The following is a 72089-nucleotide window of genomic DNA, read 5'->3' as shown; positions in this document are numbered from 1 at the left end:
GTGCATAATCAGCTGTCACTCAGTGTTTTTTTCATAGCGACACTATCATTCATTAGCTCCTGAGATAAGACAGACAGATGGCATGAACTGCCCTATGGAGGTATCTGCTGTTCTCTGAGTATAGAGAGCCTTGGGTGACCAGCTTGGACTTGCTAGCCATTGAGCAGACATAAATCCCTCCCTGCTAGCATGGACACTTTTCCACATATTGGGATGTGGGATGGAGGAGTGAGAGATGCCAGTGACCAGCAGTGTTAGCTTGAGATCTGCTGGACTACAAAAAACTGTCCCATCTGAACTCCGTTCCTGGTCCTCTCTCTGACCTCACCCAATTGAATGTGTCTGTAAGTAAAACATAATCTTTTATGCTAAATAATGTTCTGCTGTATTTTACACAATGTAGGAGGTATCAGCACATAAAGCAAAAACTGGAGCAACTGGAAGTCACCTAGTGATACCATCGGGCTACATTTAAGGCCTAGCTATATGCATTCCTCTCAGACTAATTCAACCCAAATCAGGCACACGTAAGCTGCTAGACTGCATCAGATATTGCAGTACTGATGCTTAGCGTGGTTGACAACTTAGTGTTTATGTTAGCAATCATTTGGCAGAAGACGCTGTACATTACTGTATCTTGTAGCACCTGGTTGGAAAGGATTCTTTATTTTGACTGCAACTCTACTGTCAAGAGGGAACACTATGAACGTTCGTGTAAGCAGTCTACAACAAGTGAATAGCCCTAAATGAGTTTCACCATACTCAAAATGCTCATAATCCTAACTACTCCTAGGCATTTATCATTAGATGGGGAAAATGAGGTGTAGAGTTACCTGGCTTTACTAAGGCCGTGACTGTGGCATTCCAACCAAATGCCTGTGCCTTGAGAGATCCCTTCCCCACCCCCCCTCTTCCCCTCCTGCCCCATCTTCCTCATAGAGTCCACAGAATCAAGGTTGGGTACTGGTGAACTTTGGAAAGAGTGAGCTTCAGACATTATTTAAATGTTACCATCTTTGGGGAGGGGAAACAGGATGAAACAGAACACTACATATCTTTTTCCCCAGAGAAACAGGGCAGTGCCTACAAATGGAAAATGGTGGGTTTCCTTTTGAAACATGCATAAATCTGGACTTCCTTCCCCCCTGGGAACTTCTGCTACTTTGTAACTCCCTTGACATGCCCCTCAGAGAAGTGTGTGTCTTTCAGCTACAGTATTTCTAGCTCTCTTTGGGATACAAACTTTGGGCTTCATTCAAGAAAGCACTTAGGCATGTGTAATTCCTTAAATTTCAACATGACTATTCATGAGCATAGAGTTAGCACATATTTAATTGCCTTCCTGAATGGGGGCCAAAATAGAGACTATCTCAGGAGTGCATGGGAAAAGGCTTAGTTTTCATTATTTTAATAAAGATAACTGCTCCGCTCAGAAGAATTTCACAAATGACTTGGAAAGATTTGGGTCTTCTTGCTAGCACATCACTGGAGAGTGAAGCTATTATAAATGAGACAAGGATTGCCTGTGCCCGCACCACCCAAAGGGAGAGAAATGACATGAGAATTGATCGTTTCATGTTGATTTTTTTTCTAGATGGGAGCCCCAAAAGTGTTCAGTTGCAATGTTCTTCCTATCTATTTGTGAACACATCAGTTTTTATTAATGTCATTTGGGAAAGAGCTCTGTATTGAGAGTATTCAACTGTGCAGGTCAAAATTGCAGAGAAACAATTTTCAAGTGTCTTATCTTTAGAAATCTGCTTTCCATTTAAAAAAGAAGTTCAGGTTAGTAGGCCTTTTAATGTTAACTCTGGTAACAAACTGGAGGTAAACTTGTGGTACATTTCATTAGTCTAATTCAAATAGACTCTCAGATCACACAGACCTTCACAGCATTTGAATGAAATTGTTATAAAATGTGAAAACCACAAAAAATCTTTAGCATTTACAGCCATTTCTTGACTAAATGGTGCAGACACTCTCTATAGTTATAACAACTTTAAAATTTTCAGTGAGTTGTTTGTTAGTACCACCAGATTTAATTTATCTTTTCAGTTGTAAATAGTTAACATCTGAAATGATGCTGGATTTTAAAACCGAAGTCTTTGGCCCAAGACCCTCATTCATTTATCCACTTGCAGATAGTTACAGTGGAGGCCCCCACATCTATGATGAGATTCATCTCATCTTAAAATAGATGTCTTTTTAAAAGAAGGGAAAGCAATATGTATTTGAGAACTGTTCTATCTGAGGAGTTCAGTTGTGCACATCCATACTTCTTACCTCACTGCAGAGGTGATAGGAGCCCTACCTCACACTGCTGCTTTCTTCACCAACCTAACAATAGATAATGGACACAGCAGAGCCAATACAGCTGCATTACAGTAGTACAGATGGAGATTTCTTCCTTCTGTGAACAACTCTGCCGTGTATTTATTTATTTATTTTTGGCTTGAGCATAGATATGAATGGGGAGAAGGCAGAGACTGAGAAATCATCACTTAATTTTCATGCCCCAGTTTGCAACACTGGCAGCTAGCAAAAAAAGCCTGCTTTTTTGCATGGTCAGTTTCAGTGGTAACTTGGCCTGTTACAGCCATGACCCATATATAGAACAAGCCAGCTGATCAGTGCTAAAGATTAGCACACTGACTGCTGCTGCGAATTTAGTGGCTTGGAGCTGAGTCATGTGTGGGTGGGGGTAAGGCTCTCTCCTTCCCAACCAACTTTATTTTCACTGACAACCTGGGCAAGATGGAGGAGGAACGGGTTTGATGAAACAGCATGCCTATCCTGCTTGTGGCAGCATCAAATGCTGCTGCTCAGCATATTAGTGTTGAGAGAGGGAACACAGTGGGGACATGCTGGGTGCTGGCTGCCTGGCCTGTGCTCCATTCCTGATTTTATTTTGGGCAGAGCTGCTTTGGTTTGTAGGGTGAAAGTAGCTTAAACCAACTCCTGTCCCTGCAGCATTGGCAATGGGGTCAGTGTGCTCAGGAGCACGTGGCTGACGATGCTACATGGCAGGGTACATTGCTGACACTGCAAAATGCTTCTCTGCCAGAGGTGACACATGAACATCTCCCTGATGAAGGTGAGGGAAGTGCTTTTGAAAGACACATCAGAAAACTCCAATGATAATTTCTCATTCGTTCCTGAGGACATTGGCCTAGGAAAGGCAAAATACAAAGGGATACAAACATTTATACGCAAGCACTCGCATTCCTAAATGTCTTCTATGAAGATAGTGATCATACATGGAAACATGTAACAGAAAGTTTACCCAGTAAAAATGTGATTCTATGTCAATGCTGGCTTGTACAATGATAGGGTGCTTGCACGAAAAGGACAATTTTAAAATCAGCAAAAATTTGACTGTTCACTTTGCTTTTTAGATTATATTTCAAATATAAAGCCGTGCTTATGCTGGCATCTAGTGGCTGTTGTGTTTATGGAGATTTCCTCTCCAGAACCGCTGTGAGTGTCGAGCATGGGGAGCTATGATCAGTTGTTTGGCTTTTCGTCTAAGACTGACTTTCCAGAAATATTTTTCTTGTGTATGTTTTTTTCTTAGAGAAACTTCTCATGGACTAGTGCAAAGGTCAATATTGAGGTCAGAGGAGCCCCAGGCATTAGGGCGAGTGTGGTTTTACCACATATTTACCATTATAAATAGGTAAAATTCTGAGCTCAGGGCTTCATTTTATTTAAGAATTGTAGAAATAGGATTTGAAAAGGCTAAAATTTAGGATGGTTCAGACTGACAAAGGCTAGAGGTAGCTCAGACCCAAGAATCATTCATGTGAAGTTTTTGTTTTTCAGGCTTCACAGAAAGGAAATGCGGATATCCAGGTTTAACAAAAGAGCAGTAGAGAAGGGCTCTTACCATGTCTCTAGATGGTTCAGTGTGCTCACCTGGTGGGACAAAGTCAGAGCAATTGCTGAAAAAGGGCCATGCCTTCTGTTAGTGAGTATCTTGAAAGGGGACATGGAGATACAGGTTGCTGATAAGGTGACCCAGCAAGTGCTCTTCTTCTCAAGAGAATGAACTGACAGGAGAGCACTTTCCCACAAGAGAGTGAGGACCCACTGTTGCTAAGGAAGAAGAAGGAATTCACTCCCAGTGGCAGCTGTGAGGTCATTCCAAATAAAGGGCAGTGCAACAGCTGGCCTTCTGCTCATTCCACCCACAGTTCCCTCCCACTGAGGGGAGCTCTAAGCTCCTCTTAGTTCTCTTATGGCCTTGGCTCCCGTTCCCCTCCTCATAACTTTACCAGTGACCCCAGTTCTCCTGGTTCCCATCACCCCAGCCTTCCACATCCTTGCAGTCTACCAAGGCCTGCAAGCCCAGTTAGTCACTGCCCCAGCTCCGTGCTAAGCCTGCTTCCTGGCTTTGGCTCCGTCCTTCTCATACTGTGGACACTATTGATGAAAATCTTAGCATGATGCAGAGTTTTTCCATTCTGCAGGATCCCCCTCTGTCTCATCTGCCCTTGTGTTAGCTGATCTCTCCACATCTGTTGAGTCCTACACAAGGAATTTCTTTTCCTTCTCATCTGATTTGGCCTGTGACAAGTTCTCTCTCTGCCACATTCCCTGCTGCAGAACCCCTTTTCTGCAGAACCATGTGGGTTTTGCTAAGAAAAACAATGAGCTCTACTGTGACCTCTCTCTTCCGTTTGACCCACTCTTTCCTTTAGTCACACACACAGCTTTGACTAGCAGTATTATTCTGAGGACTATGGCCTCTTCTGTGAAATTCAAACACAACAGCTATGTTCTGCTTCAAGAACCAACAGACCAAGTGAGGGGCCCTGAGCAGTGGTATGGCATTGTCCATACAGTTAATTAGCGAGGTCTGGACACACTGTTACTCTCTCATAAATGCTGAAACACTGCCTGTGACTGCTTTCCAACAGGCTGCAGAAAGGCAGTAGTTACCTGTATGGCGCAAACAACATCCTGCAGGTTTGTGTCAGCCCTAAAAATCTGAGGCTCACGTTAGTTACAAAGGTAGGTGTGATTAGCATCTAAGCTGTCATGAAGAATGACTCACTGGCCAGAAGACAATGCCTATCTGCTTGAATAGCACCCTGGACCTTCCCCTCAGAAACGAGGACTGAAGCCCAGCATTTGCACCAGCACTACCGCATTCTTCCCATGAGGTCTGCTCTTCCTTACTGTGTCTACGGGAAGTGTGTAATGGATTTGGGAAGCCCTGAGATAAAGGCAAAAAGATCCACCAAGGATCTTCAGACCCTTCAGAGACACCTCAGCATTCTCCCCTGCCTGCTCTCCAGGGGGCTGGATCTGCCCTTAGTGCAAGCCAGAGTGGATGTTCCTCTCTGAGTGCCCTGGATACAGAAACAAAAGCAAATTCAAGCCTAGGATATAATGGTAGTGCTTTCTTTAGTGTGAGGGCAGCCAGATTTCCATACTGAATTGCTGTGTTAAGACAATTCAGGCAACAATATGGGAGAAGACCTAGAGAGCTCGTGATCCACAAAAACCCAAGGGAATCTTTTCTTATATGCATACCTTAGATTGTAATGTATGAAATATTGTAGCTAATGAGTCCCATTTACCTGAGATGTTAGTACATCCACATCCTGTATCACTTTTATCTTTTGACATTTTAGAACTTCTTTTTTGAAGTGATAATTTCCTTAACTATATTATTGTGAATTCATTTAAACTCCTAAAAGCTTAGCTATAGTCTAAGTGTGACATAGATACTGATAATATGAAATCTGCTTTTGGAAAGCAAATGCCTATTAGCAGAATCTTATATAATTGATTTTGAGTTGAGAGCAGCAGCTGTTTATTCAGTTCGCAGGTTTCTTGTGGTTTGTGGTTTCTTGTGGTTTAAACATTTGCAGGGTGTAGACACTAATGAGAGCACTGAATTGTTTATGGTGATCTTTGAAGGAGCACTGCAGATTTGTTACGAACTTTTGCCAGCCCAGCAGAAATATATTAGTGTCTCCTTATGCAGAGTCCCACATGCAGAATAACATCACTAATCCAACGCCTTGGGACCATGCCACCGTGCAGGGTAGTGAAAGTTTACCCTGCCATCAAATGGCAGTTGATTACAAGCTTTCTTCAGATCTATTACGTGGAGGATTGCCTCTTTCCCAAAATAGGTCTCTCGGGCATAAAACAAAACAAAAAGAAAATTCATTTTAAGGCTCTTGCAGCAAAAGCCAATGTAAGAGCAAGGCATTAGCTTAGGAGTTACCTCCTCAACTGCTGAACTAGTTCTGAAAGGCTAGCTCTGCACCAGGAGCGCATGGATAGGCTGCCCTAGTTGGAAATCTGTCTCTTACAACAACAATCTCCTGCTAGAAACTGTAAGGTAGAGCTCCTCTTTTTTCTTCTTTTCATGGCTTTTGACTTTCACAAGTACTTCCATCCCTATTCCACCACTGTACATTTTCCACCAGACAGTTCATATTTGTATTTATGAGCTACAGTGAGAATGGTCTGGTTCTCCCAAACTCAGAATGCGACCAAATTTCTCCTAATAACTCGTACCTTAATAAGTACTGACTGCAGAGTAGTCTACTAGGTGGTTATCAGCTCTATAGGGAAGGAGAGGAAGTTTATTTGAAGTAGGCTTGCCAAACCTTTGGAAGAAACACACCTGCAGAAACGATATTAAATCACGGAGGAATAGAAAAATTGATCTCACAATCCTTTCTCCATAACAGATTATCTTCCTTAAGTACACGGCAAAAGGGAGCCCTCTAGGGTAAGTATTATGTGGGAAGATCACCATTTTCAAAGTGCTGCTCAGCTGGTTTCATTTTGTGCTTCAGCAGCAGCAAGGAAACACATGTTCATGAAACACGATAACTTATGTTGCAACCTCTACATCTAGGAAAACCTAAATTGCTGCTTATCCAAGACCAGGAGACTTTGCCAGCAGAAACATCTCTGTACCTATTCTCTGTGTCTCTAAGCATCTGTCAAAGATCAGGTGGAAGAGCTGAATGTTTTTTGCAAAAGCTCATACCGGTCATTCTCATACTTCCTAAAATAGAGCATAAAGAGATGAATGGAGGCCACCTCTTTTACCAAAGTCCCATTCCAGCCTTCACTTCTTTTCACAGCTGCCAAAGCTTTGCGTATTGCCTCTCCTTTTCCCAAGGTTTTCTGCCACCACACCAATGCTTCCACTCTCTGCTACCTATGTGGTTCCAGTATCAACAGCCATCACATCCTATCTGTATACTTTTCCTGTAATTATTATGTCTTTTCCTTCTACTGCTCTCAGACTTCTTCAACAAACAATCATAAGCATTCTGCTAACCTTGTACACACTGCAGTGGGGTGAGGAGTACAGAAGGGCAGGAAGAGAAAAGCAGTGGTGGTGTGGTGAAAGAGAAGAGTGACAAAAGGAGACAGCTGGAAGGAGTGGGATTGGTTGTGATATTTAAAAATACAGAATCTTGGTGTTAGTAAGGAAAGTGGCTTTTGTGGTCTGTTTTATGCAGTCTCTTCCTTGAATTTGACTGAATGCAAGACTCAGAGCACTCTAGTCTTCTGGCAGCCCTGTGGATGGTAGGGTGCCATGAGATCTTTGGTTCAGGTGGGATGGAAGTCCTTTAAATTGGTTACAGCAGACCCCAACAAGCTGAGCTCTCCCATTGCACTCGTCTTGGTAGCACTGCATCCACTAGGCTTCATAGTCTCATACTGTTCTGTCCGTGAGGACTTACTGCTGTTTCAGATCTAATGAAACTCTCTCTATTCTTCCTGCTGTTTTGCTAAAGCACATGCTGTAGCTCAGGTAAATTACAGGCTTGTAAAAGAAATGACTGGGTGTTACTACCTGGCCTGCATTGAAGGAATGATAGACCCAGAGACTCCTCCTGAGCCTGAGAAATAATTAATTGCCTTGCAGAGCTGTGGCTTTGCAAAATGCTACAAAGGCTTTATTTTATTTTTTTTTCATTCCCTTTTGTTTACCACCCCAATGGTGGTGCTTTTACTGGCTTGGACAGCTGTGTAGCTAAAGGATTGTATGACTATATATTGTCTGGCCTTTCCTTCTAATCCAGAAATACTACAGGCAGTAAAAAAAAACTTGCCCAGAAATTTCTGTCAGGCAAAACGTATAAAACATTTTTATTTTCAATGGGATTTCATGTTTCTTCTTTTTCAATTCATATGTTGAAGAAATAGAAACAATCAATTTTGCCTTGAGTGATAGACTATGCCTGTTTCCTCTGCCACATATGGGAGCTCAGCCTTGAGCTTCCATTGGGGCTGTTCTTTGTGTATAGCTCCTGACTTCAGGCAATGAAACACAAGGTGAGAGAAGATAAGCTGGTTGGTTGGATGAGAAAAATACCTAACCTGATGTTTTGCTGTGCCCGTGCCTGTTAACACAGGCCTAGAATGAAAATAACAACATCAGAACTCATGTATGTTTCTTTCCTAATGAGGTGCCATGACACAATTAGGAATATAGTTATCATAGAAGCAGTAAGTTTGGAAAAGACTACTAAGATCATCTAGTCCAATCACTGACCTATCACCACCATGCCCATTAACTTACTCTTTTTTTGAAAACAAAAAACATCTTTTCAGACTTCACTGCTGACATGGACTGAGCTTTAGATTCCTGTTTTAGATTTTAAAATTCTTCTCCTCCACAAGGTTTGTCCCAATTTTGAATTGGCTTCACCTGGGGGACATTCCTGTATTAGTGAGCTCCTCTGCCCTCTGCTGGAATGTCTGATGGGCACTGTGGGCTAAGTGCTTCATGCTTTGCAATGGCGCTTTGTTTTCCCTGCCTGGACCACACCCTCTATTATTTCTCCCATCTGACTGAATTTCTAAGGCAGATCCCAGTGACAACAAAAGCACAGAGAGTCTCTAAGTGTGCAAACATAACTCTTGGGAGCATTATGCTAGATGCATCTCATAGGGGAACTCCAGCTGGAAGAGAAGGCAGAGAACTCACTAGCAGGGCAAAGCATTTGCAAGAGCTATCTGACACACTGGCCTTACCTTTCCTCAATAGGCAGAACCCATCTTCGTCAGAGAGGCATGAAGGTTTAGTCCTGAGTCACCAAACTGCATGAGTCTCCAAACCTAGCTTCCCACTTCTAGACCAGATCTGGTTATTGAGCCAAGTACGCTTAATAACTAGTAACAGAGTTCAGCTGTGAGACATGATGATTGTAAAATTCTTCACCTGCTAGAGAACATTTCAACTAGTCTATTCACTGTTCTGAAGAAAGAGTATGGCAGAAGACCAGATCTGGGGCGTTGGCTGCTTCCTCTGGAGTCACAAACCAGAATTTAAAATGTAGTACACAGTATGTCACGTTGTGTTTCCAGCCAGCATCCTGGCTTACTGAACTAACAAGTGAAAGTACCATGAGCTTTGCTGCTGCAGAACAGAAGGGCTGGAACTCCCTCAGGACAACATTTCTGATGCCTCTTGAACTTGGAAGATTCAGATCCCATTGTGCAGGGTCTAGGTAGCAATGATGTTCCCTGATCATCTGTTGTGTTACAAAGATTGACTCTTCAGCTCATGCAGATGCTGTAGCTCCAGAGCATTTACAAGAAGCAAAGAGTAACCTAGCAGCTCCCAATTAGCTTCTCAGAAAGAATACATGGTGCTTAAGTTATGCCAAAAGATCAGTATGTGACTCCTTTGACAAAAGCAATGCTGCTATTCCTTGTGACCTCCTGCGGTGCCAGATGTAGCTAGTGTTTTACTATTTCTTTCTTCAAATAGCAGTGCTCAGGGGGGATAAACTTTACTTAACCTAATTAATTTTAATCACAGCTTTCAAATCTCATACTGTGCAAAGAATTACAAATTGGAATACATTAATAGAAGCTGTGGTTTATGCTGCAAGCTAATCGGGAAATGTGCATTTACATTTTCTGCATGAGTTTGCAATTACCATTAAAATAAAATTCAGTTATGTCCTTTTATATTACTAAAATGTGATGAACAGATTGAGCTGGTCTGATTTGTTGTAGAAAATGACTTGAAAACGGCCCACATTTCAAAGAATTAAATGATTCTTACTGAGTAAGAGGTTTTAGAAATGACTTCCAGTTGTCTAGAGTTAAGGTGCTTCCAGGCATTCTGGTTTAAACAATCTTTCTTTTACAATAATGGATTGCCTAATGTTTCCTACCTGCTTCAGTGCTGATCCACAGAGGGAACAAAGAGATTTCTTTCACAAAGTCAGTGATGCTTTGCTGGGAGAGTAAGCTGGAGAAATAGCATCTCAAAAGACCTCATCCAAAACCCAGTGCTGAGGTACCACAGCACTGAGAAGCAGTCCAGAAAATTGCCCACCCAATAAAAGTGTTCTTATCTGGTGAATAATTTGGGGAGGGCTAGAATACCCCCAAATCCTACAGTCCAGCCAATTTGGGGTTTCATTACAAACACAAAACTCCTTCACATGATTTTGAAATTGTCATTCTAGTAGGACCGCACTGCAAATTTTACTTGCACCCGATGATTTTGGAACCTATTCTCTACTATGAGTACCTGAATGCATGTGGAAGATCAGTCTCTTCAGCCCACCCCCAGCACCTGATTTTGAATAGAAACCCGCTTTTGTACCCATGTGATTACATAAGAAGGCTGAGCATCAGGTTTCTGTGGATTGTGTCACTATGAGTCTGAGAGCCTCTGTTTTTAGAGTGCTGGTGACTGAAGAAGTTGAAAAGAGAAGAGGACAGAGAATGGTCTTGGGCTTGCTGACACACAACAAAACAGCAGAGTTTTTTTTAACAGAGCTGCGATGCCAGATCAAAATGACTTGGCTGTGTAATGCCTATTCTCAAAAACAGCTTGGACTTTTAGGAGACTAAATCTCATTCATTTCAGTGGACACCCAGCATCACTCTAAACATGTAATTAAAACCCCTCAAGTCACTTTGGCTCATCTGAAAACATGTCATCTCTGGGGAAATGGCTGCATTTTGAGGAAAAAGTGAATTGCTCCCAGAGGTATAATTATCCTCAGGAGTGCAGTGTTACTCTGTGACAGGGCTCCAAAACATTTATAATATGAAATTTTACACTGTAGTATAACGACAGTGTTCAAGAGAGTACGGTAGTGCTTGTAGTTTGTCTTCCAGCATAAACACTTTGCAACTTAATTTTTTTTTTTTTTTTTAATTCAAGATTATGCAATGCTTGCAGTGCAAAACGAAGAGGAAAACCACAATCTCATCATGCAGAAACAGCTTACTCCTTTGTATAGCAAAAGGTCAAATTGCATTGCTTCTGGGAAAATGCAAGCAGATGTATATATTATAGATGATAACTGTTAGCTAAGTTGTAAGCCTTGTGCTTGTTAAATTATTGATAGTACATTGGAGGTTCATGAAAGCCATGTTTAACATGCTGAGTTCAAATAAAAAGGTTTGTGAAAATGGTTTTGTAAAATGTAATACAAAGAGCAAATATTGATACAGAGACCAAGAAGGTGGAGCATCCCTTTTTTATTAAGCAGGTTATAACATGTGAAATAGCACTGAAGCTCACTGAAAATTCTAGAAGAAGAAAATTAACTACATCATTGCTGTGAAATATCACTTCAAACTTATATTTGCATCAGAAAGTTCATTGAGGGTTTCTTCTCTTTAAAAATTCAGTTGAAATGCTGCTTAGAGAGCTCCTAACCACAGAATGATATGAGTAGCTTTAAAGGAAATGATGAGCTGATTCTTGACTGATGTAAGTCACCAGAGCTCTGCTAGAGTAAGTGGAAATCTGTTTAATGACACTTCTAACAGACTGCAGATCCACCAAAATAGTTTCTGTGCACTTTCTTTAAACCATGGTGAGAAAAGGAAAATTGGCTTTTCCACCCCTCTCTGTGCGTGCCTCTTGTGAGATGGCACGCTGATGAGGCAGGAAAATGCAAAAACACACCTCACCTTCCTTTTTGTCACACACAGGTGAATCACCAGCAGATTCCAAACAGCTGCACTGCTGCAGAAAAGCAGAGGGAGCACGTGGCTGCAAGCAAATCTGCCTGGTTTCAGGGTGGTTTCCAGCATCTTTTGTGCCAGGCAGGAGGTCTACCTGGTTTGATAATTCATTTGTATGGTTTAGCCATTGATTTCCTGTGTTCTGTGCAAGTAAATCAAGGCTGATTTCTGACAGCCCTAAGATGACTTATTGCTAACAGCCAGAATCCAGCTTCTCTGGAGCCAAGCCTGTCCAGCTGCCATCTGGGTCAGCCTAGGTTTTATGGTGGCCCTTTGCAGCAGCTGGAATGTCCACCCCCAGGTAGGCATTTTATGTGCTCCTAAATTATTAACAGCACCAGATTTCAGACACAAAACCACTTTGCACCCATTAGAACATCTCTGTGCACTGAACAGATATCTGCATGACAATCCTTTCCAACAAGTCTGTATGTAAATGACGAACCCACTGCAAATCTCAATTCCGAGTCATAGAACAGCCTTCAGCACCAGCAGCTGATGACTTAGCACAGTTAAATTGGCTCAGGAGCATTCCCAGGCTGCTGCTGAAATGAAATATGTGCACAACTTCAGGCTCGCTCAATGACAACCAAAATTTTTAGGTTGCCTGGCCTGGGGAGATTTCTCTGCAGAGCAGGGCTGCTTCTTCAAAAGCAGTGATGTTCTTCTGGAGGCTAGAGGGGGAAAAAAAAAAAAAAAAAAAAGTCATTTTTGCATAATCACAGCTTTCAGTAGAACAAAATTCATGGCTCTGTGGGAAATCACAAAACAAAAAGTGTTAGCAAGCATGAAGTCCTCAGTGCACTGACATGTTAATGTAAGAGAAAAATTGCCTTGCACAAAAGGGACCATGAGAGCTGCTGGGCACCATTTTTCTCTTGCTGGGTCTTTATTCAAGTACTTGCACAGTTACCATATTTTGAACATCCCTGTGAACAACTCAGCTCAGAACCCTGCCTCCTCATGCTGCTCAGCCCTCCTGCAGCAGAGGCCTCTCACCTGCTGGGAATTCAAGACCCACATCTCCACTACTGAGCTGCAAACTACTGCACTCTTCCTATCCAACTGAATAGCTGTCCAGAGAAGTGGTGGATGCCCTGTCCCTGGAGGCATTCAAGGTCAGGCTGGAATGGGGCTCTGAGCAACCTGATATAGCTGCAGGTGTCCCCATTCATTGCAGGGGAGTTGGACTAGATGACCTTTAAAGGTTCCCTCCAACTCAAACAATTCTATGATTCTATGATATACAGATAGATGGGCTCATGAAAAAAAAAAAAAAAAAAAAAAGTGTGAGAGCTTGAGTGCTGAGAGCAGGCAGAAAAAAAAAAGAAAATGAACTGCCAGTGATGAAAAATGAAATAGTCAAACCTCATACTGAAGATAAGCTCAAAAAAAGTCAAAAAATGTTGTTCTTGCTTGCTTGCTTTAAGTTCACAACAGAGAGAAAATGAGTAAGAGAGAAGTAATGCACATGGGAAAGATTTATCTGCCATATGACCACACCGGTAGGATCAAAACTACACTGTGTGTGCCAAGCCACTTGGGTACTTGACAGGCCTTCTACTCTTCCAACATTTGCAGTAGATATTCTCCTCCACGTGCTGCAGAAGCCTTTTATTTGCTTAAAACTTGAAGTCCCCAGCCTCATTAGCTCATGCTCTCCCTCTCCTGAATAAGAGGAGAATCCTAGCATAGTCTTTTATATAAGAAGTAACTTTCAGTACTGAGGAGTGTAAAATGGAAAATAAAAAAAAAAAAATAAAAATTTAAAAATGAAGACTTCTGTTGTTGTTATTAATAACGTCAGAACAACAGCATTTTACCTTTCCAATGAGATGTGTAATCCATTTATAGCTGGCATGGAAGGTAACTACAACATGATTTAGCCTGTGCTGGCATTCTCCACATTAATTAATTAACTTCTCAAATTTGTTGTGGTTTCTTGCAGATCCAGCCCTACTCCTAAAAGCACAAACATAATGTTATGGCTGTTGCAAATGACACTGAAGAACTGCAGAAAAACTGCATGTACTTACTACTACTCTTGTGGTGAAAACATAGTGCTTTTCACCACAAGTGATACACAGCAAAGAGAAGAAGAACCTATTTTCCTTTTGCTTGAACTTAGAAGATAATCTGTACATGTCAGACATATATTGATATAGAAATAAATACATATCTCTCAAAATCATATATTCAGTAAGATCAGAAAATGAGGTCAATAATTAGTTTAAGACACATCCATGGATGCAGACAGTCTTATTGGTACATAATTTAGGGTACTGGTGACCCAGGCAATAGGAGTTCCTCTATTAGGATGCTTGCTTTGGTAGCTCCCTGACTGGGGCTGGGTGAGAGTTCCCATAAGGGATGGGTACTCAAGCTGAGCAACTCAAGTTTCTGCAGAAGGCAATGGGGTTGCTCTCTACAAAGAGATAACGAAATCAGATCTTCAGTAAAACAGCAGTGGTGTGCAGAGAGCAAACACAGAACACAGTGCCTTTCTGTTCTGTGCTGGCTTTTGGTTTTGCCCTTCTGAATGCAGCTATATTTCCTGGATTGCTGCAGGCTAGAGAATTTTACCTGCTTTCTCAAATCAAGTGGTGTATAATCAATAAATACAGAGTAGTTAGACTGCATTTACAGAGTGTATAGCTAAAAAGATTATCATGATGGAAAGGGATAATCAAAAATAAATAAAAATGCTCACCTATGCCCTGGGCTCACAAGAAAACTCCAAAGAGAACAATCTCCAGAAAGAGATCCTTCCTTAGTGGCAGTCAGCCACTAAATGGGGTCTAGGAGAGGTGCAGCCAGGCTCAACCCCTTCCAGTCACACAGGTGAATTGCCTTCACTTGTGCTCCCGCAGTTGACACAGTGGTTTCCTCAGGTGATCAAGCAGAGGTTCAGGGTGTGATTCTGAAGTTCCCATACAAGTGGGTTCTAGCTTTCTCAAAATGATGGGACTCCAGGGAGCTGAGAGTAACTGAGCCAAGTCAGGAGATCAGCAAAATTCACTATTTCATAGAGATTTTCTCTAGACATCAAGTGAAACAAATTTGTTTGTTTTTTTCTTTGCTCTTTCAATGCTGCCACAAGAAAGTAATGTATTTTATTTATGTCTTTGCAGCCAGTACTGAATTTCATAAAAGGAAGATGAACTTGCAATTCCTGTGTCCTAAATAGCAGAGAAAAAAACTTGAGAAGTGTTTTCTTCAAATGTGCATTACATGTGGAGATGCAGCTTTAGGCAAATTCTTCAATAACTCCACTGAATCTTGACGTAATAAAATGTAAACTTGTAAGGAGAGTCTTGAAATGTGTAACATAAATAGATCACTGCCAAACTCCTACTTCAACCACAAAAAAAAAAAAAATAAAAAAAAAATAATCAGAGTTTTCAATAATTTTACAGAATTTTTAGCAAGTAACAATTCATTTGGATTAGAATATTTCCTCTCTCCTTGATTTGTAAATCTCCTTTGGGCATTACCAGAAAGGTGTCTCATAGACTGCTTTATTTCATTAATAGTTATGATTCTGAGCAGGATTCAGGAGAGTCAGCTGGTATGCAGCAGGCCCCAAAGCCATTGTTTGTTATTAAGACCTTGTTACGCAGGAGACGTGTCTCACATGAAGATGTAATTTCATCAACCTGCTATGTGTCTCCAAACGATATACCTTTCATGCATTGTTATCCCTCTTTCACAACAGTCATACTGTATTGCAAGTGGCTGAAAAACTTCCAGTCATATCAGTCCAATTAACTTAGCAAACAGCAGCAAAAAGTGCCTCAATCTTTTCTGGCTAGAAGTTAAACACTCTCCAGATGTAGGAAATATCCTCAATTCGTGCTGCTTACCTGCATCTTCACAGAAACAGGATCACTGGAACCCATTGGAGAAAATCCCAGATGAACAGGCAGGAAAGCCAGACCTGACTCCCAAATCGGGTATGGACATTTTGGAAGGTCAGCTACCCTCCCCCAGGCCTTTGGGCCTCTGTCACCATGCTTACAAGGTTTTGGGGAAGTGTCTCAGGTAAGAACTACTCTGCCAGCAGGATGTACTGTTGATTAAAGCCCGCCTGATGGCTACATACACATCCTTTTCCCCTAAAAAGTTTCAGTGTGACCAGCATCACACACAGTCCTTGTGCTGCATCCTTGTTCTGTTGTTATAACCTTACGAATTGTTGTGAGATATTTGCCATTATAAGCCTTTGCTAAGAGTTGTGCATCTAAATAAGCAGTCAAAACCCAGTCACTCCTGTCAGTCTTCTTATTACTGATGCTCTATATGCTGCCAAATAAGCTCTTGCCTTCTGGTCGATGCAATGACATTTTTACAAGACACTGCTGCCTGTGAGACCAGATGACTGCTAATGACCCACATCCTTGTTCCTTGCTTCCCTCGCACCTCTTGTTTCTCCACACTCAATTAGGGAAGGAAATTGAAGTTAATATTCCTGTCCTTGAAATTAAACCTATCCTTGCCCCACAGTGCCATTATTGAAAAGAATTTGGATACAGAGCCTCTAAATCACAGGCTTATGTAGGAGGTGCTGGTAATGATTCACGTCACTTATTTGCCTGCTGAGTGGCATACACCAAGCAAATTGGTGACGTTAGCCTACATCAGAGATGTTTCCCTTACAAAACCAAAAAAAAAAGTTGTAGTGACTGCATGACTTCTTGTGCTGCAGTTCTGCTGGAGACACGCCAAGAGCACACATGGGTCTGCTGCTGGTGGTACTGCTATTTCCAACCATGATTTGAAAACTCTGGCTCTTGCATCTCAAAATATTAGCTGTGGTCAAAATTATAGGGCAAGTTATACTGTGTGCTCTTAACACGAGAACTGCAGGTCAGTTACATGTTTGGCAATTTTCAGGCCCAGAACATATTCAGCATCACAAACACAATAGTGAGGTCAAGATGGGTGTATGTATCATTTCAGGTTTTGTTCATTGGTGGACGATGACAAATGGGGAGCTGTGAGGGTCTTCACAAATGCTAACATCAGACAGCTAACAATCCCTCCCATGCCTATTATACAGTCTCTGAGGAGGCTGAAGCACAAGGCAGGGTGCTATCTGCTTCGCATCATCCATTTCAGGAGTCTAAATCAGGGTTGTTATTTGAGCTGCTGTGGAAAAGCACCCCATTCCCTTACTTATAAAGCTAGTGGAAACTAATGCTGCGGTGAATACTCCCACTATCTCTCTGGATGCCTGCTCCAAGGCTGAGGGTACATCTTCAAACTCACAGCAATAGGGGCTTCTCCCAATGGCTGCTGTCCTAGATACACTGGAATAAGATTTCCAACCCTGACAAGCACACACGGCTCTTGAAAATAAAGAACAACCTGCAGTTTTCTTTTCCTTCATCTTGTTGGAACAAAACAAAAATGATCCCTAGAGCCACTGCTTGCTTTTAATCATGCTGAAAATTTTTGTACTTTGCTGTGGCTGAAAGCAAGCAGAGCCAGCATTAGAGCACTACCATCACTCACACTGCAGTAATTAGGTCTGAGCTGATACCATGGGGAATATTAGTCCAACACCAGACATTGGATCATAAAGGTTGAGGAGAGCTCAAAGTGCTTAGCATTCATCATCTGATTCTTAAGGGATTTGTATCCATGCCAAGTTAAGAAGTGAACAGCATAGCTTGCAATCCATTGCCATACCGTACAGCAATATTTTATGCAACTAGCCCCAGCAACACTGATGCTGCACTCAGCTTCTGACCTGCCTGGGGGTGCAGATGCTCCTCTGAGCACTCTTTGTTGGGCAGCAGGTCACACCACAGAACTGGCAGCGAGCAGGTTTGGGAGAGCTTGCAAAAACCTTCACCATGTGGAGTGCCGCTGGGGTGGCTTGAGCACAGAGCTAAGAATGTCTCTCCTGAGTACCTCTGTACTTTAGGTGGATTTAAGAACCAGCACATATTTTTCTATTACACAGCAAGAAGGACCACAGCATAATCACTCGGCACTTTTAAGCTTCTTTTAAAACATTCAGCTCATTGTCTTATCCGCTATAGCTGAAACACTCTCAGGAGCTGGCAGCACTGGCTGATAGAGAGCTATGGCTAGTAATTATATAGTACATTGCCAGCATGGAAAGCTCTGCTGTATTGTTTAACAAGTGATCTAAATTTCAGATTTCTAAAATGTATACAAATGCCTTCTTTTTTTTTTTTCTCTTTTCTTTTCTTAGAGGAAAAGCAATAAGCAGTTATGAAATAAGCCCTGTTGTGAGCACACAACAATGTTCTATCTGACACCTCTGCAGCTACATCCACACAGAGCAGGTGAAGGCCAAGGCCTTGGGCAGGTGATTACATGCTTCTAAAACATCAGAACTGAAACAGCTGTGACTGAAGATTCACTTTGATCTACGGAGCTTTTTTGAGGAGGCCCAACACAGCTCCCCCAGCTGTGGTTGTGAGGCTTTTTACTTTTCTTCCTTAAGACCTGTGAGGTTGGAGCACTCTAGAAAGCAACCATGAAATAGAACCTCCGTCATGCCCCTTCTTGTTTCCCCATGCTGTCCCTACAGCAGTGCACACAGACCATACCTTATGCTAGAGCTACAGGTGTGTTTCCCTGCCAAAAAGGCAGGATATAGTGTACTCATCTTTTTTTTTCCCTTCATCTAAACAAAAATCCCGCATTGCTCTTCAGGCATCTTCTTGTAGATAGCGTTTTAGATGACTATAAGCAAATTGACCTAATCCTCAGACTTCACTACAACTTCAGTGTTTCCCAGCATTCATTGGACACCTGCAGTGGTTGTTAAACCCCCTATGACAACAGCACTCTCTGCTCCAAGGCTGCCACTTTCGGCTGCTGAGTTTCACTCTTTATTTTAAGAACAGCTGCGCCCATCAGCATGGCTCCTTCTGCCACCTCTTAGGCCTTGTCTGTGGCCTGGAGTGACAGAAATATTTTGTGCCTGGAGCATGCAGCCCCAGGCTGAGCTCAGAGGACAAGCTAAATTAGCTGCCTCTCCTACCTCCCCAACCATTCACGGCTCTGCTCTAGCCTGGTTGCCACTGATGATGTAAGAAACTTTAATAAGAGTCTGATTTGCACGTACCAGGTTTAACTTTTGGGAGGCAGCTGTTTTGAAGAGTCCTCTGGGGTCTGGCAAAAGCAGAGCCCCCTGGGGCCTCTCGAGAACCCTCAGCATCCCTCCTGCTGTGATGGTTGGGCAAACACAGGCATTCTCACATCATGGGATGACTTATTCCCTGTTTTAGAAAGAAATTTGTAGCTGCCTGTCTTCAGAAGGAAATCTGAGCAGTCTTAGATTTGTGTAGTGTTGGCGCTAGCTATGCAGCTTAAAGGGGCTCAGTGCAAGCAGCTCTCCTCCTTTTCTCATGCTGTTTTTTGCCCGCTCCTCTTCTTACCCAGGGGGAGCTGCCAGGGCCATCATGGAGGTTCAGCACATCACTCAGAGTTGGCCCAACTGCTCTAGGCCCATCTACCCTACCAGATCATCATTTTCAAGTCTCCCAGAACCAGGGATTTTTTTTTTTTTCTGATTTTCCATTATAAGCTATACTTGTGACCTAGCCTATGTGCTGAGCCTGTACGCTATATGAATGGGAGTCAATCCTTGGTCTTCTGCCTAAATACCAGAGGAGAGCAGCCTACGTGCAGCTGCTCTGCTGCCTCTTGCCCTTGACATCAGTGGGAGGGAAAAGGGAAGAACCCTGCATTTTCCTGGTTTGTATGCCAGTGTTCAGGGATTAGTATTTACACTGAGACCATCAGCTGCATAGTACCAGGGAGAGGTCTGAATGAAGACAGAGCTCAGAGCTGCAGTTTAGCATGGGGAAACATGGTTAGAGTGTGCAACATCACCCTCATTGTCCCCCAGCACCACCAGGAGCCACACTTTCAGCTCCTTGTTCTGTAACTGCTTGTTCAGGTTAAAGTTCTGGGATTATAGTGCTCTTCAAGAATTTTAAGACAGTATTTTGTTAATAAATTATCTGGCTTAAAGTTAGTTCAGCTTTTTCATGAAGCACACCCCGTGTCTAGAGTCAGAGTGCAGGTGTGAAGCTGAAACACTCATAGCAAAACTCTCAAAATTTGAACTGTTCCCACAAGCAGGAAAGGACCAAGCAGGAACAGCTCTTCAGTGCATTCTTCCACACAGATATCCATATGAATCTGTCTTTATGGAACTTTACCTCAGATGCTTAAAGCACTGCCCACTTAACAGCATTTTACAGGAAATAAAAGGTTTCTACAGAGAGCTTACCTCCCTCAGCTCAGCAGGTTCTGGAAATAAAAGTAAATGTAAAAATTCTGATTGGATGCAACTCTCCATATCTATACACGTTAAGCAGATAAAACAATGTATATGTGTGCATAAAATGTACATGGATTATTATTATTTTTCCAAGATTATTCTCCTTGTGCAGCATTCTGAGGGATCAAATGCACACCTATAGTGGCCAAGTTGTTCAAAACAGCTCAGAACTGATCTGATGCAAGATTTTGTGTTCTTCACAGGCAAGGAGACAGTTAAAGGTTGCATCCACCTGTGATATGTCAAAGGAAGCTCTCAGACAATAAAATCCATTACAAATAGGACAGAGAAATTCTAGGAAAAGGAATCTGTAAGAACAACACAAGAAGAGCGCTCATCTTTTCACAGAACCAGTATGAAAGATGTGGCATTCTTAAAATATCTCAATAGTCAGCTATGACCGGGGATATTCATCCCACGCCCCACTTCTGCACACAGGAAGGGAAGAGCTAATAACAGAAGAATTTTCTTTCGGTGGCGGGAACAACTGTGATGATCATCCCCCACCCAGTGTGGGATTCCAGCAGAGATCAAGGATGCCCTGGCAAGAGCATTATTATCCGTTTGTGGAAGTCGCACAGCTTTTATTAATGAGATTCCTAATAAAGTATTAAAACCCTGTAGCAGAAAGCCACACTGCTCATTCCTGAATCATATGAAATCATTCACCATTTTATATACAAGTTTTGAATTACAATCTTCAGCTTCTCATCAGAAAAAAAAACAAAACAAAACAAACAAGCCTAAAAAAAAGCATTTTTTGGTAGAACTGCACAGTGTACAGAAGCATACTTTCAGTTACACAGTATCTTACAGAACACATACTTGAACAAAAAGCAGAGCCTGTTATTCTTTCCTAGAAGGCCCTGCCCGGACAAAACTAGATGTGTTACCTCCATTACCAGAAGAACGGCTTTAACTGGACAGAAGAGTACATGAAAAACCTCCTGAACACTCCAGATAGTTGAACAAAAGGAGAAAAGTACATTTGTAAACAACTTTAAAACAAGAGCCATATGAAAATAGTAATGGTCACTAGAAAGTTAAGCTATTAAAATCTTCATAGTCCAAATTGGTACGTTCCACCATTTTTTGGGTTTTTTTTTTTTTTTTTTACAGAAATTTTGCCACACAGAACACTTCACTGAAAAATAGAGGCAAATAATAATAATTTTTTTTTTTAAAAAGAAAAAAAGGTGCATTTAAGAAAGAGACAGTTTGAAAGCCAAAGGCCAAACTCCAAGTTTCCCTTGTACGTTACAAGAACAGAGCTATAACCCAGCTGTTGAATGGAACTGAGATCAACAGTGCGCCGGTAGCACAGCTCTTGTTTTACAATCTGAGATTCTTTTTAATGTAAACTCCAAAAAAGTCAAAAGCTACTTTTAGAACTGATTTTTGTATTACGTACCATGAAGCACTGTTTTCACTTTCATTATTCAAATTTTGCCATGAATCGACTTTTTGTATAACGTATCAATTTATTTGAAGCAAATCATTTTATGATGAGGCAACCAGGTAAAAACTGTTCAGGGAAATGATTTTGTATGTGTAATTATCTACCATGCATCTCAAGTCAAGCATTAGTATTTATGTGCTCTACTTGATGCTTAAGCACATATTAAGCAAGCTGCTGAGCACGGAGTGAGTCCATTTTGGTAGATGGACAGATGTATGTGAACAGCAATGCTTTGGATAACTTGTGCTATTCCTAATACTTCAGTTATTTTCTCCACCAATTACATTTTACTATAAATATGTGTGCCCTTAAGTTGATCCCAATATCAGTTTCATCTAACTAATCAAATTATCTGCTAAGGTTTTGGGAATGATAGCCCTTCCCTTATTTAAGTAAAAGTGGGACATGTTTCTTATTCCTAAAAATTTGCCAACAGCAGATTTATTTTCAAGACAGAGTGACACTGTTCAGTAAACTGTTGGTCATTTTTGTTATTCACAAATAAGCAGAAGAGTATTGATGTTTATTATCAGGTATGCAGGAAGAGGAATAGAAAATACTGCGATATTTCTACCATTAATATTTTTCTAAGTTCTGCTCGTGGTTCCCATAAGTAATTATTAATCTGAAATTAACATAAACTGAAGTTCATATTACCTCTCATATTTTGAGCAGCTAAATTTCAAATTTTTATTTTCCCTCTGCAAAATAATGCTATTAAAGCCCTGCCGACACCTGAGTGTGCCAAGAGCTCATGTAAGGACTAATTTTCCATTCTCTTTAGAAATCCCTAATTTCTGTACCAGTTAAAAATTAACTCATAGACCAAATAATAAATGTGCAATGTAAACAAGTAGTTGTAGTTGTTTTCTCCCATGTAATAATGATAAATAATGACACTGATCATTATCTATCCTGCTTGTGTTCATTAAATGCAATTCTTCACTCACAAAGGCAGCAGCAGGCATTCTGAGATGGACTTCCTTTGAGCTATACTCAAATGAGTGGAATAACTGAGACTCCTGACGGAGATCTAAGCCTTTTCCCTCATTTTCTTAACAGTTTCTGTAGTTTTCATACTCAATTGCATTTCATAATTTGCCATTTAAAATAAATTCATTTCTCCAAGCCTTTTTCTTCCTATCCAGAACAAACTTATTTGCATTTATGACAAGTGCTGTTCAGCAAATAAGTTGTAAAGAAAAAGAAATTCATGTGAAGTGGTATGGAGTATTTAAAATTGTGTTAATTTGCTTTCTGAATTTCATTTTCAAAATGCTTCAGAGAAAAAAAGCTTTAAAGGCTTAAAACACATTTTTGTACATTTTTGTTTCTTCTAAACAAAGATTCAATTTTACCCACTTTCATAACTGCTGCCCAGTAACTACATGAAATTGCATGTCATTCCCCCCAAGAAAGTAAAGAAAATATACAGTGTTTTACTTCAAATACTTTATGAATGCAAGGTTACAACAAATATATTAGTCAAAATGCAGGGCTATCAAGCACTGAACCAAGGATGCTGGCATCAGTTTGACTACCATTTTGCAGGTGGAAAAAATATACTACAACTACAGATAAAAGGCATCACTAATGCATCATGAATTACTCTGGTCAGCCAACATCACCTCTGCAGCTTGGTGCATGTTTACGTCCTGAAAATAATAATGATTAATTTGTTTGAGATGAGACACTGGAACAAAGCCATTCTTAAACAGGAAAGTTTTGTTTTGCTCTTATCGAGGTAACACCAAAAACTAAAACCAAGATCTTACAATTTAGCAGCCACTTTAACACTTGTTAGGCTAGCCTTCACACAAGGAGCATGCATACAGCCACTGTTCTTGCTTTATATTGAGGGCTGTTGGTTAATTCAAGTCACTGTTTTCTCACCTTATCTCATTAACCTGTTGAATCAGATGTCCACCGTAGGAAAAGGAAAAATTAAATGATGTTAAGTGTAGCAGACAAATACAGATCACACCGAGAAGCTAACACTCATGAGTTGTCATAATAAGGGATAATAATAACAATTAAAAAAAAAAATCAGTCTTTTCTGTGCATATTTTTTTTTCATTCAAAAGGTCCCAGGAAATCATGACGTGCCTGGCCGTTTCTGTTGCTGATTTCTGATGACCTCTAATTGTTTTTTGCATTGCTGATAATAAGTTGAGAGACTTTTATTTTCATCTAACAGCTTTTTATGTTCTTGTACCAGACGGGATGTATTTTGCTGGTCTTTTTCATCCTGGTCCAGTTCTGCTATTAATTCTTGCCTGGAGTAAAAAAAAAAAAAAGAAAAACAAACAAACAAACCCATCAGTTATAATCAACATCCATTTGAGCAGAAATGCATCACAGAATCAAGGAATCATTAAGTTTGGAAAAGACCTCTAAGATCATCAAGTCCAGCCATTAACCCATCCCCACCATGCCCAGTAAACAGTGTCCCTCAAGACGACCTCATGTTTCAAATACTTGTTAGATTATCAGTCTAAATTCATGACTGTTGACATTTTGTGTGAAAAATTAAGTTGACAAAAATCTTATTCTTTACAATAGTCTGGGGAGAAATTCTCTTCCAAATAAAATCCACATTCAAACATTAGAACAGCTGGAAACCAGCCTCAATCTCTTCTCTTGTTCTTCTAATAATAGCTTTCACGTGTAGAACATCTAAGGATCCACAGAGAAATTCATACATTTAATACTAAGTTTGCTTAAGTATATGTACATTTAACAATGCAGTAAGAGGCAAAACCAAAATAGTTTAGATCAGTTTTTAGTGAAATGCTGCTTTGCTGTTTTCTGTTTGGAATTGACCTTCCTAAAGCTGTGGAAAGCAGAATCAGGCAGAATATTTTTACAATTGTTACTTGAGCTAATTTATGCAATAACCATCTAAAATGTTTTTTAGCAACTACTGTTAGAGGAACAAATTCTCTACAATTGTACCTGTTAATTTCTGTAACGCAGTTTTCCATAAAACATAACGTTGTGAGTTGTTTTTTTCCCCAGCCTCCTAATTATTTAGAGACAGCATTAAAACAAAACCACATTTGCAATTACCTGAATGATTCAGTTAAGATTTCATCATGAAAGTTTAAAGCTGTAAGAACAGTATTCTGTGCTTTACATGCCCTTATAACATCATTCATGATTTTTTTGATCTTCTGCAAAACACCACAGCAACTGGCAACTTTGCATTGAAATGCTGTTTTGTACTTTGAACTGTACATTTTAAAGTAGTGGAAAGCAAAATTAGGCAGATTATTTTTGTAGCTGTGATTTCACTTAATTAATGCATTAAGAATTCGATACGTTTTTTAAGCAATAATTTTAGAGGAACAAATGCACTGATAAACTTGATAAAATTATCCTAAAAAATGGATGTAGCTAAATGGAATGCAGTTTGTTTTACTATTTGTTCATGAGGCGATAAGAAGGCAAGCTGCCAATAGTAATCTAGCAACAAAATAGTAGAGGAGAAAGTTCATGTTCTTCATTAATTGTTGCCATGTGGTTTGTAATTATAGTTAAAGAAAATTTATTAGTTCAACCTTTATAGAATAATTATTATCTCAAGCAACATTAAATACATCAATCACAGTACTATTTTTTGTTTCATACCTAAGGGCAATTATATTCTGATTAAGAAAAAACAACTGGGGAGAAATCTATATACAGACAGTAAGGGGAAAAAAGGAAAAAAGAGAAATCAAAAGATAGGAATTAGTTTTGAAGCAGAAGCCCATTTTTATATTGCCAATAAGTCCTGAGGAACAATGGAAATAAAAACAAAATTAAGATCTTCACTCCAGTTTCAACATTTCTTCATGAGCTATGTAAATTCTAACAGTACTTGGGAAAAAAAAAAAATGTTCTCAAGATGCTAAGTCAGAAGTGAATACACATATTTATACACACATTTTGTTGTTCTTCAGCTATTCCACAAACACCAAGGCAAGCTCCTCTTACACAACACTTTGCCTGGCATGGCTTAGACCCTGGTGGGTAGCAAGCTGGTTACTTGGCTTATTAAGAATTTATGACCTCTAAGAACTGTCCCCCAGCACCAGGAAACAGAAATGATGAGAAGCAAAACATAACAGAATGCATTGCAAACAGACATTCTGAATCAGCAATAACTCTGGCTCCAATCCAACTGTACATGCAAGCAGTTTCTTCATATATACATGTGCACCATAAGAAAGTACATAATGGCTTTCATGTATTACGTACTAAACCCCTACTAGAAAAACATGATATTTGACTTGGTAATACTGATTGACAAAATACCGATTGACAAATGTTGGATATAACATAAAAACTATTAAATAAGTAATACTGAGCTATTATCTAAAATTCTATAATGCAATTGAAAGTCTTTTACTGGACAGAGAGTGAAATAAAATTCCAAGGTTCCTCAACAGTCTAGATCTTTTATTTGCAGTGATGCAAACAACATAACTACTGTGGTACACAGACTGATGTCCCATAAACTTTAAGGTGGACTTGTCCAGAAGAAAAGCCTTGATATTGATTAAAACTTCAGTTACCTCTCTGAATATCTCACCTGTGGAGAGTAGTTCAGTACTTCTAAGAGATTAGGTCTGAAAAATGATCATGGTCTATGAAATTTTACTTTGTAAAGCCTGAAATAGCAGTCATAGATCACTTACTTCCTCTGCAACAGCAATGCAATTTCTGTCTGAACTTTCATATATTCTTGTGCCATTTTGCAGTGCTGTTCAAACACAGCCATAGATTCTTTGGAGTTCGGGCATGGTGCTAGAGGCTGAAAATAAATCAGACATGTTAAAAACTAATGAAGTGGTATCTCAGTGTACAGCATGTTAGAACGTCTCCACAGAGTATTTATAACATCTTTTACAAAACAGTAAGCTTTTAAAAATAAGTGTTAAACCACGCACTGGAAAATTTTACTGCACTGATGTCAAAGTCGACTCAAACCTCCAACCTGCAGTTATTAATCTGACAGTCTCTTCAACAAAAGGAACAAAAATCAAAGTAGTTTTTAATCACACGCATAACAAATACAGTGAATGCAACAATTTGATTCAGTAAAACTCAAGCAAGGAATGTCTTATTTTGACAGTCACTCAGATTACATTTGGTTTTACGGATCATGTTTCCCAGAGGCTGTTTTTAATAGCTTGATCAAATCTGAGTCAACCAATCTCAGATTACATAATATATTTTTTTTAGCCTTGGTCAAAAAGTTAGACAGAGTATAAACACAGGTAAATACGTGGCACTGTATTTTGCAATCCCAAATTCACACATTAGAACAGAGCATATATTTGTTACCTGTAACTGATGATCTAATGTAAGATACGCCATTGGGATGGAGTTATCTGACCCATTGGTCTCTGTAACAATAATAACAATAAAATTTTAATGCATTTTTAAATGGAGTTCTATTTTTATAGGACAAAAACCATAATACTACATCATTTCACAATACACAATCTGAAGATGAAAAAGCAAATGGAAATAGCAGGAAATAGCAGTGTTCCAATCCCAAGGCAGGTGATTTTTTTATTTTTTTTTTCTGATAAAGTTAAGAGCTACAAAATTATGGTCTATCATATCAAGAAGAAATAAAGATTGAGGTGATCATCCTACATTTCTAGAAGTCATTTATCAGCATATAGACTTTAAAAATACTATTTTTGCACAGTTTGCCATCACGTTCTCTGCTTACAAAAAAAACTGCCATTTCATTCTTGTTTATGAAGGATCAGCCAGCCAGCCATGCATCTAATGATTTTAAAATTAGAAGCTGTGCAAACCAACTCTGCCAAAATAAAAAAAAAAAAAAGCACAACCTCCTGCTCAGTATTGAAACCAACTCCTGGTGAGGAGTTTGTATCTTCCTCACAACATGCTCTAGGGCATCCATCTCCTTTGCTCTATAGAGACACTTGTGGACAGCAAGGAACCCAATAATCAGCCTATCTCGTGGGTCTGGCTGCTCTCTTCTTACACTGCATTTGCTCTGACTTTCTCTAGTTCTTTCATTCTATATTTAACATGGTTCTCAATTCTTATAGATTGCATCTTTTGGAAGCCCAGAATTTGGGGAGCACAAAGTTACCGTTAAGCTTTAAGAGACATAGGAGTAAAGACACATTGAGAAACTACTGATTTTACAGCTGCATTATTGCTACTAGAGAATTATATGGAGGAGGGTAGGTGGGGAAAAAAAAGGGGCTGCTTACCCATACCCCAAAAGCACCTGCCACAGAGTAGTCGTGGTAGAGAAACTAAGGTGTTGCCCTCAAAGACTACGCTATCTCCAAGAGCAGCTTCAAAAGGAAACAGAAATAAGAGGGTGGGAATGGAGAAAAAGTGGTTAAGTCTATGCTTGTAAGGAAACTAGAAGGTGGTAAAAATAAATGAAAGTAACAAAACAAAACAAAAATCAGAGAGACTTAATCACCACAGTGTCTTAGATAAGAACAATATTAAAGGCCTTCCCTGCATTTGACTACTGCCATATATGGAATACTGCTACAGCAAGGCAGTTATTGCAATGCTTCAAATACATCAACGCATGCAAAAAACTTCAGATTACATTCCTGAGCTTCTGGTCATGTGTCACAGAGCTGTAACTTTTCCTGTGATTGATCAGATTTGGCTGTGTCCTTATTTTATCACTTTGCCTCATTTACTTAATAATGCACTCTCTTTTATAGAAAACTGATTTATCTGTTTAAAAATGTAAACCTTTGTTAATGGACTGGATAAACCTAATGCGAAAAAATAGACATGGTACATTCTGTATTTACCTGAGTATAAGGTGAGTGATTTCTGTGAGCAAGAAAGTCACCAAGTAATAGACCTAACTTTAGCTACAGTGGTGTGTTGCATTTATGGCCAAACAGCCTCTGCGCTGGCGTAAGATAAGCAACTTTTGGTTCCCAGCAAACTGTCTATTAAACTAATGGTAAGAGATTGCTTCCATGTCAAACAGCAATTCCCGTAAACGCTCGCTGTCCAAAGCAACTTGGAAGCACAAAGAAAGGCACAGGGTGGGCTATAGTGGAAAGCAAGGGCTTTGGGAATTATATGCTACTAGGCATAGTGTGTGATTAGACAAAGTGATAATGGACAGAAAGAAGAAAGCAAAGAGGCAAAGTACAAGAGTATGCAGCTCTCCTCCCACTAAAAGGGGGAGGGGAAAGAAGTACACATCTTACATTCAGAATCACCTTATATTTGGTAAAATACGAGCACGCATATATATATATGCTGGCATAAAAATCAGTCCATATGTGAATTTCCATTTTGCAGTTGGTTACAGGAAAAGAATGACATAATCTGATCAGCCAAAGATGAAACAGATCACAAGTGAAAGGTTTCAGAATTTAAAGCACTATGAAATCACAGAATCAAGAACCATAGAATCATTTAAGTCTTGACTTTAAGCCTAAGATTCAACAGGTATGTTCCAGTAATGAAAATGTAAATCTTATTTGTATCCTAAAAAGGAATTTGTGGGGATCCATCATTTCCATGTGGTCTAGTATATGTCCTTTTTGTGATGGCATGCATTATTATCTTTAAGATCAAATTCAGCTATTTTGTATAGTCTTAATCACCTTTCATAACAAAGCAACAGCGATGCTACAGTAGATTACTTAGATTAGTTCATTTAAGAACAGTAAATTTTATGTGCACATTGTTCATGAGCAAAATTTCAACACATAGATTAAAAAAATAATAATTAATGTATTCTAGCTGGTACTCACCTAAGTAGCATTTCTTTCCAGAAGTCAGAGCAATGAAAGCTTTATCTGTGCATTCATAATACAAATGCACAACACTAAAATGCTGCGAGATGTCCATTCCCCTCACTCCACAATAACACGTTATAACCAAAACTGATGCTCAAAGATCTTTGTTAAATAGCCACATCACTGCATATGTCCAACACTTTGTAACAAGCATAATTCCTACAAGCTTATGTAATTTAACAATATCTTTATAAAAAGTTTTCCTATCTGATGTCCAAAACAAAGCAACAATAAAATGATTTAACCTACGAAACATTAAAATGGACTGCTACTTTCACAGCCTAATTCTATACGTAGGCACATACCCTATGCCATAATCAATTGTTTCTCTTCTAAAATGTTTAACTAATGAACTACCTGCATCATCAGGTGTCCATGGATTACGAGTTGGCTTTTCAGAGGTTGGTCCCGAGGTAGTGATCATTCTCACACTAGGACTAGATGATCTACTGCTGTTTCTACTCTCCTGAAATGATAAAACAAAGTGACAAAGAAAGTTAAGAGATGATTTTTCAAAACATTTATTTTACAAAATGGCATTAAAATAAAAAATGTGAAGAAGCCTTAACACATATTCCTCCTGACCTCTTGCAAACTTTTACCCTGAAAGCTTTCCAGACAGCTTCATTTACTTTACATGTATTGCATGGATTTCATCATAATCTCTTCTTCATCTTTACCATACAAAATGAAAAGGATGCAATTTTGCTATTCAGCATAGTGAAAAGGACTGTTGAACAATGCACTAAAAATCTTTATATAAAAGCATTATACTACACAGAGTAGTTTTCACAACACTGTTTAGTGAATTCCATCAGCTCCATAAAATAAAGAAGGAATAAAGTTTTATTTCTGCATTCATTGATTAAGCATCAACTATGTTCAAATAAAGGAATGAACTTTAGTAATTGCACTTCGTGCAAAGTATTAATCTACAGTTTTTATTGCGATTCCTGTGTTAACACAGAACTTAAATGATTAATCCTCAGAAAGCATGAAAAAGTGTTTAATCAAAGCAGTCCATTTAAACAACTGATTAAACTAAATTAAAAATTGAGGAAATTCTCTCCTTCAAAGCGAATTAAAAACCAAAGCAAAATTCTGTATTAATAGAAAGCTTGACTATTTAAAACCTTCTGTTTACCAAAGCACAGAAACTAACACTGATATCATTACTGTACCTAGCTTCTCTTTCAGATTTCTAATTTACAATACATACTGTCTTCTCATTGACACAAAATAAACACAGGATAGTACTTAAAAGTACAGACCCCACCACCTTTTGCAGGAAAACACTTATGTCAAATGAAAAAATGCTATTAAAAGACAATTATTTTCAATACAGTGCACTGTTAACAAAATGATTAACTAGCTGTCCTTGTTTTTCAAAAAGAGAACTGAAATGCACATTACCTGGAAGCTGCAGTTCTTTATGACTCTGATTTCCTAGTATATCATATCTTAAATTAATTTTTAAAAGCCAGGATTTCAGTCAGTCAAGCTACAGACCGAAGAGTAGCAAGATTCTACAGTGAAATACCCATTATTTCAACTGCCTTACAATATGTTTCTCTGGTAATTGCTTTAGTTTAAGAGGCTAGCAAAACACGCTATTAAACAGCACACATGAGACCTGTAACAGTAAATGCCCATACTTTCTAAAATGAAACATCTTTAAAAGAACAATAATTTAAGTCCACTGGGTAAAACAGGGAAGTCAGAAACACGGCTCAATTATTACCTTCTCAGAGCTTTAAAAATTGTTTCAAATGCAAACCTGATTCTGCAGCAGTTAACACTGTTCCTGTGCCAACCCTGTACACTTTGGTTTTACTTGCTTATGCAATGGAAAAATATTTGCAAGGTACGCAGCTTCAGTAGAAATAGTTGTTAGAAAACTGAAATTATTTGAAATGCCCTTAAGAATTTGCTTAAGCTACCTAATTTTCCTCAAATGATTTCAGTCTTAAGATGCTGAGGAAGCTCATATCTGATTGTTTTCTGTTTTCTGCCATATCAAGGGAAATAAATCCATAGAGTGATGTGAAATTCTATTAAAAATGAAGAAATTGGCAAACGGGGATGGAAATTTATCCATTAGCTGTGCATTTCTCCTTTGATAGACCCATGATAAGCAACATGAAGAGTAGTTTCATTGCTATTAACCAGTTAATGTATTATGTTAGTAGCCAGAAACTATTGTAGAAATAATCTAATGGGATGATACTATCAGGATAACTGCATTAGAAATTTTGAAACAGCTTTTGTTTTGAAGTCGTTGTTGACATTAGGAAGCCTGCTGTTTACTGGCAATGTGCTCAGAAGTGAATGATGAACATGCACAAGAAGATAGAACCATCTTTTATAGTGAAGTGTAAGACTTTAAAACAAAAAGAAATTTGTTGAGTATTTAGATTGCAGCAAAGGGGATCTGAGAAGTATATTAGCAAGCTAAATTGCAAGCTATGCTATACTGAATTGCATGCTGTACCAGCCCATTTAGATCTATGAAATACTAGAGATAGGAGTGAAGGATTTTTATCTGAAGCATATTTAAAAAGCATCACAAAAACCCAAGAGAAGTTCCCAAATCTGAACACATATTAGATTACAGTGTTTGAGAGTGCTGAGTAAGATACTTCAGCTCTCCTGGCATAACACTAGACTGCAGCCACCTTCCTTGACACCAGCCTCTCTAAAAGTAAACCAGTGGCTGTTCTTCAGCAGACAGTTCCTCTTACTCCTTCATGGATCTCCTTTCATCTTTGCCTCCTCCAGACATCACAGAATGCCAAGCAGACTTTTGTAGGGTTACCTTTATACTAGGCCAACATATCTTGGGATGCATCTAGCATGGCATTGCTAGCTGGTTGAAGGAAGGGCATCTTGAAGGGGGACTTACAGAAAAGCTGGGGAGGAATTTTTCATAATGACATGTAGCAACAGGACAAGGGGAAATGGCTTTAAACTGAAAAAGAGAGTAGATTTAGACTAAATATTAGGGAGAAATTCTTTACTGTGAGGGTGGTGAGACACTGGAACAGGTTGCCCAGTGAGGCTGTGAATGCTCTACACTGCACTGGTGCAGCCTCATCTTGAGCACTATGTGCAGCTTTGGGTGCCACAGTACAAAAAAGACACAAAATTATTAGAAAGTGTCCTAAGGAGTGCTGCAAAGGTGGTGAAGGACCTATAGGAGAAGACATATGAGGAGCAGGTGAGGTCCCCTGGTTTGTTCAGCCCAGAGCAGAGCAGGCTGAGGGTGGTCTGCAGCTCCTCACAGGGACTGGAGGGGTAGTGTTGTGCTCTGCTCTCCGATGACAGCAACAGGGCCTGAGGAAATGGTACGGAGTTGTGTCCGTGTGTCAGGTTGATACCAGGAAAAGGTTCTTCATCAGATGGTGGTCAAGCCTTGGTAAAGGCTGCCCAGGGCAGTGCTCAGGCCCTAAGCTGCCAGAGCTCAAAAAATGTTTGGACAGTGCTCTCAGACATAGGGTTTGAGTTTTGAGTGGTGCTGTGAGGAGTCGGAAGTTGGACTCAGTGATCATTGAGGGTCCCTTCCAACTTGAAATTCTATGATTGTATCTTTGTCAGGTGGCCAAAGTCACACTAGTTTTTTTTGTTTCTCAGTTTCCATTTCTCAAAGTTTTACAGTCTTGATAACCTCGCTTGCTCTGAGGTATAATTCTCCCTCTAGGAACTGCACAATTTTTTCAAGTTTAATTTAAGCAGGAAACCAGACTTAAAGAAGTCAGTGGCACCAGCCCTTTCTCCACATCTCCTGTGGATTTTATCACCCTACAAAATAGGAGAAAATAAAAATGTGCATCTGTGACCAATTGCACAGTCTCATGGACGGAATGATTCATCTGTACAGTATCAGCTCCCACAGATTTTCATACTTGACTTGTGCATGTGTGAGTCTGTATACTCAGTACTTACTTCTCAACTGTTCAATACCATACATGCATTACTTTTTTTCCCCACTTCAAAGTAAACTGAGAAATATTAAGACTCAGCAAGAACTGTCAAAAAAAAAAAAAAAGTTTAAGAAGTATTTCTGATATCATCATGGCACTGTAAAGAATGATATACCCAATAAAAACATAGGTGGGAGCACGGATATCTCACTGTCTGTCTAATTGCAATCTGCAGTTCTTTAATAATTATGCCAAATGTGCTCCAAATCTATTTATACAAATTACCAATTTTTTCCAAGGAGACTGTCCAGTTTAGGCAGCAGAATTTTTGTGCTCCATCAAGCCTTTCTAAGTTTTTTTGTGGCTGCAGTTCAGTGCACATCTATTTCTGTGTTACAAAGGTGCTTAGGAAAGAACAGTAGTTAATGGACAGCCACAGATATCACAGTTCAATGAGGTCTTAAAATGATCAGCTCAGTGAAAAAAAAAAAATTACATGGAAAAATGAGTAGGCCATCACAATATATGGATGGAAACAGATGGAATTGCAGAATATAACTGCAAGAAAAAGATTACATCAGTGCTGTTCATGTAACTTGTCCAGTCACCAAGCACTAGCGCATATGACTTTTCACCAAGTCCTGTGACTTAATGCGTGGGTTCTCATCAGCAAGCCCCTCCAATGGCTGGCTCAGCAACTGAGAACCTTTGTTCTCTAGCACATTTTCCTATCTAAGCTCTCAGTGTAAAAGGGCCAACTGAGCAGTAAAGCGCTATTGCTGTCCGATGTTTTGATAGTACCAGTACTCAGGCACTAGTGGAAAATGTCTTAAGACTCTGAAGACAATTAAAAAAAAAAAAAAAAAATCATAATCAAAACCACTCAAAGAATCCTATGCAGTACACAGAGAGAAATCAAGACACATACATCAATTTCAGATTAAAACAACCAAAGCTAAGCAGGGAGCCATAAGCCTTGCTCTACCCTTGTCAGGTAAGTACCTCAAACTTCGGTTTACTTGTCCCGTGTTTTCCTCCACCTCAACAGAAAAATCTATTCTGAGTAGGAAAAACCTTGATAAAAACAAACTCCAAAACACTGCAGAATAAATTTATATTTGCATGTTGGCGATTTCCAGAAAAAAAATGTTTATTATGATTTCTGATCAGCTTTAATATTCAGTCAAATGGTTTTAAATAAGAAAAAACAAACAAAAAGTACAGCATAATTTTGAGTGGGGTAGGGGCTTAAAAGGACTGGGTATGGGAGAGGAAGCACACAGGGCTATGGCAGTTCAATAAAGAAGCCAGTGCAAAAGGGTGGGTTTAAGAGAGAATGGTATGCAGGAAAGAAGGATGTTTGCAATGAAGAGAGGGAGGGGGAAGGGGACTTTCAAGTTAGAGAAGATAACCTATACAGGGTATGGTGCATGTAGGGAGATGCTATAAACTGACCAGAGCTACACTAGTTACAGATGTTTTTTCTGCTTTGGCTAATAGATTCCTTATATAGATAGCAGTTCAAGATTTTAAACAAACATTTAGATAGCAAAATCCAGAGCTTATAGAAACCTATACAGAACAATCTTAAGTATTATGTTGTGCTTGCTTTCTTAATAATTTACTGTTTTTAAAAAATACATATATATATATGTCAAAAGTTAGCACTAGTTTCAGCTATCTTTTCCATTACTTTTCTCACACATACACAAAAAAAGGGTGAAAAGTCATGATTTATTTATATGGACCGTGCATAAACTTCTTTCAAAGAACGTTCTTATCATTACATTTCCCAAAACTGCAAGATAAAAAAAGCAGGTAATTTTAATACTGTCACTTACATTTCCAATATGTATGCTATCAGGAGGAAAAAGGGTAAAATGCGATTCTGGTACTTCTACAGACCCACACTAGTCTGGCATAATTTCTGTTCTACTGTTAACCAAATAAGCTGATCTGTTTGTTTGCTATATTTTGCAGATTCATTCCTTTCTGCCTTCTTTGAAGATATTGAAGTGTATTTAAGAGTTATTTCATTATTTTCTGATAGTTGTATGTAGCAAATCCTACTAATAATATCCAGGGGATTGATGAGATTTCTGTGACTATCACATTCTACAGAATTAAAGAAGGATTAAATGTTGATCTCCCTGATAACCACACACCCCTAAAATTACCACCTATTTTAGATTATTGCAGTAGGTTGTTTAATATGGAAACTTGATTAACCTGACAAACATGTTAAGATCTCATTTTCCAAACATACAAATAATAATAGGTACCTAAAAATTCCTAATTCACACTAGTGATAAAATGCCCTCTCTGAATCACTTCAACAGGCCTGGTAACAACTAAAACACAAAATAAAGACATTTGAATTAAGCATTAGGTGTACTTTTCTCATTTAAGATGTTCTTAGTTTAATTTCAGCTTTAAATAGCATAACAGTGTCTGTTACCATGGCATTTATAATACCATTTACAAAGCTATTAAATTAAAAAACATCTTATTGCAATAGTCATATTTTTTTGTAAAATATCCTTGTGATAGCTCCTTCTTGTAAAACTCTCACAAGAAATGAGAGATAGTCCTGTAAGATATTTTTAGAGTATAGAGATTTATTAATAAATAAATACACATAGCATTGATTTTTTTTATTTTATTTTATGCAATATGTGAGTTTAATGTATGTCTAACTGCTTCAGGCAATTATAAGTAGTTATTTCAATTATTTTCTATACAGAATGAGGTGAAAAGTCTTTCTGACATAACATCTGAGCCAAATTAAGTGGTACACACAAACTGTTTGTACATAAAAATGATAAATATTGGATGAGCTGTAGAGAAATCACTTGTCATCTAGAGCTCATTCATAGATTATCCTCATGGTATCTAATTTAAACACAATGCAAATGACATTGCATTCTGTCGAGCCTCCATATCATTTTTACATAAGTATCAAAAGTGAAGATTTGCAGATCAGTTTCCCTATATACATACAGCACTGTCTTTATTGAAACACAATGAAGGGATGAGAAAGAGCTTACCTGACTGGACTCTGTTCCAGCAACAGTAAGATCTTGAATGGATCTGCGCCTCTGCTGTCCGTTTCCTGCTGGGAAAAAAACCAAACCAAAACAAAACAAAAAGAAAACAGTGAAATCTATTCCGAACAAAATAAGAAGGGTGAGACTGTTGCAGAGGAGCTTGGAATTTGTACAAATCCACAGAGAGAAAGGGAGAGAGGGGGAGAGAGAGACAGCTGCAGAATTTTAACTCAAAACATGCTGGCCTGTCAACAAAAAGTATCCCCTAATACAACAACCACTCCTACCACATGAATAGCTGCTGCACTCCACCATCTTCTAACACATGTATTTAAACAGGCTTAGGACTCGGGGCAGGAGCTGATGACGACATCTATTTCAAGTGCGTTACGTTATGGGGATTTCTAAAAGCTAGACTGCAAAGATAACATGCTGCCAGCTTTAACCTGTTGCTCTTTGGTATGCTCAAGTAACATAGCAAGGACTTCTGCCTGTGTTTCATTTCCCCCACTAAAACCAATAAGTGAGAGTACTTCCTTCTGGTCAAAGTGAAAGCACTTTTTCAGCTTCAGATGAAGGAAATGTGTCCCATTCTCATGCTCGAAGAACTGTGAAAAGGGGACTGCTCAGCTAAACCACATCTTGCTAATAACCTACTGAACATAGTGCGGTAATCTTTTCCTTTTCTCCTTCCACCTGTTAGCAATTATCCACTTGTGACAGCTACATAAAACAGTTTAAATTCTAACAGGGACACTCAAAGACATTACTGGGAAACAAAGTCTTCTCAAAAGTATTGGAGATTATGCAACGGAATCTCCCTGACTACTTTGATTTTTATTGCTGTGATTGTTTATATTGTATCTTGAGAGCAGGTCAGCTGTCCAAAAGGAAACACCAAAACGTTCTGAGTAACAGCTGACAATGCTCAAAATTCTTGATCTGCATTACGTAACTTTTCTACTCAAGGGTAGCATCTCAAACATGTACTACAACAGCGACAGCCCCTAACTCATCAACCATGAACTCAGCAGCCAGCCCAACTCTAAGCCCTTTAACAGGCATCTTATCTTTTTTTAACCTTTTAGATATTTATTCAGCATCGTTTCAGTACTACTTTCCTGCCTATCTTGAGCAAATTTTGATTCATAACTGCTACTACAAAAATATAAGACTATCTATGCAATATTGATCAATACATTTAGTGGAATCACAATTTAAATTCTTAAATAGTGACTACTGCATGTAAGAATACATTAGCATAGAGCAGCCATAGAGAACTCTTAGTGTCACTTTACCAATCTGACATGACATTTTACATTCTAAAATTTCAAAGAAGTTCTATGAGAAAGAAACATATCAGAAAATCAAGAGTTTCAGAATGAGAAGTCTTTGAAAAGTCTTGTAGTCTTTGCTCTGACTACAAAAGACACAGCTTTTTCGAGGTCTTGATCTTTTGCTTCTGAAATTCAGAGGAAGTATATACTTACCTAAGCATTGTGACTGTATTATGTTTAATATATTTCTACTAAGATACTAGAGATTGAGTGAATGACAGATCTATATCAAATTTTTGATCTTATTCATTCGCAGTGAATTTTTTCACTAAATGGCCATTTACAAACACAATTATACATTTAATAGAATTATATATGCTAGATACTTCATCTGGCTGTCACAACTAATCTCAATATTCAAGATACAGATGATCCACCCATGACTGACACAAAATTATGTGCACGTTTCATTCAACAACACTGTTCTAAAATTAGTTCAGCTGAAATAAGCTTGCAAAAATATCTGAAATTCTCATTTCAGATTAGCAACATTTGTGAATTTAAAGAACCCGGCACATGTGTTGCTGAAACATTAGAACATGGCTGCCAAAAAAGTTAAAATTATCAGGGTGGGGTGCAAGAAAAGAAAATGCTTTGAAGGAGGGTGGAAGGAGGGGCCAAAACTACCATGTTGTAATAAATGAACATCTTTAAATGAAAAATATCTTTGAGTTAGTAGCACGAGAGAAGAGCAAGCTCTATTGGGCAATGCCATTTTAATTAGTGTAACTGCTGCAGACATCTGGCAAATAGCTTAGACAAAGCAGAAGTAGATTACAAATCAACAAATACTTATTGCTCCAGATTCAAGACAAATTTCAATTGAAAAAATACAACACAACATTTTTATTTGAAATCATCATAGCCACATCTTTATATCTTCTTTCCTTTCCTTCCTTAACATGTTTTACCTCTACACCCATTTAAAACTCCTAATTTTTCCTCCCTATACAACTAATCATGTTGTAAATGTGCAGAAGTTAGTCTACAGTAGCTTGATGTTCTATGTCAGGATTTTAACAATTTACAGGACTTTAAGATTAGAAAATAATGAGCATCCAATTACACATCTGTTTTGAGAGTTTTAGTGAAAAAAGCTCTGAGTGCCTGATCGCTACCTGGAATGATGAAAGACTTTTAGTTAATTTATTGTACTAAAAAGGAAATAGACCCACAAAATCATATGCCATTTCAAGCAATTACTGTAATATAGTTGTAGAAATTCCATACAGTACCTGGGGTCTCATGCTTTCAAGTTTTCTTAACACACATAGCTTGCATATTAGAGAGCTACAATTACTGAAATATTCAAGTTCTGTGCTGTTTAATAACATATGAGTATACAAACTAAAATGGCAAAATGAAAGCAAAAAAACTGAGGAGAGAAGAGCAAAGAGCAAAAACTTGCTCAGAGGAAAGTAACATTAATTGCTGAAATACCGGAGAGAAAAACTGAAGCAATCGTTACGGTCTCAAATGAGTACGATGGTGCAAAGCATTTCATATAAATAGGAATGTAAAATTTGTTCATGAAGTATTTGCAGTGGTAAGGTATACAGTTCTCTTCCACTCATTTCCTTTGTTCCATTTGTGTTTTCCTATTTCTTCCTCCAGCTCTTCCCCCCTTCTCTCTATATTATTCTCATTCTTGTCTCATTCTCACTTCACTCCTCGTATTCGCCTTCCTCAATCCACTCCCTCCAACCTGCTCCAGTATTTCTTATTAATCTCCCCCCACAAATATCCTAAATATACTTCTTGCCCTAAAAAAAAAAAAAAGAAAAAGAAAAAGAAAAAGAAAAAAATTTTACACACTGTTATTTCCTAAAATGAAATTCAAAAGGTACAGAAAACTTCTGGTATGTGCCACTCCGCATACTGCAGTGAAGCAAATGACACAGCTTCCTGTTAAGGCTTTTGAAAAACCCTCAAAAATTCAGAGCAGTCATGCAGTCCTCTCCCTTCCCTATAGCAGATGCTCACTGTCTCCTTTTACACTTACACAAGCATACATGCTGCTTGTTTTCCTCTCATTAAGGCAAAAGTATTTTGTTTGTATCCTTCCAGCCAAGTGCAAACTCACTCTTCTTCCAGGTCTCCTGTTCCTGCTTTCAAACTCACTTGAGTAGTCTCTGATTTTGTGGTAGGGAGTTTACTTCTCAGTTCCTCCATTATCATGTTCTCCCATCCTTATTCATGTACAGTACTTTCAAGTGCTTTCCTTACACTCAAAGAATCAAATGTCCCTTATGGTACAAGGCAATTAGTAAATTTACTAGTGTTAGAAGACATGGTAAGGAATTTAAGCCATTCATCTGGAATCCAGAATCATGAATTGATTTGAAGAGAAAAAAGTAGGATTTCTGGCCTATACTGGTTTTAAAAGTTAGATGGAAAAATCACTAGCTAAACCATCTACGATCCTCGTACATTTTCTAAAGATACTTAACAAAACGTGTCTATCCTGAGTAATCATCCATGCAGTGCCAATGTTATAAAATTACTTTAATGCTGTGGCACAGAGTTTTGCATGACAAAATTAGAAAGCCAAATGCATGCATGCTATATGCATAAGCTGTTTAACATTGCCAGAGAAGAAAAGGCTGTACTTCAAAGTATATTTTGTCAGATGCTTCTTGACTGGTTAGTATACAGAAGGTATCTGGATTATTGTCCTTAATCATATGACAAACTGTAACTGGATTTTACTTTTTCCTTTAAACATACGGCTATTTAAGCTTTTTGTACTTGTAAGGAATTTTATTTCTCATATATAAATAAGAAAAAACACCTACATGGAGATGTTGGTGCCTATTATCCATATTATACTGCATATCAAGTGAAAGAAAGGGATACTTCACGTGGCTATCTGGTTGTGGTTTATCACCACTGAAAATCCATTTGCCAATGGAACTTGCTGATCTATTATTTTCAGTTTTTATTTTTGTAAACTAGTAACAAAATAGCACCTTAAATGAAAGTAAGTTTATTTACACCTATTGGAAAACATGTAGGAAGAAGAGCAAATTCCACTTCTTCAAACATGTAATCATCAACTGATAAAAAAATAAACTTTATGACTTCACTATCACAACCAGTTCATGGATAAAAAGTGACCAAGGCAGAACCCATTATAAAAAAAAAACCAAACAACCCAATGATGGCAGATGTAGTACTCATGCTTCTAAAATAGCCCTGCCCCAAAGCAGCTGACTCACGGTAACACGCCTGCCCAGTACCCTCCCCTCTGTGGGAAGCAACTGCTTTGCTGTGTACTCAGCAGCAGGCCAGCAGTAGTGTGGACAATGTCAGTGCTCTCTTCCCACGGATGGACGTGCCCAGGGAAGGCTGGAGGAGCTGGGTATGTGCAGAAGTGCTGAGGAACATAACAGGGTGGGAGTTAGACAGTGGTGGCACTCTGGGGAGCTTGGACATGAACTGGAAGGGGAAAAGTGTTAAGAGGGTAGGATTGAAAGCCATGTACTGAAGGAGTAAGGAAAGGAATGTGGTGAGAAACACATAATGTGAGGGCACATTATGCTGTCCTAAAAACAGAGCAAGATGCTTTTCAGAAACTGCTTTAAGGATACAGATAAATATAGTTAATTTACTGGGCAGCTGGTTCTGTCTCTGTCACGTAACGATTAAGCTCTATTTTAATAGAGCTGGGGACATGTTCTTTTTTCCTGGCACTGTGATTCTTACCAGGAAGCTGTTCTGACTTTTTGAAACCTTTTATTATGCAGTCCAGACTGCATAATAGTTACACCCTTTGCCTTAGTGTCGATACTGTGCCTGTTAGCTTGAGCAATTCTCTCTTCCTAGTCTTCAGCTGCAAATTCATCTACAGAAATAATTACTCATTTCTCAGCTTTCACTCTGAGGACTAAAAAAACCATGCTCTTCCACTTTCTTCTTCACACTCTACATACCATTCTAGTAGCTTTTCTTGTTACTATTTCAGAGTGTACTTATGATTAGCTCAACATATTTCTCTGGCCCAGAATACTATGTTGATTTCCTGATCAGACCTCAACAATGGCCTGTAAATTAGCTTTAGTTTTTTCTAATCTATCCTGGAAATATTCTTTTCAAAGTGAATCCTAAAGACCGGTATCTACCTATCACTTATAAGTAGACAGATATTTATATATATTTTAACAACTACTTGAGATTAGTTGCTTAGACTGCTTAGGATTAATCTTTTATGCATCTGCTATGGTGCTTTGCAGTCCACTAATGAGTTCTCTTCATAATTAAAAGAAATTGTTACTACTGGTCCCTCAGCATATGACATTAAGTTTTACTCTGTTTCTTGTCCACCAATCACCCTCCATCACACCACAATTCATCCTATGTGATACTTGAATTCTTCTTTATATTGTTACACCTGATAACACTTTATCACTCACTTGGGGCTTAACAAATGCCTTAAGAGTAAACTCTGAGAAAATTCGTTCTTATGCTTGCTTCAAACCTATATTTCATTTCTACAGGTTGCTATTTCTCTTTTATTTGTTCCAAATTTACCTTAGAATTCCAGTCTCGTCAAGTTCAATTAAAATAGTTCAGGTGAAGGGTATCTAAATGACTTCCCTTGCCTAAGTAAGCAAAACCTCAAAAAGGTATCTGATGTGTTTGGCACAATCTACTTTGGGAAAGCTACATGATATATTATTCCACTGACCTTTTAATTATTCTTCTCTAAAAGATTGGAAGTTTTTTTTTGAAGCAGACAGACAGTATGTGCAGACAACAGGTGCCTAGTTAACTTTTAGAGCAAACTTGTTGGGCTGCCATCACTTGTTGACATTGTAAAACTTGACAGATCTCTTAAGAATGTAGCTTCACTTCCTCTTTCCTTGCTCTCTCAAGACTTCCTGTGTACCACAGAAGGCCAGGAGTGTTTGAAAACTACAGCGGAATACTAATAAACATTTTATATAATTTGCTAGTCTCTGTGCCAAATAGGTTTTATTTTCATCAACTGTTCAATTTTCCTCTGGAAGCTACATTTTGACAAACTGTACTTTTATAAGTACACTTCAATAAACGTATTTAAAGTTTTGCATAGAACTGTATCTTCTGTATTCAACTTTAAAATACAATAATCCTCAAGATCTACAAGGAAGATTCCTCAAATGACACACATTTAGAGTTGAGGTCCAGAGTTTTTAATGGATCTTTTGATTAGCAACATATACTATTACTTTCATCTCCTGAAAAATAATTTTGAGGTGACTGGTATACTAATCATGGTATACCTATCACAGTTTGGGATCGATTAAACTTATTTTTAGTCTTTGAGAAGTATGTAAGGAAATTGGAGGGAAGATGGGAAAGAAAAATGTATTTCCTACTGAATATAAATATAAAATAGATGAGTCTCAACAGAAAATACCTGCTAAGGTGCTGAATATTCTGATTCTCTTACTGTCAGAAGCCTGTCCTAATAATTTTAGCTTGTCTTAAGTTAAACACAACAAAAATACTAATGCAAATACATTTTATATCTAGAAAACTGTAGTCAAATATAAAAACTACAGATTAAGCTTTAATCTTGTTTAATCACAAGCATTACACAGATTTGAAGTTCTGTACACTGTGTATTTAAGTATTTTGTTCTACTAATATTTGATTAGATTAGAAATGGGTGCTTAAACACTGCACAGATCAGGGCACTGTAATTATCTAAACAGGAATTTTTCAACTAAGGTTCATTTTTGCCAAATGAAGTACTGTAATAAAATAATGCCTGCCCTATAATGAGAATCTAACACCAAGATCATAAAAGGAAAAAGCCCTTTATTACTAAAAGTAAGTTAGACCAAGAAGATCACATCCTTTACTGATAAAAGTTAGTACTGAAAGATCATGCTCCTCTTTACTGAGACACTTAAAAAAATGCATTGGGATATTTCTAGGTCTGTTCTAGTGCAGCTGGAGCAAGAAGTATTTTTTTAGCAGTCTGATCATTATTCCAGCATCTTAACCAATTGACCCGTTCACATGGTCTGCGATACCTGGTATGATGATCTCAGGGACATCCAGAATGTTGCCAAATGAAGCAGTTTTACGATGGCCTCGTTTAGGCTTGGAATAGGCTGAAAAAATACACACATACAATACACATGCAAAACACTAAAAAGGCAATAGCAAAATTATTAAATTTGTCATATTGCATTTTTCATAAAATTTGTTAAACTGTAGTTCATGCAAAAATATTTCATGCAGAATAAACTGCATTGCCTTTCACTCATGCTTACACATAGTAAAGCAACTGTTAAAAAGCAAAAATGCAGAACTAGCCGTCAATACAACACTGTGTAATTAGTTTTAGTTAGCAACACAAAAGTCAAACACAGAAAGCAGCATGGCAACAAAGAAGGGAAAACCAAATGTAATTATCCAAACAGAGAATAAAATAAATTGTTTCAGATCACCTGTATATTCAGAGTAAATTCTTGATTGCCTGAACTTATATAACACTTCCTCTTTAGTGCTGGGCACAAACTATTTTATGAAAAAGATTAAAAGTTGGATACTTTTTTCTTTGAATCATCTCCTGTTAAAGCAAAGGTAATCTGTCCCTGAAAAGTGCTTACTCTTACTACATTAGACAATTGTTCCTGCTTTCCATTATTTTGCCCTACTAATGAGGATGTTTCTTGTTTTAAAAAGTGGCTGTCGCCATTAATGTCTTCATCCTGAAGGACATTCAAGAAGCATTATATACTTTGCAATAAAAACTTTTAAAAAAATTTTTTATTTTGCCACTTGTGTAGTTACCCATTTAGAGAAAAAAAATAGTTTCCATTTAGAGAAAAGCCCAAATACAGCTCCCAAAGATAGAACACTGCAGCAAATTTATCTCAAACTTAATGTGAAATGGTGGCGTGTATTATGCAATTTACACTTAACACTTAAATCTAGCAATAGGCGGAACAAGAAGATTCAATATTCTTGACTTTATTTACACTTAACAGCCTGATTCTCATCCAGCCACAATCCTATTTCAGTTTACAGTATATTATTTCTGTCACAAAGTTAACAGCATTAAAAAACAAAGCAAAAACAACACAGTGTTGTTTCAGCTCTTATTGAAAAAGGTATGGCCAGATAAGTTTGACCTGATTTCTAGTGGTCAGTTACTGCCTAAAATAACTAAAAAAAAGAAAACAAACAAACAAAAAAAACCCAACAACCCACACACAAAAAAACCAAACCAAAACAAAACACAAAACTCCAGAATATTCCACATATTCTTTTGTGTCAAGAAAAAGAAACCCTCCAGTCATAACAAACAACAAAAAAAAATCCTTACAATATTCTGAAATAACAATTACTATTCAAAACAGTGTACTTATGGAAGACAAACCAGGAAAATTAAAAACTCACACAAAGGAAGGCCACAGTTATCTCCACTAATGTCAAAACTTTACATTGACTTTAGAGGGTCAGTGAGTCCTGACATTTTAAAGTAAAAACAAGTTATTATTATCAGGTAAGTACATAGTTGCCTTCCATGTTAGGAAACCTTTAGAAATATTCAGGGTGAAGTGCTACACAATCAATCAGTCAAAGATTGACAATACAAAAGACAAAATTTTGGAGTAAGGCTTTAAGATAAGTACATAAAAGTAAAAGCATTTAGGGCAAGATAATATTATCCCACAAATATCTCCAGTATTTAGCAAAACAAGATCCTAAAAGAATCATCATACAACAAAGAACAAAAATAAAGTAGTCATGGTTGAAAAGAGTTGGAATATGATGCTTATTTCCTTATTTCTTACAGTTTCTTGGATTACCCTAATTTGTGAGATTTGTGGAGAAATACTATATCAACTAAATAACCCTGAACAAACCAAAGTAATTTTGTCTGCTAATTAAATCTATAGTTACATACCATTAAAAAAAGTTTCAAATGTCAAACTTAATAATTAAGGTTTGCATAGATCAACGAACAATATCTTTGATGAAGAAAAGAGACGAGAAAGTGTTTGCCAAGTATAAACGTTTTTATTAAATAGATTTTCTGGGAAGATTGAAGGTTGTTTTCACCATAAAATTACGTATTTATGCTTACGCATAACTTCCAATTCACTCACGGACTCAGTATTTAAACACAACAGTTTATGGCTACCTGAAGCAAAGCACCTGAAGCTAGTTTACTTTTTAAACAAAAGATATTATGCTGTGTTCATCTGACGAATAAAATATGCTTATGTTTCTGAAATATGACAAAATTGATTTTAAAACTTATTTGGGAACATGCTGACTGTTAAAACCAACTATCCACTTTTATATATTAGAGGAATAACTGCAAAAAAAAAAAAAACTATTTTAGAGATAATTAAGATAAGGGCAAAGATAAAGCCTGTGCATTTGGAATAGGACTGATATTTAGAAGTCTCAGAATGATTTTAGAAAGGTGAAAGTCTAATTGAACATAAGTAATCTATCTGTGACCTTAAAAGTACCTAATTAAAGTACCTGCCTTGCAGCTGAATGTACAATATTCCACCTCAGCTAATAAAGGATGAGAAAGATTACATGAAAAGTTAAAATATTTTCACATGGCTAATTTTATTAACCTTTCATAAGACTTCATTTTTTTTCTCTCTTTTCTTATTTATTTATTTTTTAAAATAATCTTCCTCCCTACCAGTTCCTTACTCTATCCCACAAACATAATTTTACCTGTTGTAGAAGGTATTCTTGCTTCCATTTCGGACATGTCAGCACTCATCCTTTTGGCTTCTCCTGAAACAAGGGCTGACTGAGGTCGCCCACGAACATCTGACAAGCTCTCCACACTGCTCCCACGAGATGGTGGTAAACTCAAACGGCCAGGATCACCCTGTTTCAACAGTTAGAATTTTAAAAAGAATGGAATCAGATCTGCAGAAACTTCCCAATAATATACTCAGTATGTGGAATAAAATATATTTCTACAGCAGATTTAAAAATTAGGCAAATTTTTAAAATGGTAAAAATTTAAACTATTATTGGCACTTAAGAGCCAAATATCTTGTAACCTGCAAAGAATTAAATTTACTCTAATTCAAATTGAGTAGAATTAGGTCAATATTGTCAGAAGAGAATATTTGTATTTTTCTATCCCACTTGAAATAAAACAGTGTTTTCAAAAGTCACATAAATGTATAATCCTTTTCTGTTATACTAAACTTGTAGCTCTAAATTAAGGTAATGATATTTGAATTCAATTTTTTTTTAAACCTACTGAATCCCCCGGAATCAAATGAACTCTTTTTATTTCATTGAAGGTACCTCTTGATAGCCTTCCAGTTTATCTTTTTGGAATCATTCAGTATTTTTCCATCCACTTTCACGCTCCTTTCTTATAAGTAACTGAATCCAATTCTATTCTATTTTTTAAAGAAAAGACACTAATGTTTCTAGTAGTTGCAGACATGTTTTTGTTCATTTCGTCTTTTTCATTATTATTCAAAATTACAGACATTCACTTACCGGCTGCTTGGCTGTATTTTTCATTTGCTGTGCCAATTTTGATTCTAAACGTTTAATAGTGTCATTGGTAGAAGCTCCTTGGAAGTCATTCGGTTCCATGTTTGCATCGCTTTTGTTACTTGTATTTGTAGAAGTGATGTCCATAAATGAACCTGGAAATTCAAAGGAAGAACAAATTTCCATTAAAAATCCTAAAGTGTATTTCTGCTCCTTCTCAGAAGCTTTACTTTGCATTAAGGTAACTTTTAATGAAATGAAAGCTGCCAAACTGCAACAGATCCCTAATTATAAAATGTGAAGAGGAGTGGGTGGATGACAGAATATACGACTAACTACTACAAAGATATTTGAAGTCATTATTTAGTTTGCTCTGAAATTGTTGGAGTAGTTGGTAAATTAACAATACAACTGGCAATATAATTCATGATTAATGATAAGGTCCATCGTTTACTACAGAGGAGAACAAATACCTGAAAAAATAGACATCAGTATGTATTCATCAGTTGAAAGTTATAAATCTTATCTTATAATCATGTGCTGAGAAGTGGAGAACACCTAGTAAAGTTAGTAAAAATATAATTTGCAGGTCATTAAGCGGCAAAGTAGCTTAATGAAACTTCATTCAAAATAAAATAAATTTAGAGGTAGAAAAAAACAAATCAGCTAGCAAAAGGTGAAGACAATTTCTACTGAAGTGGGAAAACTTGTCTATAGAATCAGAGGACAGAACAATCTTTATTTTCTATTAGTAAAATTGTTTCAGTAGGGGAAACACTACCTGAAAGCGTAGCCTACATTTTGTTCTACTTCCCTTTCTAGCGTTTTCCTTGTGCTTCATTTAAATTATTGTATTTACTGCAGTTTAACATAGAACTACTGCAAGTTTAAACTGTGGAGATGTATATGCCCATTTTTCATTAAAGACATAATTCAGTAAAACTATTTGTCTAAGAACAGTAAATATGTTGTGGTATGAGGTCTTAAAAAAAATGGACTCCTGCCAATACATAAGTTTGTGAAAGATTATCTTTTCGAATTTGAGTTCAAACATGAAACTGTATTTTATAACCCTTCTGTATCACTTCATGTTTCCGTTGTATTCTCTTATTTATACAAGAATACCTGTACTAGTGGCAGAGTTGCTTTGCCCTTCATCTGAATACTGGCAAGGATACTGCAGAGGTTCATCAGCTCCTGGAAAGTACTGTGATAAAAAGCAGTGTTTTAATAGTAATAAAAAGGAATTGCTTTAAAGTAGTATGAATAGTACCTTATAAAATAATTCATAAATATAATAAATTCTATATCATACATAAGACTTTATTTAGAAAAAGAAGTCAGACTATTTTAAATAATACATTAAAATATGACTCCTTTTATTAATTTCTCCATGTTTGTTATAAATGAAATACTCTACTCCTCCCAAAAACAAAGAAATTAGTCCCCTTCTTTACAGCAATAATTTGATATATATATTTTTTTCAAGTAAAAAGAGGAGAGAGGAAAACATTAGTCTCTCTTTAAAGTGTGATAAAAGGCATACCTACTGTAATTCAATTTCTCAACTGAATAAGTTAAGAAAGATTAAGATACTAAAATAAATTTAATACCCGCATCAAGTGTGTCATTATCTTAACAATTTCTTCCATGGAAGGTCGTTGTGAGGGATCCTTGGACCAACAACGGGTCATTAAACTCTCAATTGGTTTAGGTAAGTTTTTGATCAGTGGTGGTCGAGTACCTAAAATTGAAATTAGAAGAAAATTTAAGCAAACTTTAAGAAGACTGACAGTGACTGATATCTTTCTGACATTTTGCTAAGCAAGTACAGGAAAACATGTAGTCTGAAGGAGCTGGCCCATATTTCATTTTCTCTTTTAAGCAAACAACTGACAGTGTTCCTTTGCACTACAAATGAGTTACAGGTACATTTAAAAAAAAAAAAAATAGAAGAAATAAAATGAATTTTTTCCTTCAGAAGTCATTTGCATAAATTCAGTGACTGACAAAGTACAGTATATCACAATGGTACTTAAAATGGCTAATGATTATGTTATAGCTTTCTGAAGAATAAAGCCCCATGCTGGGAAGTGCCAGAAGCCTTTGATATCTACTGTTGAACTTGCACACAAAAAAGTATTTCTGAAGTTGCTTTTGTTCTTCCTGAAAAACTACTAAGCACTAAAAGCATCAATTCTGGATGACTGTTTCATGGACTCTAGATCTTTTCAATTATGTATTTTACTTCAACTGTAGTATAACCTATTCATTTGAATTTGTTCCATATTCTACTCATTTTATTACTTTAACAACAAATACAGTTAATAGACATCCAGTTGTGCTTAACACATGAGAAGTAGAGACGCTTTGCAAAGAAAGCAGTGAGTACTTAAAAATGTATTAGCTGTAACAAATAGTACATAAATTAAGACAGTTTAGAGAAGTGAACAAAAAAAAAACATTTTAAAAATCAAAGTGGACTTTTTCTTCCCCTATGAGCTTTTTCTGCAACTTAGCAAGGCTTTCTGACTTACTACATTCACATTTATAGCTATTGCTTTTATTAAGTCTCTCATCAGTCCTGACTCAATGACTTGTGCCCTTGAAAAACTGAAATGGAGAACTTCTCTCTTCACTCAAAAATGCTGTTTGCAAACATCTTTCCTTGTGTATCACTGACTGTAGCACTCATCCATCCTACCAATGCCTGCCACCTTTACATACTTGATCAAACAAGATTCATATTCTCACCTTGAGCTTCTATCATTTAGTACTGAAACTATGATTCTCAGGCACAGTGCCAGCCATCATTGCTTGCTTGTTAATTAGATCATCCAAACAAGTTCATTCTTTCTTTGATAGTGTTTTTCACAAATGGTAGAAGCTTTTAGCAGACATTCAGTGAACTATATCACTTCCATTACTGCCTTCTTCTTACAAATCTGATTTGTCAAAGTAACTGGAAGTACTCTGTTAAAGCAGTTATGCTACTAGAATTAAGATACTACAGTCTATTATTTTGACTGATACTGTACCACTACTTCATCTATCTTAATCCAATCATTTCCTTTGTTCGTTATCCTAAAGGGCTTTATTCTGCATAGTACCTAGCACAGTAAAATCCTGCTCCATGATTGCAAGACCCTAGATAAAACAATTTAAACAGCAGAATAAAAAAAAAACAACAGATGAAAAACAGAGTAACATTTTTAATGCCTATGGTCCTGCAGAGTTTGACAGTTTTTACATTTTAAACTATAGGTTAAATTACTTGAACTTGTGCATTCATAGTGTAAATGCCCATTTTTTTAAAAGATAAAGGGCTATTTTTTTTTAAGTACATGACTCAGACCACTGTCAAATCTTTTAAAATGGCGAGCCGTAATAAATGTACAGCTTTTCTCCCTTGTTTATTTATACAGTGGTTATATGCAGCAGGAAATGCAAACAATGTAGCAGTCAAATAAAACAAAAACCACACTAACATAAAAGTGTCAGTGTCTTATTATTTATCCTTTATGACAGAAGTCCGTATTAAATGAAGTCCAGAACTGAAAAACTAGTACTTTAAAAATGCACGCTTCAGAATGTTTAGCAAATTTATAGGTGAAATATACAACTTAAAATGCAGTTAAACATTTTCAACTCACCATTGTGAACTGCCCACATTATGCGGAAAGCTGGACCACCAATCTCATCAAAAGGTTTCCTACGGGTGATTACCTCCCAGAGAATAATACCCCAACTGAAAACATCACATTTTTCACTGTAATTGCTACCTGGAAAAAATCAGAAATATACTGTTTCTTTTCTACATAACTTTTCTATAACTCATTTATAATAGGTACAGTTCCATGTGAAAAATGCTCTATATACTTCCTTTCACCTCATATTTGTTTTCTTAAGAAAATAAAGTTTTCTAAAGCTGTTTGATTCAAGCTAACTTAAGTCTGAAATTATTTGACGGTATGATCATTAAGAATGTCTCTCAATGGAAATCAGTCCATTTCCATCATCCTGGAATGATAAATGGAGTCAGTTTGATTTTATAATATCAAATGCAATTTATTACATTTCAAAGATATTTTGAATTCAGAACTTAATCTTGCTTCATCTAAATATTCTTGTTGAGCTCGTTTTTTCCATATTAATCACAATATGTTAGCCATCTCTGTCATATCTCTTGCTCTAATTAATTAGAGGTCTTTAGCAGAATCATAAAACATCACCATCTTATTTCTACTCTGTTTATCTTTCTTATTGTTTTCATCATGCTATTACTTAAATCAAGTTCTCTAATCACAGGTTAAATATTTCAAAGTCTAAATTACAGGTGCAGAAGACATCCAGGTGATATATAATAACATTCAAAGACTACAGGAGGAAGACTGTATGTTCTGTTGCCCTAACTCATGCAAATAGTGAAAGAAATGTGAATATTAATAACATGATAATGATAGCATAATTATAAATAACAGAGATTTTTTAAACTAATACATAATAAGAAAGTGTTATTGAGACAAGTCATTTCATAAGTAGGAATTAATGAAGCCTGGTTTTATGTCAGTATTTATCTTATAACACCCAGTTGCAACAGGCTCCACGTTTCCTATAAGCCATCCTCCTCTGGCCTCCAGCATCTCTGACAAACTGCAAGGAAAGCAACATACCCTAAGACCAGTTCTTGCAGGTTGGACAGTCTGAAAGTCAAACTGAATAAACAGGATGCAGCCATGTACTGGAATCCTTTCTAAGCAAGGGCACTCATTTGAACTTCTCGCATCTATTGATTTTACAAAGCTCGTAAGAACTTGGTATCTCTGAAACTCTTTATACTTGTATCAAAGTAACTGAATGTGGCTAATGAATTAAAAAAATTCTGAAGGTGAAACACAAAGTCAGCTTTCCCTTCAAAAGGTAGCTGTTAACGATTGCAGATTATAAAGGGAAGTAAAACAATCCTTCAGTCTATCCAGTGACAACATTTCTAGCTACACATTCACCCCATCTTAGGCATTCCACTTTGAAGTGATTCCTCCCAACAATGGCAAGACAGGAGCCCAACAAGAGCTTTAATGCTGCTGTGTGGAGCAAAGCACTAAAGAATTGCATCCCTCTCCTTTTCGTCAAAACTCCTGCATGGAAAGAAGAAAGTGACAATCTTAAGGCCTTTTGTCTCTGACAGATCTGAAGATCTGATGAAGTGACTTTTTAGTGGACAAAGCTGTCTAAAAATGCTACTTGGTACCAATGGAGGAGTGAAGACTCTATGGTACACAGTGGCAGGCAGAAAGCCAGTGATAGGAAAGTAATGTTATACTCCCGTTTGAGCAAGGAAATTCTATTTTGAAGCTGAAAACTAATTCTGAGAAGTGATAGTTCAAAGCCAGTATCTAACATAAGGAGGATATCCTATTGTTTCATTACTTAACAGACCTAGGTAGGATAGCAGATGCATCACTTTTCAATATCCAATTATCTCAAAGCATTTTAAAAGTAATTTTGACAACGGGAGCTCAGAGCTTATAGTGCCTTCTTCTCTTTCACTTTATTCTATCTTAATGATATTTTTTTCATTTATACTGTATGATCTGTTACAAGGGTCTAAATGCCATAATACTTAAAACTCAAAGAAAGTCATAATGTTAGGAAAATTACATCAATAATCACTTTTTAAGTATGCCACCTATAAGAGATAGTTCTTAAGCCTTTCTAGTTCTCAACTAAAACTGAGTTCTAAAACAGTACCAAAATAATATTACTGCTTATCTCACTGTTAATTTCTGATGCAGTAGTAGATGCAAAAAAAGTTTAACAATTTTCACATAATTTCAATACTCTTTTAATACATTAATACTTTAATGACTGTCCCAAGAGTAATTTGATATGCTGCATCACAGAATTTATTGGATCTTTCCTTTATACTGATTCTTGCATAGAAGACTTGTGGCATCACTAAAAGCTTCAGAAAAAGGTACAAAAAGCCAACTGCAAAGTGAAAGCTTTTGCTGCCATCTAACAGTAAATTTGCAATAGAATATTTCTTTGTTCTGCGCTGCTGAATTTATGTAGCAGAGAAATTAAGCAAAGCACTGTAAATCCCCACTACAGTGCTCTAATTTCAAAATCAATTCTTATTTTTTTCACTCAGAACCAAAAATTTTGCTTTAACACCGATAGTGCAATGGATAACTTCTAAAGGAAAAAGATATCTCTAATTTACACAATTTCATTTAATAGTAAACAAAAGTTAAGAAAGGAAGCACTCCCAGCTAAAGTTAAAGAAACAAAGCAGGTGCTCCAATATAAAGTGACACAATGGAAAATGTTTAGGCACCAGAGTAAACAGAATCATCCTTAGGTGATTCCCCAAAGTGACAAGCAGAAGAATGAGGTACCTTCAAAATAAAAGCTCCAAAGGTGGTGCCCAGGAGGAAACCCCTCCCAAGAATATTAACTGTGGATACTGCAAAACAGGACACCTGCTTTCTGAAGCAGGAAGATGACACCTCCAGAGCCCTCTACAAATCACAATCAATGCTAAAATGTGTTTAATTTGCAATCTAATGACAACTGCATTATTTCTCTAGTAATAATAAAGCAATTATACCTATCTAATTATCGACTGTCATCAGCCCTTCCCAGCTCTGCTCAGAGAAATAGCTTGTTTTCTTACTTAACTAAATTAACTGTTAATAACAAGTTTCTCAGAATGCAGGCAAGAGGAAGTACATCAAACCTCTAGAGATGAAGAAAACTAAGAAAGAGATACAAAGAAAACCAGACAAAAGTGAAATTACAAGAAAGTGGAGGTTTCAAAATGAAGGCAATTATGTTCAATTTAGTGACACTAACACGCAAATTCTAAAGATAAAAGCTGATCAGAATTGGGAGTGAAAGTAATAACAGTATATTTAAATGTCAGGAGAATTTGAAATTACTTAAGAATCTCAGAAATAGCACAATACTTGTAAAATAGCCCTCTATTACTTAGTTTTACTTGGTTTTAAATAAGAAACAACAGCTGTCTAAAGGTATCCCTTATATAAACCTTGGAAATGACACAAAGGTCCCACATCTTCCAGTAATTAATGGTATAACACTAACATGATACAATCTGTTTGGTGCTGCTCTTTGAAACTTTGCACAATTATTTGGTAATATACAAACTTACAGGTTTTAAAATAAAAGTTAGGATTCTGCCAAGACACTTTCAATTGCTATCTCAAACTTTAATATGATTGAAATAGAAATATAATCAAATGATGTTTTTATTTCCTATACAAATACATTCAAAGTTCCATCCCTAAAAAGAATGTATAATAACAACACCATAAATTATTGTTACCTTCAAAAACTTCAGGTGCCATCCAAGCAGCACTTCCCTTATTGTTGGTCATGTGTGTTTGAATATCACAGGCTGTACCAAAATCACAGATTTTTAGAACTGTCCCCCCAGCTACCAACAGCAAACTGTCAAGGAAACAAAATAAATTAAAAAAGAAAATCAAAGCTGTGGGATGAAATAGCCTGGTGATAAAACAAGGAATTTTTTATCCCAACAATTATTCTAATATAAATGAGTATCTGGGGCTTTGCTTCTCGATGCTTTAGTTTTGTAATCTGATAAATAAGTAAGATCACTTGTGTCTAATCTGAGCGTACAAAATAGTTTTTAAATCACATATATTCCATTATTTATTCATACTTCTACATCATACATATTTCTTCCATGCTAGATTTAAATATTCTCAGGCATAGCAATCCACTAAGCATATATTGATAAAATTTAGTCTTTCAGATGGGAGAGAATGAAAAACAAGTACTTCAAAAATTTTTGCCAAAAGAATGATGATTAAGACTCCCATTAATGTCAATCAGTGTAGTTATTTAAATCTTAATCAAAACTAGGGATGCAAGAAAGAATTCAAGATTCAAAGTGTGACTTCACACTGTAATTTTATCTGGTAGAAGTGCTGGCTCCCACCAGAAGTGGGTGATCCTGCAAATCTCTGTTTCCATCAAACCTGTGGAACCAGATCTGAAGGTTGTACGGTTCTAAGATAAGTAAGATCAACAAACTGCCTGGACAGAATAGATATTCATTTTTCTTTCAGTGGAAAGTGATGAGAGATTTTGGCTATGGGTACCGGAATGGACAAGAAAAGATAGAATAAGATGATCATATCAGATTAAATATGACAATATCAAATTAAATACAACATTAAAACCAACCAACCCAATGCTCTCTTATCAAATACCACTACCCGTTGTAAAATTGGGATGCTTTACATACATCTGATTAGGAGCCCTGTCCCTATGAAAATCTTCTCCTGCAAGAAAGGGCAAGAGCAAGATGTTTTTCTAGTTTAACAGAAATATAGTGACTACAGATTGTTTCCTGTACCATGCACCATCGCTCTGTAACTGAAGCTTCAAACACACGGTTTTCATTTAAAATACATCCAATAAATGTATTATCAATTAAAGGTATTTGTGTCAAATACAATGAAATTATGAAAAAATGATCTTCAAAGTGTAAGAAAAAATGAAATATGTGCAATAAACCTACTTTGGTGGTTTCAGGTCTCTGTGAATTAGGGCCTTTGGTTTCATACTGTGAAGATATGCCACTCCTTGGGAACACTGTAAACACCAACTCATCGCGTGTGCAGCAGTATAATGAGGCAGAGGTTCAGCACCATGCAGCACTGCAAAACAAAGGCACAAACTAAAAAGAACTTTATTGTATATTACAATAGATACAATGGAGTTAATAACATACCCATCAGAAAGCTGTACAGAACCTATGTACTTATCACTGCAACTTAAAATATACTTTTGCAAATTGTTAAATTAATGGAAATGTCAAAATGGTATCTAAGTGTTAGTATGTTTTCCTAATACTTTTATTAGAATTCTGCCAACTAGTGATTAACAATATGAAAGAAGTTACTTTTTTCAGGAAGAGGTAAAGTCTGTGTTAAACAATTATAATGGGAATTTACATGTAAGTGAGTTTTTTCAGATGAAGTTTTCCACAGGAAAACCTTAAAATGACATTTACAAATATTACCAAGCTGATATCAATAAACAAATTAATAGGCTTAAAAGTAATTTTTAGAAGCACACATCTTTCTCTTCAAAATTAGTTTAAGACATATATATGAAGTGACATTATATTTAAGATGTTTTCCCTAGCACCGGCACTTCAGCTCCAGGAAAACATATTAAAATGATACTCACCATTGTATAGAGAACCTCCTTCAGCATACTCCATAACAAGACACACCTTTGAGGAGAGGGGACAAAAAATACGGATGTTTTAAATGGAGGGACAGAAAACAGATTTTGTAAATCAAAAGTTCTTTGAGAAGATCTGCAACGTTCCACACCTAAGCTAATAGAACATTTAACTATGAGGTACAGTCAGGCTTAATATAAATACAATTTAGCTTAACACTTAATTTGCACTGTAAGTTAGGAAATAAGGGATGCACTTTCTCCCTTTCCTCGGTCATCTTGAAAATCAAACAGTCTTCATACTGCAATTAATTTGCCTTTACTATTTCCTCAGAATGGCTTTCAATAGTTTTAAATACTATGTCAAAAGAATCTAATTAGTTCCAAGAAAAAAGTGATCCAGCGTTTTAACCAACTGTAAATTCCTCGTTAGAATTAGTTAAGGATGGATTTTTCCTGTGACTGTACTTTCTCTTTTGCTTTCAGAATTTGTGAGACTGTTTGCAGCTGTGGTAAGAAGATAGCAAATCCTGAAAACTGCATATACGAGAACAGGATCTGATTTCCAAGCTATGATTAATGTGTTGCTAATATATATAATTTCTGCTTGCTGATTTGCAATTAATGGGAGTATACATCTGAATGACACTGCATATATAATACGCTAGATACCATTTTGACAAATTGAAATATAAACAATGTTTAAAAATATTTTTGGGGGGATTATCTTGAAAAAAATTATTTCTCCTAACAGAGGAGAGAAAGCAACAACAGAAAACATATCTGAAAATATCAACAAACCTATACTCCTCTATCTATATCTGCACCAATAAAAGCCTTATTGTGGCTTAACCATACTAAATTTATATAAAGAACACTTTTTTGTATTTAGGTTACACATTTGTGTGTTGATGCTTGCATATGGTAAGCTAGTTACTTTTTGTTGCACTGACAAAGCTATAACTTACTGGGTTTAGACAGGCTCCATATAACTTGACAATATTGGGATGGTTTACTCGTGACAGTTGACGAAGCTGCAATACAAATCACACTTAATTTCAAATCATGGGAAAAAAAATGCTAACACTTGATTTTCACATGTATAATTCACACACAACAACAGCAACTAAAGTTTTATGTGTCTGCCTATACCTCAATGGTGATTTGAGAAATTACAAGACTAGTGCCATTTTTTACATTTTAATTTATATTAGAATTGTGTCTAATTTTAACTGAATTTAAAAGAAATTTTCAAGAAATCAAATGTGAAGATTTTTTTCTTTTCGGATGTAGTAAGAATATTAAAATCATAAGCACTGTGCAACTTTGACTTTTTAAAGGTTTTACAGTCTGGTGTCCTTCCTTCAAGTCAGACTGCTTAACCTCATAAGTAACCTGAATCATAACAGCTTTATAAACAACAAAGAAAGCTACTCCTCTGTGAAAAAAAATAATGCCTCAAGCCTATAAAATATACTACTGGGTTTGATATTAATGTGACAAAGTTCCAAGAGCCTACTGCTGCTTGTTCTGATAGTGTTTAGAAACATGCCTTCTACAGAGAGGAGACTATTTTGCACTGAATTTTTCTTCACCTTTAGGCACAAGGAAAGGCAAAAGGAATTTTTTTTCTTTTCCATAGATTTCTGAGGCTTATTCTTTTTGCTATTTAGTCTAGGGATCTAGCGGTATTTTTTCTGCATACTTTGGAAATCCTAATAAAACAGGAATATTACATCTGATGCTTGCACTGTGTAGGCCTTTTTGAATCCCAGTAATTATGAAAAATTTCTGGGATTCTCAGATCTCCTTCTAACACAAAAATGCTAAGAGACTCATCTGATGTACTCAGTACTAAATTAGACTCAGATTAGAAACACTGAAAACTTATAATGGTAATGAACAGCATTTTTACATAGAGAGACCTGTAACAAATATGCTTCCTTTAGTCCTTAAATATGTTAAATTTGTAGTTCAGTGTCTGAGAGATTTATTTTAATAAATTTTGTCTTTTTTGAAAATTGTAGATTCTTACTAAGCAACATGACACAATACACCTCATTTAAAATACCTAGCACTCAATTCTAGAAAATATTATACATCTTGGGAAGTTTATCAGTATATCTGAGCTACTCAAAATCTTTCTAAGGAAATAAACATTGAATGAACAAGTGATTTGTCCTTGAGTTGTTCCACATATTAACAAATCTACACACAAAAATGACAGCATGATTCTAGCTGCTGAATGAAGATTCTAGCTCAAGCACCTGGAAGTATTAATCAGCTCCAGGATGCTAATGGGTATTTCAGCTGTCACTTGATTTCACATTGGAATAGAATCAAAAAAGTGGTGTTTCCCCTGCTTCTCTTTTCCTATTTCCTCCCAGTTTTTATGGGAGTGAGCTAAAGGAGATGCAGTGTGCTCTAACTGTCCTAACTGGCACTGTACTGGATACCATAGGTCGCATGGACTTTGTAAAACAGACATAGCTTTTAATACTCAAATTTAACATGTAAAGAAAACAAGCTCTGTCAAAATCCGTGATTGCCAAAAAACTTACTGTACCTCTACAATGAAGGCTTTTCTTTCAGATTCACTTTCTATTTGTTTAATGGCTACATCCTTAGCTCGCCATTTTGCCTTGCAGACCACACCAAAGGCTCCTCTTCCAACAACCTAGAGCAAGATGATATGAAACACTTCAGTTAAAACTTTATATGGTTTAATTTTCTGCTCAGATATTGCACAAATAGAATAGAAATTTAACTTATCTATCTTCTCTATTATGCTATGCTAGGTATTAATAGAGGAATTCAAACCTCTCAAATTAAAATGCATGTGCACAAAATATACAGAACTATTCTGAAGTCTGGATGGGATGTTCATTATGATCACAATTATCCTTCCACTTTCTCGCAGGTGCCACAATAATGTGAGAAACATAAAATTTTGCTGTGAGTCCTGCAGGTAAGCATAGTGTCTGTATAATTATGCTTTCTCCATTGTTTTTCATGACTGTTGGAATCACATTTCCTGAAGGTAATACAGAGCCAACAGGAGCTATAATCTCCAATGCAATTTCACAGAAGCTTCAGTAGACATTTCACTATACTGCGTTATCGAAGAAGCCTTTCAAAATAGAAAACATTTTGAAGCAGCTCATTATTTAGAGCAGATTTTACAAACTCAGCATGAGAATGAAAGCAGGATAGAGAGAAATGTCCTTTCTCTGCGAGGTTTACTTTCAGTTATGGGTGAGTTATAAAATATTGCAAACTGAAATTTCACTTCTTTTACTGTACTTTTTCAGGGGGAAAAGAGCAACACACAGGAACAAAATCAAAACATGCATATGCAATTTAAAATTGAAACAAGACCATCACCAACAGTGACTCTAGCTTCTACAGAAAAGCACAGACAAGTAGGTGTTTTTTATATATATGTGTGTGTACGCTTGAAAGAGGTGTAGAGGAAAAGGAGAAAATGAAGGTACAGAAAGACATAAAAGAAGCTAAGGGATAGGAGCACCTCAAAAAGAGTGTGAGGTGAAGCAGGTGTGAAGGATGGGGAAAGAGGAAAGGTACAAGGGGCTGGATATGCTGGTATCAGATTTAGTAGTTGGTCATAGTCTTCCTGTGTCTTTAGTTTTAATGGCATTCTACGTTTGTGGTTTTAAGTAATCATATATGTATCTTTGTTATGCAATAAAGCAGACACTTAAAATTCAATGAATGCTTTTTTTGGGGGGGAGAGGGAGGAGGAGGGGTGGGTAAAGGAGAAGAAGAGTGGGCAGAGAAAATAGCAAGGGTGGAGTAGAAGCATTTAGAAATGTGATTATAATAACAGTGTATTATGGCAGAGTTTAATTTTACTGAAATGGGTAACGCACACCCACATGAATATTATTTTAGCTCGAAAAACAGACTTCCCAAAATTACATTTACTCTTCACTAAAGTCATATTTATTTATAACTTTATTTAAAAAAAAAAAAAAAAAAGTGAAAAGATGCTTTGGAAAAAAAAAGAAGAGAATAAACAGAATATTCAAAATTTTAAAATAGAATAAAATGCAAAAAAGACATGACAATTAAAAGACAGACAAAATGTTTATACCAGAAAATCTGATACTGTATCTACATTATAAACATTACAGTGATTCTTACAGGATTGTTAGTGAAGTCACTCAACAGTTATTTAACAGAATGGCTTCTTACAAGTAAAACGTAGTTTGGAGGAGTTCAGTGAGTAACTGCACATTCCCATTGATTAAACAATGTAAAGCACCAGCTGCCTGAAAGCTCATTCTTTGAGGCAGTAACATTTTATGGTTTCACCTCAAAGTATTGAGATGCCCCACCTGTACAGCAGCAGATGTGAAAGCAACATAGTGGCACAAGTGCCAGACCGAACCTGCAAGGCCCTGTGTCACAGTGGCCGGTGACTATCAGGCATGAAAACTATGCTCTGGTGAAGTTCAGCTGACTAGATTTCATACCAAATACATAGTGAAGCTGATTTCTCCTGAGAACAGGGGAACAGAGGCAGGGATAGCCATAGCTGTAGGTAGATAGTTCAAGACCTGCTACGATTCCATGCTAAGCATCACAGAATCTACAATCAAAGGCCCAATATGAAGAGAAAAACAAAACAACCAAAATTTTCATATTAAGAAAAGGAGAAGTATGTGAGATCTTTTTGAAAGGTCATTTATGGAAATGAAAGACAGCTGCCCAGGAATGATGATCAATGGCATTTTTCTTTTCTGGTTTCCTTAATACACTCAAATATATTTTCTCTTCTACATCATAGCACACACATCTAACCTTATCACCTTCACTACCACAGGTTGAATCTACCAGATGAGAATTACAGCATGTCCACCATTTATTGCATTCTGTCCCTCAAAAAAGGGACACACTGAATATAATGCCTTTCTCCAGCTACAATATATAAAACCAAGACTCTTCTCGTGAAACAACAGACACCAACTATTTTCTTGCAGCCCACAAGAGAGCTTGGAAACCTGGAGCCAAATGAACGATTATTTACTACAGAAAAATAAATGGGAAACAGTGAGTCATCTGAAGACCTCAAGACCCCAAAGCCTATTTTGATACCTCCTCTTCTCACTTAGACCACATTTGAATAAAAAAAACCCCAAGTTATTGACCTTGGTAGCTCCCCACCTTTTTCCAGTAGCAAAAGTGAACTGTCCTTCACAACATCCCTCCACACCTCTCACTACCAGATGGACAGCTAGTGAAAACTCTGTTGGTGCACTGTAAGTTTGTGCTTTATAAAAGTGCTGATTTACTCAACATGTTGAGACCAAGATCACCTACTGAGCAAGCACACCTAACAGCCTGCTTACAGCACAGCAGTTCTAAGGAAATGCTGTTAAATAGAGCAGGATGTCACAGAGCAACTCGTGCATGAACTGCACTGGCACTAGCAACTCAGTTTCAACTCTGCTGTTATTGTACAACTAAAAGAAACCTAAACTGAGGGAGTAACTGAGAACTTTGTCATCTGCTTAGGGAAAGAGAGCTGTGCACATAATGATTTATCCTAGCTGGAGACAATTGACATTAATGCTGAGTGAGTCTCCATTTCTAAATGTATCCTTACATTTAGATCCTTACACCCTTAATGTTTTTTGACTATAGCTTATAGCTCTGTTCTATTCAATGCAGTGATGTGGAGAAGCCACTCAAAGACACTTCAAACACTTCAAAAGATATTGAAGATATCGCATACAATCCAAAGACACCAGATAAAATCCAGTGAAACAATTTGACTGTTTTTTTTTCTTTAAATTCAGCCTACATCATTTACAACAACATCTGATAAACGAAATTTACTTTTTGAGGGGAGAGTTGTATCCTTCCTTGCTAAAAAGATTTGTGTATCTATATGTTTCACTCTACAACTATCTGAAAGTAAGTGGGAATCGGCCTCTTCTCCTAAGTAACAGCAACAGGACAAGAGGTAATGGCCTTAAGTTGTGTCAGCAGAGGTTCAGATTGGATATGAGAAAAAATTTCTTCTCAGAAAGAATAGCGAGGTATTGAAACAGGCTGCTCAGGGAGGCAGTGAAGTAATTGTCCCTGGAGGTATTCAAGAAATGTGTAGATGTGGCACTGTGGGACATGGTTAGTGAGTATGGTGGTGCTGAGTTGACAGTTGGCCTAGATGATCTTAGAGGTCTTTTCCAACTTCAGAGATGCTGCGATTCTATGAGATTTACAAATGTGCATACATATTAGTAACAAATATCTCTTGCATTTGATTTTACAGTCAAATCCAGCCCATAAGCCAATACAGTAGCATACTCTGCCCTGAAGATTAATCTATGACTGTCTGCAGATTTAACATGAAGAATCTGTAAATAAATATTAATAATCAGATGCACTTGAGGTTGTCCTACCAACGCCTGCTAAAAAAAATTTTAAAAATCAGCATCAAGTGCAAACAGGAAGAGTTTACCAAGAGTTTACCATACAGTGCAGTCAAGGTTTCATAACAATTTGTCAGTGACTTTGTGCCTGCTTGTGCAGAGGCTTGAACTTCAGGGAAGGACACGAATACAATAAATATTTATCTGGGATACAGAGAAAACAGAGAAGAAAGAGCAAATATCAAGATGGACCTGATACAAACTCAAAGTTTACTATATATGGTATCCCACAGTATGTTTTCTTACATAGTGGGGAAAAAATATTAATTGTAAAAGACATTGTTTATAAACAACAGAATGAATCTAGTGATGGAATCCACTTGCATTTTATTTTCTTCCTTTTAGGTATTCACCAGACTTATTCTTTAAAGGACTAAGTGTTGGAATCTGTCAGAACAGTTCAACAAAGGCACTAAGTAAAGTTTCCTTCAACACTGTATGCTGGAACTAAGTAACTTAATAGCATATGAGGGAAGCGCTGTCTGAACTTTAATTTCTTCATGCTCATTCCTTCTTGTCCCCTGCTGTTGGTGCCACACCATATGTTTGGGCAGTAGCGCATATTCTGAATTATATGAAGCACAGTTAATGGAATTATTGACACAACAAATCAATAAACAGCAGTTGATCCGTGGCACCGTGTATGTTTGGAAAATGATCTAAAAATAAACACATTCTTTTGGTAAAAGACTTTGGCCCTTTAAATATCTTAGAAGATAGAAAAGGAAAATACAGGGCAGATTACAGGTTTAGAAGTAGAACACTGGTGCTTCTACTAATCCACATAATAGTTTCTCAAGAATCACCGAGTTAATACTTGACATAGACATTTTAAACTAGCAGAAATGCTTGAAGAACTTTACAGACCAAAAAGATTGTCCCTGAATATATTCTTCTCTCTATAAAACTCATACCAGTAAAAAGTTATGTTTTAATGTGTGACAAAACAACATAGCAAAAGAGAGTACCATTTGCATGTTTTCCACATAGTGTATTTAGAGTCTTATTTAAAGAATATGAACCATACAAGATCCATGGAACAAATATTACCTCTGCCTCTGTGTACAAATAGTATCAAATGCTGTACGTAAACAAAGATACATGATACTGACTGGTAAGTATGTAGACCATACCCACTGCTAAGAATGTAGACTAGAAATCATGTAGGAAGAAACTGCAGATATATTAAGGATGTATTTTGTACCAGGGGACGTGAAAAGTGTTGTGTTCCCTAAATGATTAAGAAAATTGCATCAATGAAACTATATGTATTCAGAAGCACTATTCTCCTATCAGATGTCAAAACCTTACAAAGATTAACTTCAATTTTATATCAGCTGTTTTCAGAAACAGAAATAGTTTTTATTCCTATCCATGAAATTTCCACATCATTTAGCTCTCTATGTTGGATATTTGGTGCTTTTCTTTCTAAAAAGACATTGCTGAATATGCAAGACAGCAATAAAATATAATAACTCCCTAGTTAGCATACAGAGTATTCCTTGGAGAACTGTCTTCATCATTTGCAGCATACACTACGCTTTTGTTTATGATTATAGGAAGCAAGACAGGCATTTACAAATTAACAAAATGGAACAAAACCCATGCTTCCAGACAAACAGCAGTCTCTAAAGTATCTTTAATGTCTGTCCATCTTTTTTTATTGCCGGCATATTTGGAAACGAAAGATTAGTGAAACATTTGGAACCCTCAAGCTTCATACACAATAAAAGATGGAGAAAAAAACTAGACAATGCAAAAAAAGCTACAGAAGAACCCACAAAACCCAGTTTGGAGGCCCTGGGATACATACCTAAGTTTTCTATCATTCATTTGGGCAGCATCAAATTCCAACTTCTGTTCCCCTGTGTTTGTTACGCTTTATTAAGCAGGTTGAAGCAAATCAGCCCCATGCCATGAATGACTGTGGCCAATACTCTGGCAGCACTATTATGAAGGAACTCAGATCTGCCAATTCTTACAGACGAGCCCTTTGATGGGCTGAGTTTATTTGTACTAGTGCCCAACTCTAAACATTTCTTGTCCTTTTTGGGATTGATACAGCAAACAACAACAGTCACACTACTCCAAAATAAAAAAAACATGAGCAATCCTACTGACATGTAGATGTGGTGTCTAGTTTAAGTTATGCAAAACACAAGAAGAAAAAAGATTTCTTAAAGAAAAAGCAGTGATTAAAAACCAGTGTGTATTCTTAACAAATACACTTAATATCTGCCACAAACTGATGCAGGCAGTCCTTGTTTATTTAGGCATCATCTATTGGAGTTGGACAACATTGTACAGCTATTATTTAGTGACTTGGCTAAACTGAGTTCAATTCTAAGACATCACCCTCTTTTCAGCTTCTTTAGAACATGCTTATGGAGTATCAAAATACCATTATAGTTGTTTCTAATGTTATGAGTGCTTCCAGAAATCCTTTTTTTTTTTTTTGCTTAAATATGCAACTTCCTGCACGTAGATAGCTCACTCATTCTAAGAAATGTGTGTATCTCATACAAAGATAACAGTTTATCAGGTTATACCTTCATTTCAACTTTCTACATACTGACAGCCTCAAGAACTGAAATAATTACAATTAACAGTACTTTAAAAATATTAATAAAATATCTGTCCCGTGTTCTAGTATTAATCATTTTGTTCCGTTACAGCAGCAAAAATGGGAGGTTCTAGTTTTAGACAAAATACTGCGTAAAGCAGCACTCAAGGTAAAGGACTCCAACACGAGCCTGGTTTGCTGGTCCGATACAGCCTGGTACAGTAATGGTCTTTGAAAACAAATAATCATCATGCAGTCAGTAAAGGAGTTCTAGAATCCAAAGGGTGGGACAAGTAAGGGTTACACGAAGATTGTTTGGTTGTTCTGTTTTTCCTAGGGAAAGACTTTCCCCTCACACTTCTGATAGCAGCTACATTGTCATTCAGTTGTGACATTACCTGTTACATTAAGCACAGATGTTTATTATTATCTCATAAATAAAGCTTGCTTTTGCTACTGGCATTCAAGAGCCTGCAAAGTTTCTTTCTCAAGCATTCTTCATGAGAGTGAAATAGCAGTGTATTTTAAAGATGCAAAACGATCCATTGAACACAGATACGTGCGTCAAAAAAATGTGAACTCTTATATTAATGCTTTAACAGCCTGTTAGCAGCTTTTTAACACATTATTGCAAGCTAGATTTCATCCACATGAAACTGATGCTGTGTAGATTCACCTATCAATTCACACTCCAGTTTTCACTTCAGTTATTTTCTCATGTAGATGAATGATGAGAATCTTTATGGATATAACTAAAAAAATAAAAAAATAAAAAATAGTCCTATGAATTACATCAGAAATTCATTTAGACTGAATCACAGGAATTCTGGTTTACGCTTTTGCCATCTACTCATTTTTCAGCTTTGCTTTGGGACACCCACCTTTGCACCTTAAAGGCTTACTTTTTGGAAAAGGTGAGATGTTGCAGATGTGACTAATTTCAAATGGATTCCTAATGACTACCCTGAGCTCTCTAGAACCAATCCTTTTTTACTTAAATCAGATATCCAAGAGTATTGTTCAGATCTCAGCTCACACCTGCAGTCATGCTCCTTCCAGTTGTGAAGATTTCTGGAGCAGGTATTCTATAACCAAACACAATCCTCCAGGGTCCATTTTTATAAAAGCAACAAGTATTACACAGATGTAGTGACAATTTCAGTAACAGTAGTTTACACAATCCAGTGTTGCCTTGCAACACAAGGAATAGAACCGGTCATTGCATCTCATGAACTTTGTAAAGTTAGCTACTATAAAGGAGAGTAAAAATGATTTGTCTCACTGAATTCCTTCTACATATGTCTCTAAAGTGCTCTGCTCCCATATTTCGAGGATCATGACAGAATTTTCAGCGCTGTTCTCAGATAGCTGATGAAATTATTCACCTATTTCAAAAATATCTAATGAAGGTAAACCGACTCCTTAGCTGCTAGTACCTTAATTAGGTTTGTTAAAATCACTATTTAGAAAGCTTACCTATTCATCTTAAAGAAAACATTCCCCTACACTCCCTTTGAATTAACTACTGTTCAGTTAGATCACTGAATGCAAACTTCAATACTTCTCCTTCATCAGGAGAGCATTCAAAACACTTTAAAATAGTTTTGAACTAATGGAGGTGCAAATTAACTTGCAACTGAGTAAACATGGTGATGATTTTCAACACATCTATGTCAGGCAGTGCCTGGGCAGGACCACAGCATACATGACCAGATGTGCACCTTCTGGTTGTGCAGTCTAAATCATACACGTCATGTGATGAAGAGGTTTGCATTTTGGTCATCTATGACACTGTCATCAAGTTACACGATGGAGGAAGGGCTGTGAATTTTCAGGAAAGAGTGGTAGGGAGCAGCTTGTCAGAATGAGTCAGAACCAAAGTCTGGGTACTGCTTAGATGTGAACTCCTCTAAGAAGAGCAGAAAGCATTACTTTGGCTATATACAAATCATACACTTTAAAAACAGACCAACTTGGCTTTTTCTTGTCAACTTCATTTCCTTTATATTAAGTTTTCAGATAAACTGTGTAGTTTTACTTACTCAGTTTGTAGTGATTTGCCTACCTAATAGATGAAAACTTGAAAGGATGTTCACACAATAAAAAAAAAACAAAAAAAACCTGCATGGTAAAGTAGGGAACATTTCTGTTGAGCCCAAGTTTTGAATCGGTTTTTCCCCTTCTAATTTTGAACATGTTTCCACTGTGACACATCAATTTTGATTTAACTCCAACTCATTCTTAATAATTATGTCCATATTTTGCTTTGGTCTAAGCTCTGGCTTGGTTGGAGCCATGTTTGACTTATGGGAAGTAACACTGCAGGATAGCTGCGTTACATAGTCACAAGTGTGACAGATAAAACAAAATATGGTATATTCTTGATATGATCAGCTAAACCTAAATGGAAGTGCACTTACAGATCTCACGTTTATTAGCAAGGACTCAGTGCCTACAAGTATTTCAGAACTTCCATATCTATTAATAAACCCGTGGCAGAGTGGAACTGCTATCTGCTGACAAGACAGCCTTGATAATACAACAGCAAAGCTATGATTATACAAGCATTCATTTGAGTTTCCACTGTAGATCTGTTGACACTCCATTTTGAAACATCTGAAGCTCATCAGGTACATAAAAAATAGACCATTTTGAGTACTTATACCCAGATAAAAACCTTTGAAAGCTTCTGAATCTGCAGTGAGAGGACTGAAATTTTTCAACAGTGTATGTTTTGTTATAACTGTGAAGCTGTTGGAAACTGCACCACGAATTGCACCTGTGAAAAACCACAGGTAAGAACCATGCTTAGATCTTGCTTTTCTTAATCCACCTGTTTTATTGTAAGGTAGATCTTAACTCTTTCACTGTGCAGTGAAATTAAGACTGTATTCAGTGCTATGGTAGCCCCGCTGCCTAATAAGAGTTTCTTGTAGGACAGGTATAAAAAGCATAACTCAAAATGTTACAACAGCTGTCAGCAGCCTTCCTCATGACAAGAACACTTCATCAAGGCTCCCTTGCTTATATTACATGAGATTTGTCACCTCCAGCAGAGATACTACTTTGAGGATAATGCAACCATCACATTAAATAAAGCAAAAATTGTTGCTTAGGCATTATCTCTACATACATTTTTGTAGATACATTCCTGTCACCACAGGTGCTAGTATGGCAAATATGTAGAGCATATCTATGCCCTGAATGCTAAAACTCAGAATGATAAACTCCAGTTACACCAATTAGACACTATGCAAATCCACATTTCCTACACGTAAATGGCAATATATCCCTTGCTAATAGTCTTCCCAAGGGTGCGGTGAGGATTAAAGGTTTGCACAGTGTTTTACTCATTCAAAGTGTTATGTGTAAGGCATTATATGTGCTACTCACTTTCAGGAGCCATCACCGGACACCTTTTCAGGCTGGCTAAATTCCTACCAACTTTATTTTCTTCTTTGGGTAAGGAAAGCAATTTCTCCTGAAAAAATGTGATTTGATCCCTGTCCATTAGTAAGAGATGTACAAACATCAACATATTATCAAATGAAAAAATACTTTCGGTTCCCAAACACCACAAAATACTCTAATTTCACAACAGTTAAACTGAGGAGAGAAATCCAACAGGAATTCTGTGTGTTTCTGAGATTTGAACACCCCTGCAACAGACGTATATGCTTGAGTAAAGGAGTCAAGCTTTTCCAGCTCCCATACATTTTGCTTCTACAAGAAATCCAGGAGGCAAAATAGCAGGTATGAAATTCTGCACTGTACCACAGTTACAACTTCAAAGAACTTCAGAGAGTCACTTTACTGTGAAGCTTTGTACAGAAGGGGGTGATAGACTGTGCTACAAGGTAACCCAGTGCCACTTCCTGGGTAACAGTGACAAGTCATAGGTGAAGTGTTACAGATTCACAAGTGCAACATAGTCAGCCTATGTTAAAAACTAAAAGATGTTCGTCCTTACGACTGTTGGAGTTGTAACTTTGGGAAATCGCTGGCAGTGATGGGATGAACATACACATAGCGATGCAGTGAAGTGACAAAAAGAGAATGCAGAGACGGAGATTTGAAAGGAACAACGAAAATTACAGTTCCCCCTTGTGACAGTGCTCATCAACTCTTCGTACTAAAACGGGTGATGTTCTGGGAATTTTGAAGCCCGGAACGAACAGACCCTGCTAAAATAAAAGCCCACATTGCAGCCCCTCGTTCTCGTGTCCACAACAAGCGAGGGACCTGGCACCTGCACGCCTTTTCCTGCCCGGCACCAAAGCCTGTCTCCCAGATGGGCACACAGGTACGCGCCGGGAGCTCCGCAGCGCCGCGGCCCCTTCCGAGCAAGGAGCGCGGCGCGGACGGGCGGCCCTGGAGCGGGCGGCCCTGAAGCAGGCGCCGCTCCGCGAGGCCGCGCAGGGAGAGGCCGGGCTGCCACTCACCTCTTCCACTTCGATCTCTTTGTAGTCGATTTCTTCGAAGTTGAGGACAGGGGGGGTTTCAATCATTTCAGCGGAGGCGGCAGCGGACATCCCTCCTCTTTCACCTGGGGGAGGAGAGGCCAGGGCAGGCCGGGGGCCGCGCTCGGCGGGCCGGGCCGGCTCTAGTCGGGGCGCGGCGGCGGCTCCCGCCCTCCGCACGGGCGCAGGTCGGCGAGGGCCTGGCCGAGGCGCCGCCGCGCGGGGCGAGGCCGCATCCGCGGCGGCCGCGGGCCTCAGTGGCGGCGGGCGGGGGCCCCGCCGGCGGCCGCGCCGCCGCTCTGCATCCCGCGCCCTCCCGCACCGCGCCGCGCTACGCCGGCCGCCCTAGGCCGCGGCCTCTCCGGCGCCTGGGAGCCGCCTCGGCCGCGCGTCCCCGGCGGAGGGAAGGGGGCGCCCTTGGGGCCGAAGCCGGCCGTCTCCGCCCGCCCCGGCGGCAGCAGCGGGCGAGGGGCCGCGGCGGGGGTGGGGAAGCCGCTCAGAGCCGCGCCGCGGCCGCCGCTGCTGACATCAGAGCCGCTTCCTGCCGCCCCGGCCTGGGGACGCGAGGGGGGGAGCGCAGGGGGAGGGGGCGGGAAGTGGAAGCGCGCCGGCAGCCGCTGCTACTCAGGCGGCCGCGGAGGGGCCATGGCCTGGCGGCGGCGCCGCCGCTCCGCCCCCCGTCCCGCCGCCCGGCTCCGCCAGGGGGAGCTCAGCCGGCCCCATTTCCTCTTCCTGCAGCGCTGGCACCGCGAGAGGCGGGCAGGGGTGGGGTATCCCTGTCCCGGTTCCCCTCCCGGTGACGGCAGGGAGAAGTGCGGGGCGTCTGCGGGACGCGGAGGGCTGGGGGTCGAGGTCGACGCCGCCATCTTAGCGGCTGGGCAGCGAGAGGCGGCCCTTGGTGGGCGCACGGATCCCCGTCGTTTCACCTCTACAAAGTTCAGAAATTTTGAGTATGCCTGTTCCTGACGTGTCTGTGCGTGCGTTTATTTATGAAGGAGGTATACGCGTGCTAGACGTGCATCTTGGGACTTGTTTTTTTCTGAAGGCAGAAGCGCAGTGCGGCACCCGTGCTGTACAGCAGCGCTTTCTCACAAAAATATGTGTGTAGGAGGGCGGCTGGGGAGAGGATGGTAATTTACTGGTGTAAACACATAGCAGAAAAGGGATAGGACTCGGGAATCAACCCACACCTCCACCACTCCCTTTCCTGTCCACAGGAAATCCGAGCCTGCCCTCCCAGCAGCGAATGCCTGCTTACATTGCCGGCTTGAGCAAGGCATCCTTATCTTGGATAAGGATATATAAATCTCCCAAGTTTAGCGTTTAGAGCTACCTACAGTGTGAAACCAATGGTGGGATGAAGTAAGTGTGACTCCTGTGTCTCAATAACTATTTTCCAGTGCCACGTGTTTAGCCTCCGTGCTATGTATAGAAATTATGCTGCTGTAAAATACTGTTGATAGCGTGTAATTTCAGTAGATTCGGTGAGCTTTCATGGCTTTCTTGCTAAAATATTAATAAATGTTTGTACCTCACAGTGATGCCAAGTAAATGGGACGGGGAGCAGATTTACAGAATGAGCCTGAAAAAGCTGTTTAAGCAATTAACTAGGAAAGAGAAGATCAAGGAGGAATATGCGCAATAACCTACCATCATGGTGGCTCAGATTTTAGAACAAGTGAAATAAAAGCACTCTTGTCACAGTTACTGCTTTTTATGTGTATGTTGCCATTTTAGGTTGTTTACTCCCCTCATGACTTTTTTTTTTTATCAGCTTTAGTGACTTGTCCAGCAGCCCAGAAATTCCCAGATAAACTGTTGGAGTGTATGCATCAATTGACTATGTTGTAGACATGATCAAACTTGTCTCTGGAACAAGTTGGATTGGTGTGATTGCATTGTGCAAGTGACATTTGTCTGCATGCGGAACAGACTCACGTCCTGATTACGTTGAATTCTTGTTGCTT

The 72089-nt window shown here is 37.8% G+C and overlaps 1 protein-coding gene and 1 long non-coding RNA gene across 7 annotated transcripts; one reads left to right on the top strand and one right to left on the bottom strand.

Moving 5' to 3' along the window:
* Positions 1 to 20870: 20870 nt before the first annotated feature.
* MAP3K7 (mitogen-activated protein kinase kinase kinase 7) lies at positions 20871 to 70278 on the bottom strand. 5 transcript variants are annotated; one of them, XM_010707614.2, is made up of 17 exons: positions 70105 to 70278; positions 59208 to 59318; positions 57610 to 57675; positions 56645 to 56690; positions 55971 to 56109; positions 54747 to 54871; positions 51049 to 51177; positions 49009 to 49139; positions 48521 to 48602; positions 47399 to 47550; positions 46607 to 46766; positions 43927 to 44007; positions 36567 to 36634; positions 29957 to 30065; positions 27108 to 27169; positions 26459 to 26574; positions 20871 to 24052 (listed from the first exon to the last, which is right to left on the bottom strand). In XM_010707614.2, the coding sequence occupies exons 1-17, from the start codon at positions 70192 to 70194 to the stop codon at positions 23872 to 23874; spliced, it is 1848 nt and encodes a 615-aa protein (XP_010705916.1). In that variant the 5' UTR covers positions 70195 to 70278; the 3' UTR covers positions 20871 to 23871. The 5 variants fall into 5 exon arrangements, with proteins under 5 accessions (XP_010705916.1, XP_010705917.1, XP_010705918.1 ...); XM_010707615.2 differs by having other exon boundaries at positions 36567 to 36631; XM_010707616.2 differs by lacking the exon at positions 43927 to 44007.
* On the top strand, positions 41171 to 64258 carry LOC104909892 (uncharacterized). Of its 2 annotated transcripts, XR_014881482.1 has the most exons (5): positions 41183 to 41264; positions 57128 to 57153; positions 59562 to 59609; positions 59953 to 60063; positions 61488 to 64258. It is a non-coding gene; the product is annotated as an uncharacterized LOC104909892 (long non-coding RNA). The 2 variants fall into 2 exon arrangements; XR_004158967.2 differs by lacking the exon at positions 57128 to 57153 and having other exon boundaries at positions 41171 to 41264.
* Positions 70279 to 72089: the final 1811 nt, after the last annotated feature.

This window comes from Meleagris gallopavo, chromosome 2 (genome assembly GCF_905368555.1).
Source record: "Meleagris gallopavo chromosome 2, MGAL_WU_HG_1.1, whole genome shotgun sequence".
Lineage (NCBI taxonomy): Eukaryota > Metazoa > Chordata > Aves > Galliformes > Phasianidae > Meleagris > Meleagris gallopavo.
The sequence above is the reverse complement of the archived record's forward strand: the minus strand, read 5'-3'. Positions and strand labels throughout refer to the sequence as shown.

Excerpts from the sequence above, each read along its gene's own strand:
- MAP3K7 (XM_010707614.2), bottom strand. The coding sequence starts at position 70,194 with ATGTCCGCTGCCGCCTCCGCTGAAATGATTGAAACCCCCCCTGTCCTC. Across the intron at positions 44,008-46,606 it reads AAGAATACCTTCTACAACAG|CCTATTCCAAGCCTAAACGA; the intron begins GTAAAATTATGT and ends GTATTTTTTCAG. Across the intron at positions 30,066-36,566 it reads CTGGAACAGAGTCCAGTCAG|GAGAGTAGAAACAGCAGTAG; the intron begins GTAAGCTCTTTC and ends TTATCATTTCAG.